The 72,089-nt window shown below is 44.6% G+C and overlaps 1 pseudogene; it reads right to left on the bottom strand.

Annotated features, from left to right (window-relative positions):
- Positions 1–20,231: 20,231 nt before the first annotated feature.
- Positions 20,232–51,362, bottom strand: LOC146830641 (uncharacterized; annotated as a pseudogene).
- Positions 51,363–72,089: the final 20,727 nt, after the last annotated feature.

Below are 72,089 nucleotides of genomic sequence, written 5' to 3'. Positions count from 1 at the left end.
GGGGGGATACAGTACCTGCACATCTCATACACATGCAGGATGCCAGCACAGAAAGCCATGTGTAATCTGCCCACATCTACTGTCCATATCTAGGTTGAGCAAGACATACATCACATTTCAACATGTGTTGGGGGTAGACTCACTGTGTCCAACACTGCGGAGCCCTCAATGTCCCTGCCCTGTGAATAGCTCACTGTGTCATGGATGTCACATTGGGGACATGTTCTCACAAACCACACCCTTCTCACAAGGCATGCAATCCACAGGGCTGAGATGGCTCATTGCTGGAGTGCAATGAGATGAGACACATGTAAAACTAAGTAAGTTCTGTGTTCTGTCCTTGTCATTTTGGGTGGTGACTGTGCAGGTCATGTGGGCTCACACTGAGATGGATACCAGGGACACACAGCCATTCACACAAGCAATCACTGTCCTGACTCCGGCATTACCAACTTGCAGCGTTAATGTATGACTAACAAGACAACACATGTCCCTCAAATCTTGATGTGCAGGCAGGGAAACATGTGGAATAGGGTGCGCCTTCCTTCCCCCTGGAGAAAGCATGTTAGGCAGTGCATGACACAACTACATGTGTGCTCCCCCTGCACTCTCACCCCCACTGTTGAAGACTTACCACAACATTAGGGGCACCATATAGCCTAGGGTACTGTGTGAGCACCTCGTCCACCAGGACCTCCAGCTCCTCGCTGATGAAGGGACTGGCATGGATCTTCTCAGTCCTTGCCATCACTGTGGACATGAGACAGCAGCAGCAGAGCCCTCAGCAGGTGAGGGGTCTCAGGCAGCAGGCCCTGGAGGCAGCAGCAGATAAGGGGTCTCAGGCAGCAGTCCCTGGAGGCAGCAGCAGATGAGGGGTCTCAGGCAGCAGTCCCTGGAGGCAGCAGCAGATGAGGGGTCTCAGGCAGCAGTCCCTGGAGGCAGCAGCAGGTGAGGGGTCACAGGCAGCAGTCCCTGGAGGCAGCAGCAGATGAGTGGTCTCAGGCAGCAGGCTCTGGGAGCAGTGGAATGTGAGGCTTTCTCCCACACATATATAGCCCCCTGGGGTCATTTCAGTGATGCTAAGGTGCTGCAATTGGTGTTCCAGGTCTGCCTTTTTCAAATTCATACAATGACCGGCTCCGCAGTGGCGGAGCATGCCTACCATGATTTTTAAACTTGCATCAGGCTACCGCGATAGCGGTTCCCATTGGCTGTAGGGGCATGGTTCCTGGCGGTGACACACCGCAGGGGCCAGGCGTACGCGACCACAGTGGTGCATCTTTCAATTGCATTCAATGACAGGCCACGCGGTGGCAGAGCATGCCTACCACGATTTTCAAAATTGCATCATGCTACCGTGATTGCACTTCCCATTGGCTGTAAGGGCATGGTTCATGGTGGTGACACTCCGCAGGGGCCAGGTGTGTGCTACCACAGTGGTGCATCTATCAATTGCATCCAATGACCGGCCCCCGGTGGCGGAGCACGCCTACCGCGATTTTCAAAATTGCATCATGCTACTGCGAATGCGCATCTCATTGGCTGTAAGGACATGGTCTATGGCGGTGACACCGCAGGTGCCAAGCAGTAGCTACCGGGAGTTGGGTGCCATACATTGCTATGGGTGACTAGGATTTGGGTGGCGGAGCATGCCAACCGCCATTTAGCGAGACATATATACCTATCATTACCCCAATTGTGTCATGGTCCATTGTAGTGGCACACCACAGGGGCCAGGCGGTAGCTACTGGAATATGAGTGCCATACATTGCTATGGGTGACCAGGATTTGAGTGGTGGAGCATGCCAACCACCATTTAGCGAGACATATGTACCTATCATTAACCCAATTGTGTCATGGTCCATGGTAGTGGCACACCACAGGGGCCAGGTGGTAGCTACCAGGATTTGGGTGCCATACATTGCTAAGGGTGACCTGGATTTGGGTGGCGGAGCATGCCAACCACCATTTAGCGAGACATATGTACATATCACTACCGCGATTGTGTCATGGTCCATGGTGGTGACACACCGCAGGGGCCAGGCGGTAGCTACCAGGATTTGGGTGCCATACATTGTTAAGGGTGACTGGGATTTGGGTGGCGGGGCATGCCAACCGCCATTTAGCGAGACATATGTACCCATCACTACCGCGATTGTGTCATGGTCCATGGTGGTGACACACCGCAGGGGCCAGGTGGTAGCTACTGGGATATGAGTGCCATACATTGCTATGGGTGACCAGGATTTGAGTGGCGGAGCATGCCAACCGCTTATAAGCGAGACATATATGTACCTATCACTACCACGATTGTGTCATGGTCCATGGTGGTGACAGCGCAGGTACCAGTCGGTAGCTACAGAGATTTGGGTGCCATACATTGCTATGGGTGACCGGGATTTGGGTGGCGGAGCATGCCAACCGCCAATAATCTAGACATATGTACCTTTCACTACCGCGATTGTGTCATGGTCAGTGTTGTTATGGACTCTCCAATGTGTACACATGTCAATGTGTTGAAGTGCAGCGAAAATCACAGAGATGTTTGTCTCAATGAAGAATGTTCTAATTTGCCTGTCCTCTAATGTTTGATCATGCACACACTCGTCATTTACATTCAGCCTGTGGTCATTGTGTTGTTGATGTGTGCCAGGTTCAACTGACGCCTGAAGGTGTGTCAGGTACAGCAGCTAGGTATGAGATAGTGGTGTTGCATTTTTACACATATGCTGGATGATATACTCAAAGGCGTGCCCATGGTAAATATGGCCATATCCCTATGTGCATTCTCATAGACCGAGGTTGTTTTGGAGGTACTTGCTGTGTGTAAGTTGACAAGTGTACGATTAGTGTAGCTGAAGGTGTCCCTACATGTAAGCTGGTCTGTAACTCAATTTTGATAACAGTCATTGTTGGCGTTGTGTCAGCCAAAACGGGAGATGCTGTGCCCATCTCATGATGCATTGCATTGACATGTGTCCACTTTCCTCTCAACTCGGAGGAGACCGAATCTGCATCGTGCTTGCAGACATGGAGGATAAGGAGATCATCCGGAAATTTGTCTGGATAGAGCCACCCTACAGACCCTTACTGTTATGTTGGAGCCCCACCTGCAGCCTCACAGAACATATCCAACAGCTTCCACCCCAACATCTAAGGTGATGGGGGCCCTGCATTTTTTTGCCACTGAATCTTTCCAGCACACGCTGTCCAGTGCAGGTGGGATGTTGCAACCTATGTTCAGTCTGGTGCTGCGTGATGTTCTGTCAGCTATGATGATCTACAAGGACAGATATATCAATTTCCCCAGGGGGCCTGAATTGGCGGCTGTGAAGGGAGATTTTTATCCCCTTGGACAAATCCCCCATGTTGTTGGTGCCATTGATTGCACCCATGTTGGGCCTCTACCACCACAGGCACGTGAGCACATCTACAGGAATTGTAAACATTACCACTCCATAAATGTGCAAGTGGTGTGCCAGGCAGATATGATCATCTTGCATATGTGTACCAAATTTCCAGGCTCGGCCCATTACTCATACATCCTGCGTAACAGCATTGTACCACAGCTGATGGCTAATCTGCTTCCCGAGCGTGCATGGATTGTGGGTGAGTATGCTTAGTCAAATAGCGTGCTGTGTGTGTGACCTGCTGTCCTCTGCCACAGCAACATTGCATGGTTTATCTGTGTTTGTCACACCTAGGTGACTCTACATATCCCAACTGTCCTTGGTTGCTGAGCCCCCTGCGGAATCTCAGGACACCAACTGAAGTCCACTACAATGATGCCCATGGGAGGACTCAAGTGGTGGAGAGTACTCTTGGTCTGCTGAAGTCACGTTAACGCTGCCGGGACAAGACCGGAGGTACACTGATGTACTCTCCCAGGAAGGTGTGTCAGATTGTAGTGGCATGCTGCAAGCTCCACAACCTAGCCATTCGCAGGGAGATCCCCCTGATCCAGGATGATGATGAGCAGCCGAGGCCCCTGCCTTCAAACCAACCCATATCCAGTGATGACAGTGGAGAGGAGAAAGGTGTTGACCTGCGTCAACAGCTCATCAGCCACTACTTCACTTGAAGGTGAGTGACAATGTACAATGGACCCATTGTCTGGTGATGTTGCTGTTGTTGTGAAGGTGTATGTGAGATTTGTGACTGCAGCCGGTTGTTGACTCAGTGGTGGCTGACAATGTTTTTGGGAGAGGTTATTTATGAACATCTACAGGATGTGTATGTTGGCACTTGTTGCCCATTGTGATGTGTGTATGTTGGATTATCATGATGGTAAGTGTTGTGTGATGTCTGTGATGCCACACCCAGACTAGTGAATGTCGCTCTGTTGTGTTTTCCTAGGTGCCTTCAACCTCTCCTTGCCTACATACATTCCATACTCCTGGTACATTGTAATCATGGTGAAGACTGCACATCCTGGAATAAAGACGGAGCAGAAATGACGACATGTTTGTAAGGAGTATTTATTTACAATGGTGACATGTGAGGGTGGGTGGAGATTTACATTGATGTGATTGGTGACGCAATGAGTTGACCGGTATGGTAAATGAGATAATCGAGTAGTCACCACATTGATGTGGTGGCCCAGTCCAACAGACAGATGCCATTCACAAGGCAGTGTGGGGAAGGACAGTCCAAAAAGTCAATGCAGTGGTGAAGAGGGTTGCCATCAGGACTGGCTCCGTGTCTGACGTTTGGCAGGTGCTTTGCCATGGGTTACTCCCAGGGATTTCTTGGGACGGCCCCTTCAAACTTGGCAGTGGGGGCCTCCGCTGTGAGTCCAGTGGGGTCTGAGGACTCACCCCTCTCTGTGGCTGCAGGGGAGGCTGGTGAACGGTCATCCTGCAGACCAGCAGGGGGAGGTGGAGGTGTTGTCTGTGGTGCACACCTGTCCCTAAGTACCGCCACTTGCTGGCCCAAGAGGTCCACAATTTGGCCCATACGGGTGTCGATGGACCTCAACAGCAGGATGAGCTCGCAGAACACTTCTTCAGTCTGGCCCGTTCATCCCTGAGCCTGTTCATAAGCCCCAATTACTCTGTTGATGTGGTCCAGGGATTGGGTCCCAGCCTCTGGTTGTCTGTGAGTGACTCTGCCCCTCCCACCTGCCCTGCTGCCACGGACCTGTTGCCTCACCACTGTAGACACCCGCATCCTCAGCCTGCCCTCCTCAGTTGTTGGGTTGTGGTGGTCATCCTCTGGGACAGGAGGAAGTGTTGCAGGCCACACTGGTGGTGAAGAAGGCACAGGCCGTAACAGCAGGGGTCTGCAGAGACGTTGGTATTGCAGCAGATGTGGTGGGGGGACAGTGGAATCCTGGGAGCTGTTGCACCCTGGCACACCAGATGGGCCGGCTTCGAGCTCCTCGTTCAATAAATCCCGGGAGTCAACATCCGAGAGTCCATGTTCCCAGGATGGGGGGAGACTGGCTCTGCAGGTTGCTGGTGTTGTCCTCTGCAGTCAGTTCTTGGTCACCTGTGGGTCAGATGGAAAATGGCTGTGTTGGCTGTGTATCATTCACTGTTTGTACAACACACAGTTGACTAATCATCACATTGTTTTCTATGTGCACTACTGTGCCTCCTGACAGGATGCTGTGGTACATGCATTACTTGTGCATGGTGTGAGGTGTCAATACATACCATGCGCCACGTGCATAATTTGTGGTTACAGGGCCATGTTGCCATCTAAGGACTAGCGCAACAAAGATTTCCTGTGAGGACTCTTTGCTGATTACTCTGCCCTGGCAGACGTTACATCTGGGCATGAACTGGCCATTGTCAGGTCAGCATACCTTGGTCTTGTCATGTGCATATCTTGATTTGCACCACCAACCATGCTTTCTTTGTTTTCATATTGTCCTTATTGCTCTGACCCTCATGGCACTTTCACATGTCATTTAGTGCTGTGCATGATTGTGCACAGACTTTCTTCTACATGTGCCTTGGTGTGTCACACTTTGGTTGCTGTGACAGTGTCATTTGCCTAGCTGTCTGCACACTGTGAGTGGCAATAGGATCTGAATGTATGTTTGGGCAATCAGAGTGCTGGTGTTGTCATATGGCACTATGCTTTTGGAGAAGACTGGCTGTGTGCACATAATGGCTACTTACCTGTTATGTTTTCACATTTGGCTTTGTGACACATCTGTGTGTTTGTGTGTTGGAGGCTGACATCCTGCTCAGGGATGGGACAAGAAAGCATAATATGTCTACCTACCGGTTAGTTTGTTTGTAGTGATAGGATGGCTGCCACATGCATCCGGTTGTGAGGAAGTGCTCCATCTTGATGAGCTAGGGGGCAGGGGGGCCTGGTGGGAGTTGTAGTGCAGGCCTATCACCCCCAAATACCCTCTATGGCAAGATGCCTACCTACCTGTTGTCTGTTTGTAGTGATAGTATGGCTGCCATATGCATCTGGGTGGGAGGAAGTGCTCCATTTTGATGAGCTGGGGGACAATGGGGCCTGGTGGGAGTTGTAGTGCAGGCCTCCCACCCACAAACACCCTCCATGGCAAGATGACTGCCTACCTGTTAGTTTGAAGAGAGCAATGATATGGCTGCCACATGCTTCTGGATGGGAGAGTGTTACATCTTGCTGTGCTGTGGGACAAGGGGGCCTGGTGGGAGTTGTAGTGCAGGCCTCCCACCCCCAAACACCCTCCATGGCAAGACGGCTACCTACCTGTTAGAGGAAGGTGAACAATGCAATGGCTGCCACATGTTTCTGGGTGGGTTTGGGGGAGTGCTCCATCTTGCTGTGCTGTGGGACAAGGGAGCCTGGTGGGAGTTGTAGTGCAACCCTCCCACCCCCAAACACCCTCCATGGCAAGATGGCTACCTACCTGTTAGTCTGTTTGTAGTGATAGTATGGCTGCCACATGCATCTGGGTGGGAGGAAGTGCTCCATCTTGATGAGCTGGGGGACAAGGGGGCCTCGTGGGAGTTGTAGTGCATCCCTCCCACCCCCAAACACCCTCCATGGCAAGATGGCTACCTACCTGTTAGATGAAGGTGAACAATGCAATGGCTGCCACATGCTTCTGGGTGGTGGTGGTGCTCCATCCTGCTCAGGGGTGGGACAGGGCTACCTGGTGGGAGTTGTACTGCAGTCTTCCCACCTACAAACACCCTCCCTGTGAAGATGGCTACCTACCTGTCAGTTTGAAGAGAGCAATGATATGGCAGCCACATGCCTCTGGGTGGGGTGTGGGGAGTGCTCCATCTTGCTGAGCTGTGGGACAAGGGGGCCTGGTGGGAGTTTTGGTGCTGGCTGCCTGTGTACAGGCCCCCATGGTGATGTTACTAGCTACGTTTAGGGTGAATGTTTGGGAGTGAATGTTTGATCTGTGAGACATGTGTTGGAGAGTGTGTGGTGCAGATGGATGTACTTGGGCCTAGGAGGTGTAGCTTTGTAGTTGTGCAAGACTGTACATAGCAGTGTGGTGGTAGTCATTTGTTTGTACTTACCAGCCTCCCCTCCCCCGGCTACTCCTGTGAGACTCTCTGGATGCAGTATGGCAAGCACCTTCTCCTCCCATGCATTGCATGTTTTTGGTGGGATGGGAGGGCCACCGCCAGTCCTCTGAGCCAGCTCACGATTCTTGCTCCTCTTCTCTTTCATAACCCTCTTCAGGTCATGCCACCGCTTCATGATTTCCATTTTTGTTCGAGGGGTGGTCCCTACTGCATTGACCTTATCGACTATCCTTGCCCACATTTGTGCTCTTGTGGCTAATGGTGTATGTTGGACCAGGATACCAAACAGTTTTGGTTCCACTCTGACTATCTCATCTACCATAACCTTCAACTCACTCTCTGTGAATTTGGCCATTTTCTGTGTTGCCTTGGTGTGTGATGTGCAAAGGGTTTATGGGTGCTGGGGTGTGAGTGGTGGGGGTGGTGGTGGTGATGTATATGGTGTGTGATGTGCAGGGGGGTTAGAGGTACAGAAGTGGAGGTGGTGGTGGTGCTGTGTGTGGTGTGAGTAGTGATTGGTTGTTGATTTGCCTCTCCTTTGTGCTCTGGTGTTGGGCCCTTCAGTTGTGGAGTTTTGCAAAGGATTGTGGTCAGGGAAGGGGCTGGTTTTATACTCAGCTATGTGGGTGTGTCCAAATGGGTTATTGCTGTCAGGTGTGTTGTGTGGGTTGTCCTGGGATTTGTATTTTTGTATTTGCCATGTGGTTGTGTCATTGGGGTGTGTTCTGTGTTTATGGGTGGCATGGCTAGTTTGCTGTGTGCACTTTGTGGCCTTGTTGTGATTTTTTTCTGTCGACCGTCATATTTGTCAAGGAGCGTCCGCAGCAGTGGCTATGCTGCAGCTCTTCTGCCGGCTCTCCTATTAGTCACTGTTTGCGACCGCAGCGGTCGGAAACAGCAGTACATACCACGGGACCATCGGGGATATCCTAATTTCCCATGCTGTGTATCCGCTGTCCTGATGGTGGTTTGATTGTTTTCCGCTATTAAACCGACCGCCGCGGACGTGTTTTGGCCATCTCCGCCTGCTACTGGTGCTTTTTTCTTTGCCTCGTTCTGCCACGGTTGTTTTGTTTTGGGCGTTTGTTCCTAATTTGGCCACCAGTTTTTCCCCGGTACTGGCAGGCGGTTGATTTCTGCTTCCATGGCGGTCGGGGTGGTTTTCCAAACGCCATGCTAATAGACCCCTATTTGTTTCATGACTGAAGTATTACTGCATTCATTCTCAAAAGAAGGATAGGGTCAATGATTGCCAACCTACCCCAGAAACCAGCTGCAGAAAGCATTGTTTAGACCCAGACCAAGTTAAGATGAATCCAGCACCCCAAAACACCAATCGAAACCCTGAATACTGACGATGAGCATGCAGCAAAACCCAATATCATTTATCACTGGATTAAGGCACATACTCATGCTAGTCTAGGGCATATCTAAATACTGCTTACCCAGCTCTACTCTTTACCCAACTAGCTCAATTGTTTACCTAGCATGGCAACAAGACACACCTGCACCAACTCAAGTGTAGGCCTTATAGTGTGAGGCACGCCACCCAGTTACATGCCTCCAACTAGTTTCCCCGCCACACGGCCGGCTTTAAGACGATGCGACCGGTGCAGCCGCACTGGGCGCTGACCTGGAAGGGGGCACTGACCTCAGGGTGGGTGAGATGTGTTTAGCAATAATGTACAATTAAAAGCAGAGTTCTTTGTGAGTTCAGCTTTAAGGCAGCAATAAAAATGTCAAGATATCTCTTGTGATTAATTTTCCTGCTAGAGAGAGCAACATCAGAGTTTTAGCTAGTGGCAGTTTGACTCACCATAGAGTAGCACAGAGGGTAAATATGCCTACTGCAAAGAACAGATACGTATATAATATGGATAGCTGAGTGGATTAGTAAAAACAAATTAAATGTATTTGAGAGAGGGGCTATTGAGAGAGGAGTGCACTTTTGCCTGGTGGTAATGAGGAAATCCAAGGAGAAGGTCATATAGGTGGGCGACAAAAAAGTTTGTCACACTGGACGCCACCAGCGCTAAAGCCGGCGCTGCCCTGGCCCGACCAAGTCATGATAATCCATCAGAATCCTCCAATAATCCAGCCTTCCTCAACAGACTCTTCCCTCCATAACATCCTGAGCAGACTGGGACAGTACGAGCTAGCTCAGCGCACTTCAAGAAGCCCAAAGTGCTGGGGTTTCATTACAATTTCTGTCTCAAACTTACACCACCTGAAACAGTTCTGAGTAAAATGTGTCATTATGGTTAATTCTAGAAGTACCATTACTTTAGAGATCCACTCGTTGATCACAAAATACAATGCTTCTGGTTCATAGGACTTCATCCGGCAGCAGCGGATCTCATAGAGAAACAGGTCCCAGGCTGGAAAGGTGAGGGTCAACAGCCTGACTCGCGCTCAAGCCCCAAAACAAAAGTTCTCATTCTATATACTTTGACACCCTCTTTCATATGTACCCCCCTTTTTTCAGAAAAAAATATTGGGCCGCACCTTTTTTCAGAGAGCTACACCATTACAGCTTTTTGAAAAACAGAAAAAGAAATTCTGAGGCGCTCAAAAAAATGAAAACACATGAACCCGAAGCCTACGTATACTATGAGCTAAAAAAAACGTTATCTGGTGAAAAAATATCAAAAGCTTGATTTTTTACACTAAAACTCACTTTTTAAAACTTATTTTAAAAGCAAAAAGCTTGCAGGGAATTTTTAAATTGTACATTTTTGAAAAAAAAGTAGTTCGAAGCCTTTTTTAGGCCACAGAAACAAAAGGAATTTTTGAAAAATATATTTCAGAATTTATTTTATAGCGGTGTCCGTTTTTAGACTTAAACTCTCATTGCACCAGTGCAACAGGCATTTAAAAATTGAGCTTGGGAAAAATGCAAAAAAAACTATTTTGCTAGTTTTTTTTTAAGGGCAAGCGATATCAAATTAAGCCTTTTGTTATGCTGATTCTCAACCCAGGAGGTGTTTTATATGAATTGTAAATCAGCGAAATTTAGTTTTTTTTTTTTTAAAGTAAACATTGGTTTGACTTGTTTTCACATTAGGCTTCATAAACAAACTAAAACAAGCATTTGCAATGCAAAAGGTCTCGCATTATTATTGGCATTGCTAAATAATGCAACACCAATAGCTCAAACTTTAATAATGCGAGACCTACTGCATTGCAAATGCTTGTTAGAATTGCTGGTGCTGTGCACCGGCAGGACCCGGCCCACTTAAAGCCCTGATTATGAGTTACTGAAACCATCTTGAACTTCATTCACCAGGTTGGAATGGTACCTTTCGCTGGAATTCTCCATGCCTCGTTAAAGCTCCTCCGGGAGTGCTGACTCCTCCAAGCGCTGGAATGGGCGTGCTCATACTTGTTCCTTCTTGCCACCGTGATGCACACGTCCAGCAACTTATTGAAACTCCTACAAACTGCAATTATCACAATGCAATTCAGTGGCTGGGAGCTCGCTCAGCGTCAAGTGGTTTCAGAGCAGCGAGACGCACGCGCCTGTGATCCGGCGCTTTTGCTGGAAAATCTGTAGAGATCAATTTTGCTTCGTCAGTCAGAAGAGGGGAACATGAATGCGATGGTAAAATTCTTGTGGATTTTCTAGGTACACGTTAAACAGCTAAATGCACAAAACATTAACGCAGAAGAGCCGGGAGGAAACCGTGATGTCTCCCAGCAGCCTTCCCCGCGCTTCACTCGGCGTCTCTCCCCCTCTTCAAGGCACTCATTGCCCCTTGGCCGTAAAATAAAATTCACGAAAAAATGTGTAAACATATGCAAATAATGAGGGGGGAAACAGAGAGACATGAAAGAGAGGACTGGAGCGACAGGGAGAGGGAACAGGAAGAAAGAGGTCCGACCGAAAGACAAAGGAACACATGATTGTTAACAATAGAACAGGGAGGGGGAGTACAGGGGGGAGTGAGGTGGGGGGAGGGATGAGCATGCCAGGAAGTGGAATGAGACGCAGGAACAAAAAACAAGACGCGCGGACGCCATTGTTTACTGGTAAAGAGTGCAGAGTCAGAGACATATGTTATAGCAAGCAAAACAGAAAGCAGCTCCACGCCCGGGCTGGGGGGGGGAGACCTGGGAGAGCGAGGGCTGCCCGCGCATGCGCGGTACCTGTCACTTTCGCGTGCCCAGTGGCGGTGCGTGCAGCCAGTGCAGACAGCGCCTGTCCCCTTCCGTGGCTCCCGTGGTGAAGAGGGAGCCCCGGCGCCACAGAGGAAGTGCAGGAGCTGAAGTCCCGGGTCCCAGGAGGGGGCCCGGGTGAAGAGCGGCAGATAGCAATGCGGGTCTCCCATGCCTACGGAGAGAGCCCTTCGTCGTGCTGGCAGTAGTGGAGCTGGAGTGCTCTGGAAGCACCGCAGCCAGCCGCCGCTCAGGAGGATTCCCCCCGAAGACCGGGTGAGTGGGGGATTCTCTATTTGTCCAGTGGTTGTGCCGATGAAGGCACAGTGTCAAGAAAGGGAGAGTTTAAAAAAAAAAAAGAAAGTGAAAGTGAAACTGCATGCTGGCTTGCGAGGGAAGGGGGACAGGAGATGTGCACGCCGAGTGGCTGTAAGCGCGTACACAGGCTCCAATCCGCCAAAAGCCTGCGTGTGCCCATCTCCTGTCCCACTTCCGAGGCAAGTCAGCAACAATAGATCTCGCTGGCAACAGCAGCGCTTTGCGCTGCGTTCGCCAGGCGAGACCTAAAAACACCTCTATGTGTCAGTCTCACTTTTTATGGCACATTTTCTTATTACGTGTAAGCTAAAACCTGCATAGGTGACACAAGTCTATTTCAATGAGGATTTTTAAGGTAAAAAAAACATGGTTTACAATGTGTTTCCATCTATTTTTCAATTTTAACTCTTATAAACATGATAAGGTTTCATGTGATGCATTATAAGCAAAATAGCATAACAACTCACTTAAATATAAACATTAGTTTGAATGGGTCAACCAGAATACCGGAGATTCAAAATTGCCTCGTATGGAGTCAACTTCAATTTTAAGTAACCTCTCTAGATCCCAGAGGCATATAACTTGGCACCCTGCAGTGGGCTATAGAATGTGTTGTGGTTGCAAATGAAGCTCTATCTAGTCTGGATCATGACTTATGATACAATATATGTGACATATTTCGCAAAAACTAGAGACAAAGTTTTTAAAACATGCATGTAATCAGTGAAAGTATCATACTACTTCGAAACAGGCCACAGGCATGAAAAGTGGCAGAGAATAGTGGAATGCTGTTAGCATTATGCTGCACTTTGAATTATGGCTCCAGATTGTTTGGTTTAAGAATTACATGAAAAACTTTAAGGCATATGTTTTTCAACAATGTGACGTAATTGAAAAACATCTTATATTCACCTTCACATATTGAGTAATTTCCAATAGGCCACATACATGATAATTCAAATGGGTAAGTAGAACGAAGCCAAAAACAGGTTGTTGTTTAAATTTTGTCTCTATCATACATAAATTGTGAATTATAGCCAAACGCATAAGGTGTTCTTCAACCTACCTGAAAGCGAAAAAGAAAACGTACCTGAAGGTTACACTTAATTTGGACCATGTCCCTATAAGCCACAAACATCAGAAATGGCACAATAAAGTGTACATGAATTAGCTACATTCTGCAATTCAAAATAAGTCAGTACCTTATACGATCCAAGAATTATAGAGCACCACATATAGTGTATTAAAAACTATCCATTTCAGTAGGGTGACCAGATGGCCGCAAAATTTAAAATCACCTCGTATGGATTTAATTTGCATTGTATGTACCTTGTGTGTGAGCCACATGCATTTAAAATGGCACACTGTAGTAGGCTATGCTATAGAATGTGTTGCAGGTGCAAATGAAGCTCTATCTTGTATGGGTCATGACTCATGACACAATATATGTGACATATTTTGCAAAAACTGGAGACAACATTTTAAAACCATGCATGTAATCAGTAAATGATTCGTACAACTTCTGAACATGCAACAGGAATGTAAATTGGCACAGAACAGTGGAATGATGCTAGCATTATGTTGCACTTTGAATTATGGCTCCCGATTGTATGGTTTTAGAATTACGTGACAAACTGTAAGGCATAGTTTTTCGACAATGTGACGTAATTGAAAATCATCATATATTCAACTTCACATTTTGACTACTTTCCAATAGGCCTCATACATGATAATTAACTGGGTAAATAGAACAAAGCTAGGAACAGGGTGTTGTTTAAATGTTGTCTCTATCATATATGGATTGTGAATTATAGCCAAAAGCATAAACTGTTCTTCAACCTACCTGAAACTGAAAAAGAAAAACTTACCTGAAGGTTACACTTAATTTGTACCTTCATGCATAGTGTGTGGCTACAGGACTGCCCAGTCTCTCTGCACTCCTTTGAGACATATAGAATCCGCCCAGGTTGGGTAAGGTCTTTGTGTATGATACTCCCTGCTACACACAATGGGATCTAGGCTTTAACCCACTGCGGGAGTGTTTCATGGTTACTGATGAGTACTAAATCGTGTGTGATTTCACAGGTTTTTAAATGTGTGCATATGTTCAGATGACAGTTATACTTCCTCTGTAAATTGAGATGGGCTAATGAATCAAATGGACATTGATTTCACTGTGGGTGTTACTGGTGATACGTGCACATCTCGAGAACTGATCATGTGCAAGATTCTGACGGGTTACTGTTCCTCCTCAATCTATATGTAGCATTTGGAGTATGTTACTTTAGCATATTCGAGAGTGCTTTAATTGCGCAAAGCTCACTATACACACACTGAATGGGTGAGCGAGCGCAGCGCGAGCTAGGCGCTTAGGCTCTTTTGGAGTCACTGCACATATTGTATTTTCTTTCATTACAGGTTGGATGAATCAGGCCTGAACGCCCCCAATTTTGATAAGTATATCCAAGAGGCGAAAACGATGGATCAGTTTTCTGCTCCACTGCTTGTTGCATATTGCATCCAGGGAGGGACTTTTTCGCTGTTGTTTGCCCTGATGAAAGCCGTGGACCCATAGGGGTCCTTCACTGGCTGAAACATGTAGGCAATGTTTGTAGGGTCATAGGGCCATTATATCCTTGAGATACCCTACCATTCCTGTTTTAATATCCCCCGTCACTCCATATTAAAGGGATACCTGGAGTACCGGGAGGATTTTTAATCTTTAACCCCACTGGCCTTTTCTCTAAAGCGCTCCCTGGAATGTGGTCGAGCCCACCCTGGTCTTTAGGAGCCAGGGTGAACCCGATGATGAAGCATGACACTACCAGAGTGTGTGAGGGTTACCATACTAAAAGGAATTGCTCCCATTTATATTAGCAACATCTGAAGAGACTTCCTGACTAGAGAACTGTGCCTAGCGGATATCTCTACTGGGCAGGATACTTCTTTGAATTGTTGAGATTTTCCAATAGGCCTCATACATGATAATTCACATGGGCAAGTAGAACAAAGCTAAGAATAGGGTGTTGTTTAAATCATGTCTCTATCATATAAGGATTGTGAATTATAGAGAAAAGCATAAAGGGTTTTTCAGCCTAACTGAAAGCGAAAAAGAAAAACTTACCTGAAGGTTACACTTCATTTGTACCTTGTCCCTATAAGCCACAAACATCAGAATTGGCACAACAAAGTGTACATGTCTTAGCTACATTCTGCAATTTAAATTAAGTCACTACCTTATACACAGAATTATATCGCACCACATACTGTGGAGTATATCCTATTCATTATATAACGTGCAAGAAAATGAGACACAGGTATAGATATTGCAGTTACAGTTAGCAATCCAAAACTAAGAACCACCATATATCTTGAGTGTTCGAATGTGCTTAATAACTGTCCCAATGGAAAGTTAATGCTAATGATGTACTGTGTTAATGTTGGTCCTTAATAAAAGCAATTTAAAAAAATGTGGATAAAAACGGAATATGAGTGTTTTTTGAGTGATTCTAAATACACTTTGGCATGACTACCTATCAACTGTGTGGATTGATAGGTAAGGGGGTTAAAAAAGGAATTTGTATAAAGAGGCTTAAACAGCAGTAGATATGCACACGGCTGATACTGAAAAGTGCATATTTTTATATTTGCGCATTGATTTATCTTCTGTGGGTGTTCATATTACTGAAATCTGGCAGGCATTTAAGCATGACTGCTTATTTATAGGTTAAATAAATTATGAAATTTACCAGTTTCAGCTATATTTTTTTCACAAAGCTTTTTTATTAAAAAATAAATAAGGATAAATACAGATAAAGTTGACAAAAAAACAATATGGATAAATAGACGAAAATGTCAAATAAATAAATGCCATTAAAACCGGGAGCCCTAATTAAGATTAATATGAAAAAGAAAATTCATTATTTACAAAGCATATTTTATACATTTTTACAATAAGGACTCCTGTCCAATAATCAAGGTGTGGAGAGTTCTATGGATAAGGGTCTTATTTAGCATTTGGCGGAAAAAACACTATATCAAAACACGTTTGCCTAACCATCATCTGTATCCTAAGTCCCATTGGCCATAAGAACCTTGCTATAAATGGGATGGAACATCCATAACATTTGTGATGGAGTGAGCATTCCTGCAAACTCTGAAAAAGGCCCAAATCTTTTGTGAGAATTTGTTAAAGTCATCCAGGGTGGCACCTGTCCTCTATGGGCTCTGGTTGACAGAGAGTAATCATACTTAAATTCACATTTGTTAACCTCTTCTGTGCCCATGACGAGATAGTCTCGTCATGGAGCACGGTCGCGCTGTGCCCATGACGAGACTATCTCGTCATGAACCCCACCCACTAATTAAACACCCGGCACAGGAGGGGGAAAGGGTGTGGCACAGAAGGGGTTAATAATTGTCATCAATGCCACAAACAAAATAACATATCTACACGTGTCACCAGTGAGAACTGTCTCTAGCACTGGCATAAAATTGAATTTCTGTTGTGAAGTGTGTAGCAATCTACCAGGAGTTTCGATTGTAGGGTGGCATAAACATGGACTAATTGTTGCACTCATGCCGTATAGATCCTTATTATTTGTAAAAAATAATAAGTGGTTCATCTCATTCTTATGGAGTTCTTAGTCCTTGATCCACAGAAATTATATGGCCATGAAAATCACACACCACCTCTTCTTTATGAAAAATGCGATTTGTTATGACCGTCATTGTACCTTCTTCATCAATGACAGAGACTCCACTCTACCGTTGGCAATTCACACATGACGGAATGTGCTTATCAACCCTTGGTGATGTGGCTTCTGCCATTGGCTTCCAGCTGTGAATGACATCTTGTACTTCTGAGATACCAAAGGGGATGATGGACGGAGCATTTGAGCAAATCAAACACTCACCACCAGTCAACTGATCTGGGTTTAATCCATCATCATTCTTTAGCTCACTCCATCACCCCAGTTCAGATATGGCCATATGCAAATCAGTCTGACCCTGTGCCTCATGGGAACAGTCCAGCCCGAACTGCCAAGCCATGTCTTCCCTGGACCGGAAACAAGTATTCTGGGACCGGTTTCGGGTTCACAACCCTCATCAGCCAGGCTATCTTGAATCCAGTGGCAAAGTGAGCAAGGGACCCACATCTGGGCATACCCTGCCAACTTAGGGCGAACAAAGCGATACCAAAGGGGATGATGGACGGAGCGTTAGAGCAAATCAAAGTTGGCAGAGTATGCCCAGACGTGGGTCCCTTGCTCACTGTGCCACTGGATTCAAGATAGCCTGGCTGATGAGGGTTATGAACCTGAATCCGGTCCCAGGATGCTTGTTTCCGGTCCAGGGAAGACATGGCTTGGCAGGTCAGGCTGGACTGTTCCCATGAGGCACCGGGTCAGACTGATTTGCATATGGCCGTGTCTGAACTGGGGTGGTGGAGTGAGCTAAAGAATGATGAAGGATTAAACCCAGATCAGTTGACTGGGGGTGAGTGTTTGATTTGCTCTAACGCTTCGTCCATCATCCCCTTTGGTATCGCGTTATTCGCCCTAAGTTGGCAGGGTATGCCCAGACGTGGGTCCCTTGCTCACTTTGCCACTGGATTCAAGATAGCCTGGCTGATGAGGGTTATGACCCTGAAACCGGTCCCAGGATGCTTGTTTCCAGTCTAGGCAAGGCATTGCTTGGCAGTTTGGGCTGGACTGTTCCCATAAGGGACAGGGTAAGACTGATTTGCATATGGCCATGTCTGAACTGGGGTGGTGAAGTGAGCTAAAGAATGATCATGGATTAAACCCAGATCAGTTGACTGGGGGTGAGTGTTTGATTTGCTCTAACGCTCCGTCCATCATCCCCTTTGGTATCATCTTGTACTTCTGGGGCATTCTTCATCTATGTCATTTTTGAGAAAAAGTTCAGCACCAGCTTTTCTGTCGGTTGCCTTCGTGGAAAATGTGTTGCGATTTAAACACACAAAACAAATTGAATAATGTTTTCTAAAATGTATATACATTTCAGCAAATCTGAATGTTCACTTACTCACTGTTTCCTCCATTCTCATAATTTGCTGCCTAATACGCCACTTATCATACACCTGCCGTTCATGAATTCCACCGAGTGCTGTTCGGTCTTTTTTATTTGGTGGATTCACATTCAGTGTTACTGGGAATTTGTTTTCAATGTGCATAAACATATCATGCCCATTTTCTGCAGATCCTTTGGAAATAGACTTCTCACTCTGATGTACCCTTTAAATATAAAACAAAATATTGAAATGTTCGCACTAACAGATCACAGTAGTGCTGTATGATAAAATGGGAATGATTTTTATACCGATTCTTCCCACGTTTGGCTATTTTAGATTTGCAAAATGCAGGAAACCCTTTACATGTTAGTAGTTGAAATCTGAAACAACATCATACAGAATATATGTGTAAATTAAAGAATAGAAAAAAGTCAAACATGATCTACAAAATGTTCATAAATGTTTGAGATAGAGAATCATATATGAAAAATAAAAGAGAACATTTTACATTGCATACCTTTGCTGTTGCTCATTAGGGAGGGTTGCAAAATGCACAAGTAGACTTTTGTTTCAAGTCTCTGTAAATGAACAACAATATTAATGGCTAGTGATTGTTAGAAATAAAGGTCTAAATATAACAATTATTTGTCATTAAAGCATAATGATTATGGGTGTTGCAACTAGGTTTTCTAGAAGTCAGAGAGAGCAAAAACAATGATTGTTTTCTCACCGTGTTATTTCCTGGGTAAGCATGTTCAGTAGTTTTGCTGCAGCACCGATATTGTCCATTCCATTCTCATCATTTGGTAATGCGTTTCAGCAGTTGGTGTGGAATGTGCCATATAATGAGCAACAATGCTCTTTTCCACATCAGAGCAGTCGCTTTTTGTTGCTGTCTCATATATATATCTCGCTTGCTTCCTTGTGATCGAAGGGACATTGCATCTGTAAGAATTATTTACATGTGATATCTGTTTGGCATACTATGAATATTTATTTAAAAGTTTTATATGGCTCATGAGCTGATACCATTCTCAATAGAAGTAATACTAAAGTCATCTATTTGGATGCCAAATGAACCCCTATCCATATTAAACTTGTAGACAAACAGCCATTAGGAATAAGTGAACTCAAAAGTGTGCAGCCATCGCTGCAATAATACCTTACATGAAATCAGTGGAGATCATTAGACGGATTATATATTGCTCCCTAGTGGATGATATAAAATATAGATCATTTGTTGAAGCAGTCTTCCTTTTCCTTAACATCTCAGGCCTGATTATGGTGAAATATTGCTCAAACCACTGCAGGTAAAGAGGGAAACTAATATGAATTCCCATTGAAAATGCATTTGAGGCTGAAGTATTCACAATCTGTAATATTTTAAAGGTCAATACAAACTGATCTGTCTGTACACTAAATGAATGGCACTTAAATGTATTTATTTATTTATAAAGTTTTATAAAGCGCGGACATGACCAAAATGTTGGTTTCAGAGCGCCGTACAACCTAATAAATAGCATTAAATATACAAGGAGCAAAATATAGAAAATACAGGATGAAAAGATAATACAAAGAGACATAGGGAAAACATCAGCAAAGAGATCAAATTGGCATGGATAGTCGCCTCGGATAAGAAGGACATTATTCAGTAGTCTCATTTTTACTTCGTTTTTGAAAAGAACGAATGAAGGGATGGTCCTGATCTCTGGGGGAAGAGAGTTTCAAATTCTTGGGGCAATTCCAGAGAAAGATCTCTTATAGGTTTTCTTTTTGTGAAATTTTGGGGATTTCAGCAGTAGGGAGTATGTACTACTAGAAGCTCTATTCCTTCCTGATAGCACCAGTTTCTGAGCCACGTAGTGAGGAGTGTTGTGGTGGATGGCTTTGTATGTCATACATGCTATTTTTATGTGGATCCTAGATTCATAAGGTAGCCAGTTCAGAGAGTGGAGGGCTGGGGGGATGTGATAATTTTTCTTTACGCCTGTGATGAGCCGTGCAGCAGCATGGAGGTTAGCCCTCAACGGTGCTAGCTTTATTTTCGGTAGGCCAACAAGGATAGCATTTCCATAGTCAAGTTTGGAGATCACAAGAGCCTGAAATAAGCAGTTTTAAAGCAAACAAGTATAGGGATGTGAAGATTGTATCTAACGTAGTAGTGCTGGGTATGTGACTATCTTTTTATAAACAGTTTCCTCTTCACTGAATACCTGTTCTTAACAAAATTATGCAATCTGCTGAGCTGCAGTCTTCTGTTCTTTGACTGCAACAATTGCATAGTAGATTCCCTCCTCATCGTGGTATGATCTTCGTTCTTCCCATTCTTTAACCTGCAAAATTGAGAGATATTTATAATATTTACATAGTTTTTGTAATTCTTTTTAAGTCCTTCTTTTAAGAGATGGAAAAATTAAACATTGAGCATGGGCATGCAGAGGAAGAAGGTAGGCTCTGATGCTGCATTGATGGATCTTAATCATTGTTTTTATTCTGTTTACATACCCAAAAATTCTTCACAACCCCAGGTCTCTGTACATGTTTTAGGAGCAGTAGTGCCTCTAAAGAGTATAATAACAGCAATTTATCCGGTAAAGAGAATTCCTGCTTGTTGGAGAGTTTTTCTATGACTTGAAGGAAGTCTTCCTTTGCTTTAACCAAGATATGTAAGCAGTTTCCAGGGGTAATTTTCTCTGCGGTAAACTCCTTGAACCTAAGAAATATGTTAAGTGTCAGAGAGGAATTTGTTGAATCTGCATTTAAAGGAAATGTTTATTTTCCTTTGATAGCTATTGTACTTAATACATCATAAACTGTTACCTTCTGTGTGTCACTTCTTTAGAAATGCCTCTACTTTATTTTTTCTGCATATCCTTCATTACGCAGAGAAAATTTTGATCGGCTGTGTATAGGTCATTTTCACGCTCTCTCAAATCTGTATCAACAATAAGATAATGGCCGAAACACTTTAGATTTTTCACATAGTTCACAACTGTCTGCTGGGCCAAGCCTGTTGATTTTAGGAGATTGAAAAACTCGCTTGTACGAGGGATGTCTTTAATAAAATTCATCGTTGGTGCTTCAGGATTGTAGAAAAATAAGAATCATGCTACATTTTCCAGCTTCAATTAAAACAAATACAGATAACACTTTTTATATGATTTGCTCAAAAACTATGATTAGCAGTAGTAGCAGTAAGAACAGCTATAGTAGTAAGAGCCTTTTTGCATTACCTCTTGCTTGAAGTTGCAGACGGAGAGATCCTCTTTCAAAATAGTTGAGGAAACCAACTATAAGTTTACAATCCAAAGAATGCTTCCTGTAAAGTCCAATTTCATTAACCTTCTTGCGTATGGATGTCTGCCATGATTTTCCCCTTGGACTGTTGAATTGAATGGTGAAATGTTTTAGAAAACAAAGGGGGTGATTAGTATAGAGGGTGGATCGCCACCGCCAGTATGGCGGTGGCGATCTGCCCGTCAAGAGTCACCGCCCACATCACTTTTCCCCCCGCCACATAACAATGTTGGGGGGACCCCAGCAGACAGGAAGACCGTCTGCCGGTTTTCAGCCGGTAGGCAATCCGCCCGATTGCCTACCGGGCGGAAAAGCACAGCAATATGGTGGCGGTACCTTGCAGGTACCACCATCCACATTACAATAATGGCGGAGAAGTGCCTTTCCATGGCGGAGACTTTGCCATGGCAAGCCATGCGTTTTTTTCTTCGGGGGCCCGTTGTGGGCCCCCAGGCCATTCTGGCTGTGGGGGGTGTAAGTTGTGCATGCAAATGCGCGACATGCATATATTGCATTGTGGCGGGTGCTGCTTCCACCACCGCCCGCCACAATGCAATGCATGCAGGATGCCACCCCCACCGTGGCATCCTAATTGCCGGTGCTGGACTGCCTCACCACTGGCGGCCGGTCCCAGCACAGCTAGGGTGGCGAGCGGATGTAAGTCTGCCCGCCATCCTTATCTGCCCCTTACTGTTTAAAAATAAATAGTTGACCGAGAAGCATGTGATGCAAACAGCTTGTGGTTATTTAAACTAACGGTTGATATAATTTACATTCTTTATCATCTCCTCTTCTTCGTCTTATTTCTCTTCTCTCTGAAGTTCAGTATCCATTTCTTCTTCTGATGTCACAGGAAGTTTGAAAAGGAAGGGTTATATTTGAACCTTAAAAATGGAGTTGACAAATACAAGAGGTAATACATCATAGGTTTCCTTACAAGGTTGCAACAATACGCATGGATAGGATAGAGACTCCCAAGAATTAAAATCATCAGTTAGTGAAATTGAGGAAATATAACAATTGATAATGATTAAAGAGTTAATAATTAGAACAAACTAACAATAATAACCCAAAAATTGTTTACTTACACAACAACTGGATGAACAGGATTTACAATAATGATACAACCATTTGTTTCCAACATTTTGATAAGTTTTCAGGACCTCTCTAATGATAAGAAGCTTGAGATTCTCATAATTGTAGATCCCTTCCTTCGCAAGATGGTCAATCATGGATGATCTAGCTTCTTTGACTGTTGTTCTAATCTGTTGACGAGGGCTTCCCTTCATGCAGACTCTGGACAATTGAAGTGGCAACTGCACACTGTTTTTGAAACATTTCATGCAAACGAGAGGAATACGATTGACTTTGCTAGGAAGAAAAAAGAAAGTTGCACATTTAGAAAAGCAACTTTTTTGACAAAATGACAGTCAATATATTTGCTATTAAAAGTTAAACACTATGTATAAACACAGAAATATTGAAGGAGATATAAAATGATTATTAAAACCCATATGTCTGTAAAACATGTAATTGTTAACAGGCAGGTTGAACTTTGGATGTGATCTGGCTCTCTGATGGCTATGTTAATGTAAGCATCAAGTGTGAACTTATCCTAATCCTTCAGCTCAGGGTGTTAAGTACTTAACATGACAGGCAGTTGGACCCTGGCTAAAGGAAAGGTAGGCCCATTTAGGTCAAGCAGCTACCTGCAAACACACTCCTTATACATGTAAAGCAGATATAATGCAATAAATAGCTAAAAGTTGTATCAAGTCCAGAAAATATGTCATAGGCATGGAAGCTGACCACCTTAGTTATATGCCAAATGTATGAAAATTGGTGGACTGGCCCAGTGAAGCCATACAAACTATAAGTTCAAGTATTAATTTGTCCCACTTAAAAATCAGCTCCTCCCACTAGCAGCCAGCTACCATCTCAGGCTAGGCAAATGGGAGGTATTTCATACCTCCCTAGAGTCAACTCCTCTCACTAGCTGCCAGCTCCCAGTTCTGTTTGTACCTGGGAGCAATGTCACGCCTTTCCAGTGTCAACTCCTTCCACCAGCTGCTAGCTCCCACCTCTGGTTGGGCACCTGGGAGCAAAGTCACACCTCCCCAGTGTCAACTCCTGCCACTAGCTGCCAGCGTCCAGCTCTGGTTGTGCACCTTGTAGCAATGTCACACCTTTCCAGTTTCAACTTCTCCCACCAGCTGCCAACCCCCAGCTCAGGTTGTCCATCTGAGAGCAATGCCACACCTTATTAGGGTCAGCTCCTCCCACTAGCTGGCAGCTCCCAGTTTAGGTTGTGCCTGGGAGCAATGTCACACCTTATTAGGGTCAGCTCCTCCCACCAGCTGCCAGCTCCCAGCTGAGGCTGGGCAGATGGGAGGTAGTTCACACCTCTCCAGTATCAGCTCCTCTCGCCAGCTGCCAGCTCTGGTTGTGCCTGAGAGCAATGTCACACCTTATTGGGGTCAGCTCCTCCCTCTAGCTGCAAGCTCTCAGCTCAGGTTGGGCAGATGGGAGGTAGTTCACACATCCCCAGTATCAACTCCTCTCACCAGCTGCCAGCTCCCAGCTCCCAGCCTTGGCTGTGCCTGGGAGCAATGCCATACCTCCCCAGCATCAACCCCTCCCACCAGCTGCCAGCTCAGGTTATGCAAATGGAGGACATTTCATACCTGCCTGAAGGAAAGGCACACACCTTCAGTGCCAGAGCAGAGAAGTGCTAAAGACATCCATTGCAGTTTGAAAACAGCAAGTTAAAAAAAATAACTAGTGAGGGTGTGCAATAAGTAAATTAACAAAACTTAGAATTTCACAGTCCTAATGTTAAAAGATGCAAACATTTTCTTGATTTCTTTCAGCTGGTTCCCTATAATCTACTAGCATGAAAATTGTGCATGTAAAGCAGATATAATGCAATAAATAGCTAAAAGTTGTATCAAGTCCAGAAAATATGTCATAGGCATGGAAGCTGACCACCTTAGTTATATGCCAAATGTATGAAAATTGGTGGACTGGCCCAGTGAAGCCATACAAACTATAAGTTCAAGTATTAATTTGTCCCACTTAAAAATCAGCTCCTCCCACTAGCAGCCAGCTACCATCTCAGGCTCCCTAGAATCAACTCCTCTCACTAGCTGCCAGCTCCCAGTTCTGTTTGTACCTGGGAGCAATGTCACGCCTTTCCAGTGTCAACTCCTTCCACCAGCTGCTAGCTCCCAGCTCAGGTTGGGCACCTGGGAGCAAAGTCACACCTCCCCAGTGTCAACTCCTGCCACTAGCTGCCAGCGTCCAGCTCTGGTTGTGCACCTTGTAGCAATGCCACACCTTTCCAGTTTCAACTTCTCCCACCAGCTGCCAACCCCCAGCTCAGGTTGTCCATCTGAGAGCAATGCACACCTTATTAGGGTCAGCTCCTCCCACTAGCTGGCAGCACCCAGTTTAGGCTGTGCCTGGGAGCAATGTCACACCTTATTAGGGTCAGCTCCCCCCACCAGCTGCCAGCTCCCAGCTGAGGCTGGGCAGATGGGAGGTAGTTCACACCTCTCCAGTATCAGCTCCTCTTGCCAGCTGCCAGCTCTGGTTGTGCCTGAGAGCAATGTGACACCTTATTGGGGTCAGCTCCTCTCACTAGCTGCAAGCTCTCAGCTCAGGTTGGGCAGATGGAAGGTAGTTCACACATCCCCAGTATCAACTCCTCTCACCAGCTGCCAGCTCCCAGCCTTGGCTGTGCCTGGGAGCACTGCCATACCTCCCCAGCATCAACCCCTCCCACCAGCTGCCAGCTCAGGTTATGCAAATGGAGGACATTTCACACCTGCCTGAAGGAAAGGCACACACCTTCAGTGCCAGAGCAGAGAAGTGCTAAAGACATCCATTGCAGTTTGAAAACAGCATGTTAAAAAAAATAACTAGTGAGGGTGTGCAATAAGTAAATTAACAAAACATAGAATTTCACAGTCCTAATGTTAAAAGATGCAAACATTTTCTTGATTTCTTTCAGCTGGTTCCCTATAATCTACTAGCATGAAAATTCAAACACTAGAGTGGACTGCTCTCCTTCACATTCTGAACATTAAATGATGTTTTTAGCATATGTGGTTCTTGAGATATAAATGTATTTGTATGGTGTACTTTGCTGCCAAAATGAAAATATATAAACATTTCCCCGATTCTTTCAGCATGTTCACTACATGCTACCGGCATGAAAAAATATAGACACAAGAGCAAACTGAGCTCTTCTACATTCTGTAAGTTAAATTACATTTGTAGCATATGTGGTTGTTGAGATATAAATGTATTTGCATGTTCCATAAGTGGTACCGGCATGGCAATTTACACACTAGAGCGAACCAATCTCTTCCACGTTCTGTAAGTTAAATTACGTTTCTAGCATATGTGGTTCTTGAAATATAAATTAATTTGCAAGGTGAACTTTGAAGACCTTGCTGCCAAAACAAAAATATATAAACATAATAATTCATCTAAATAATTTAAAAACTATATAGGTGCAATTTCAGTGTCCTGAAGGCTAAATAAGTGCATTTGCACTGTTCTGTGTACCTCCAAAATGAATTTCTAACACTTTGGTAGTCTCCCTGAAGCAAAAAATGACTAAGTCCAAATACGTCGGTGCATCAATGTGTTAAAAATTGGATAAAAAAGATAAAAAACAAAGTGCTACAGTTGCCTAATAGCATGCTAAACACATAATGAATGACAACGAATTAATAGTTTTACAAATTACTTTGAAAATGCTATTTTATATTTCAGGGGGACAAGGTCACGGAAGTCATAGAACTCAGAGCGTGTAAATGTTCAGCTTGCCCCCCTTATGGAGGTCAAAAGTTTTAATACTTCAAAATCATTTAAAAACTATATAGGTGTAATTGCAGTGCCTTAATGCTATATAAGTGAATTTGCACTGTTCTGTATACCTCCACAATGAATTTCAGGGGTATCTATGACCCATTTCTACCCCGCAGGTGCCTGTTTGGGTCCTATGAGTGACTTTGATAGGTTTGGGGTAAAGAGGGACGGAGTCACTTCTGCCACACAGCCCATCGAGCTCAAAATCGGGTAAGATATCAGCTTTTTCCCTTGGATGGAATCTGAAAAGAAACTTCATATGGTCCAAAGGGTATATACACCTACTGAAAGCATCAGATCTGAGCTTTCTAACAAGTGTATTTTGGTCTTGTACACTCCGTGTGTATGATATCCTGTCTGAGCTATTTAGAAATTAGCAAAACTCGCTAGAGGTGTTCACTATTAGCGAGTTTTTCTAATTTTCAGAATCAACCCTCATGACTGTTAGTGGATCCCTCTGAACACAAGGACCCACAAGCATATCTCAGGTGACATATCAAGAGCATCTATGGCCCATTTTTAGCCTCCAGGTACATATTTGACCCTCATTTATGATATTTTGAGGTGTTGGGGCTCAAACTTATTTTTTTCATTCTAAGCCATAGAGCACAGATTAAGGTCACATTTGTCATCCTGGGCCCCATAGTATACATCAGATGACATAGCAGGAGTGCCTGGAGCCCATTTCTAGCCTCTAGGTGCATGTTTGACTCTTATTTGTGACATTTAGAACTGTTTGGGGTCAAACTAATTTTTTTCTATTCAAGGCTATAGAGCTCAAATTCAGATCACATTTCAAGTTCTGGAGCCAAGGACCACATACTATACCTAAGATGGCATAGCAGGAGTGTCTAGGACCCATTTCTAGCCTCCAGGTACATGTGTGATTCAAATTTGTGGCATTTTGAGATGTTAGGGGTCAAATTATATTTTTCTGTCCCAGGCCATAGAGCTCAGAGTCAGGTTGCATTTCTAGGTCCTGACCCCAGAGGGGTGTCTAGTACCTATTTCAAGTCTCCAGGTGCCTATTTGGATTCTATATAGGAGCATTTAAAGTATCCTGACCTACTTAGCTCTGAAACTCACTGTAGGAGTATGCCTTATAAAAACAAATGAACAAAGTTCCCCCAAACATTGAAACAATCAAAGTGCACAAAACACTTAAAGAAATGGGTGTAAGTTGATATAAATGCATTTAACAATGTCTCAATAACATGCTGAACACCATGCATGGCTTTTACATTTAAATCAGTTTCCAGGTTCAAGGGGGCATAGTCACTTTTTGTGTCCGAGGTCATGGAACACTGATTGGGGTAAAAATTCAACCTTCCCTCTTCATATGGAAGTCACATTTTTTGTTTTGTTTTATACATCCCAAAACTATATAGGAGCAATGACAGTGTCCTGATTAGCTGTAAAATGAATGTTCAACACTTTAGGAGTAGCCCTCATAAAGAAAATGAAAGAAGTTCTCCCCAAAAATCAACCTATGAAAGTGCACAAACCACAAAAAAATGGGTGTAAATTTATAAAAATGCATTTTACATTGTCTCAATAACATGTGGAACACCAGGTTTGGCTTTTACATTGAACAATCAAGTTCCAAGTTCAAGGGGGCAAAGTCACTTTTTCTGTCCAATGTCATGGAACTCTGAAGTCAAAATTTCTGATAACATTTATTTATCTAAAAACTATATGAGTGCAATTATAGTGTCTTGAATACATCCCACATGAACGTTCAACACTTTAGGAGTATCTCTGATCGAAATAATCATCAAATTCCCAAAGCTGCACCAGTGTTTCAAAGTGCTCCAAAACGCTCAAAAATGGTCAAAAATGAAAAAAAAGATTTCTGAGGTTTGATAAAGTGCTACAAATAATGTATACGCCCAATTCGTTTTAAATACCTTTATTAAAAAGTTTCTCTTTTATGCACCATTGGTGCAACAATATAAGTCTGAGAAGCTGCACCAGTGGAGCAATGTCTACACTGGTGCAGCTGAAGCTGCACTCGTGGAGCTCGAGTGAAGCTTCTTGACTTCACCAGTGACAGGGGCGCTCTTACAGGCAGCCTTGGCTTTTCAGCTAAGGATGAAGGGTGAAAAACCAACATGAGTGATAAGGGAAGATAGTTTGTTTTGAGTACTTTTAATAAAATCATGAAATTCCCAAAGACCTTGGCTGTATAATGGGCTAAAGATACCTCTCCCGAACGGAGAATTCTTTAACAATATGCTGAAAAAAAGATAGGAACTTGGACATGGCATGTTAAACAGCGAGATACCTTTAGATACATGTCCAAGGCTACAATCTGTAAAATAGAGTAACAAAAATTGATAGACATTCATGGGAGATACATGATGCTGCAAAATTTAAGCTAGGGAAAGGAAGGCTATCATATTGTACATTACAGAGAGGGTCCAATTTACAAGTATTTTTTATCCATAAAAGAACTGCTATGGACTAAAATAGTTATATTTACATCTGCCAGGTATTCACAAAATAGCAGTCATACTCATATCTGCCAACATCTACCTGCCGGATTGTTATTTGTCTCCTCCACTCCAGTGGTTGCAACAAAACGGAGATCTGGGAGGGAAAGAGCACAGAGAGGAGCATGAGTAAGATGGTTACCCACGTAATAAAATTGAATAGCTTAAAATATGTGTTTGAGGGCATGTCAACCATACAAAAGAAGAAGGGAAACAAGAGAATCAGAGGCTTGTCAGAACATGGAAGTGGGCTGAAGAAACAGGTCATGCTTAATTCCCAGTTTGTGGCTAGCCACGATTCAAAAAGTTATCAAACCATGCCTTATTTGGCCAAAATAGAAAAGCTCCAGGGAAGGACAGAGTGTACAAAAAGAGACGCAAGATTGAGAAAGCTGTAGAGTGGATCTTCAGGTGCACACCTTGGAAAGGCCTTGGATGCATTACTTGTACTGGGGACGTTTACACAGTGAGAACTCATAGACCTCACCAAAGTATATCAGCGAATGATTCGTACTATTTCTGAGAAATGCCACAGGCATGTAAATTGGCAATGCACAGTGGAATGCTGTTAGCATTATACTACACTTTGAATTATGGCTCCAGATTGTATGGTTTTAGAAACATACCTGAAGGTTACACTTAATTAGTACCTTCTCCATATAAGCCACAACCATAGGAATTGGCTCAATAAAGTGTACATGCATTTAAAATGGCACACTCTAGTAGGCTATGCTATAGAATGTGTTGCAGTTGTAAATGAAGCTCTATCTAGTATGGATCGTGAATTATGACACAATATATGTGAATAATTTTGCAAAAACTGGAGGCAAAATGTTAAAAACATGCATGTAATCAGTGAATGATTCATACTACTTCTGAATATGCCACAGGCATGAAATGGACACAGAACAGTGGATTGAAGTCAGCATTATGCTTCACTTTGAAATATGGCTGCAGATTGTATAGTGTCTGGCCGCTCCCAACCTGGGGTCCCAAGTACACCACGGAACCCTGCCCGATCTGACACTTACTCACCTCGATCGAGAAGCCTGCCCCCTGCAGCACCATCAACACTTTCCAGAGATGGTGCAGATGTTCTTTCCAACTGGCACTGAACACTGCGATGTCATCCAGGTAGGCAGCACTGAAATCTTCCAGTCCAGCCAACACCTGGTTGACCAAACTCGGAAAGGTGGCAGGGGCATTCTTCTTCCCAAAGGGCATAACCCAGAATGGATAGTGCCCATCTGGAGTGGAGAATGCTGACCTCTCTCTTGCCCCATCAGTTAAGGCAATCTGCCAGTACCCAGACGTTAAGTCAAACGTACTGAGGTACCGGGCAGCCCCTAACCGATCAATGAGCTCATCAGCTCTGGGGATGGAGTGCGCTTCACGCCTGGTGACTGAATTGAGTCCTCGGTAGTCCACACAGAACCGGAGTTTGGTTGTGGCACCAGGAGTAGCAGCCTTTGGGACCAAGACCACTGGGCTGGCCTTAGGGCTGTTAGAGGACTCTGTGGGTGGCATGATCCGTGCTGCAAGCCCACCAGCAGCATTTGATTTACATGCCCTGGACACTCATGGTGCACTGTACTAGGGTCTGACAAGTAAATCAAATAAGTCAATCATGGAGTCACTAATCCATTACAACAATTTCCAATAAGGAGCACTTGCACTTTGGCACTGAACAGCAGTGGCAAAGTGCCCAAAGCATCTAGACCGGCAACAACATAGGAAAAACATAGGATGCAACAGCGAAAAAATGGAAGGGAGACCCACGCCAATGGTGCTAGGTCTAATAAACACTCTTTACACATCTATGTTTTTGTGTCACCTCCATGTTTATCACAGTATGTACAATGTTGACTCAGATTCCAATGTACCAGAAGCTCTGATTGAGACGAGGCTTTGAGAGGCTGAAGGGACCTAGAAAGACACAAGAGAACGACATTTACTTGTCAGGTGATGGCATCACAGCCAGTACACAACACTAGTTATCAAGGTACACAAACCAGCACACATTACAATGAACAACAATATCAACATAGACATCACGTGACTGGTCATGACAACCCTGTGCCACAAACATCAGTCAACAGCACAGAGCCAACAACAGGCCGCAGTCAAAAAGCTCCTCTAGGCCTTGTCACTACCATCAAAGACAGCAGACAATGTCACTGTTGTACAATGTCACTCACACTCAAGGGAAGTAGTTGTTGAGCTGTTGACACAGGTCAACACCTTCCTCCTCTCCACTATCCTCATCACTGGACATGTGTAGGTTTGCAGGGGGAGCATCTGCTTCTCATCATCGTTCAGGATCAGGGGGATCTCTTTGCACAAGGCCAGGTTGTGGAGCATGCAGCAGGCAACTACGATCAGACACACCTTTTAGGGAGAGTTGAGTAGTGCACCTCCTCTCTTGTCCAGACACTGCAATCTAGACTTCAGAAGACCGAAAGTACGCTCCACCACACAACGTGTCCCCCCATGTGCATCATTGTAGTGGACTTCACCCAGGGTCCTGGGATTCCTCAGTGGGCTCAGCAACCAAGGCAAATTGGGATATGCAGAGTCAACTAGGTGTGGGATACACAGACCAATTTTGTAATAGATCAGTAGCTGAGGACAGCATGTCACACATACAGCACACTACTTGACTATGTGTACTCACCAACAATCCACGCACGCTCCGGATGCAGATTTGCCATCAGCTGTGGTACTATGCTGTTACGCAGTATGTAGGAGTCATGTGCTGACCCTGGAAATCTGGCACAGACATGGGAGATTATCATATCCGCTTGGCATACCACTTGCACATTAATGGAATGGAAATGCTTCCTGTTCCTGTATATGTGCTCATGTCTGTGTGGTGGAACCAGGCCAACATGTATGCAGTCCATAGCTCCAACCACATGAGGTATGTGGACAAGGTCATAAAAATCACCCTTCACAGCTGCAAATTCATGTCTCCTGGGAAAATGGATGTAATGGTCCTTGTATGTCATCATAGTGGACAGGACATCATGTAGCACCATGCTGAACATTGGCTAAGACATCCCACCTGCACTGGACACCGTGTACTGAAACGAACCAGTTGGAAAGATATATGAGATGTGTCCAACATCTTATGTCTTGACTGACACAGTGCCAACAATGACTGGCCTGAAACAACAGCTTACAGCACAAGTCACATGCACAGACACCTTGATCTCAAGTAGTTGTACACATGTTCAGTATGTACATACTGAGTACCCCCAAAACAGATTCAGACGATGTGAATGTAAAATGGTACATTCCGACATCTTGTGTCACCAGCCCTGACAGCAGTTGACACAGCACATGTCTGAAACAGCAACACTGCTGGCTTCTACGTAGCTGCTGTACCTGCCACACTTTCTTGTGTGAGTCAGACAGAGCGACAAATTACCAACACAATGAGCACAGTGTGTGTATAAAGATCACCTATCAACATGAGTTCATCAATCTACACAGTGAAATAGGTACATTATGCATTCAGTTCATCATTACTATGGGTTGATTAGCCATCTCACAGATTGACCTGTTTACAAATTTGAGAGTCCATTACACAACAGATCTGTGTACATGCACACAAATATCATGTGACATGTGAGGGAGTACATGCCAATGCATGTTATCCTGTGCACTGACATGGCATTTGTAGTCATCAGTGAGTTCAATGTCACACTAGCATTGAATTTAACAATCTGGTGGCATGATTAATTGTAAGTGTCTACTGTTCAATGATGAGAACTGCCCATTGCCATTGCTACAGCATGATGTGTCCATAGGTGCCGTAAGCGTGCACCGCCACCGCAATCACGGTCATTGGCACCAATTGAAAAATGCCAATGCCTTCTTCAGCAATAAAAATACAAACGTAGGTCTGAGACTGGGTAATGTAAATGTGTGATACACTGCCTAGCATGCTGACTTCATGTCAATGGGGTGTGTAGCCTTATTTCCACAGATCCATGGCTGCATTAAAGGATGGGAGGGACATGCAGTGTATTTGCAACCATACTGTAACACTGCTGGTTTGGACAGTCGAAGTCAGAAATAAACATTGCCTGTGCTATGTGATGTCATAGTCCATGAGGTTTTCACATGCTTATTTGTGACATTACAAATGTATTTCATCCAGAGGGTACTGAAGAATGTGTGTACATTTTCCATATTGCCCCCATGGATATCTGTGGATTATGCACAAGATTAAAATGCATGAGTGTAACACTCTTGGTGGTAATTCACCTATGACACATCAGATAAATGTAATTGGGAGATATCATTCGTCCATTGTTTTCATTATGTGTTTTGTCTCGCATGTGTAAGCACTGTTTTCCCTCTAATATTGTACATGCATGTGAATTTTCTAATGGCCCACGTTTCACCTCGGTGCGAGTTACCCTGGCCTGCACAGAAGCTGCCCAATTTCAAAAGGACCCATCAGTAAACAGACTAAGTGAAACATATGTGTTGTCCACCACCCAATTTCTCATTGAGCTATCTTAGGCCAGAGGATTGCACAAGACAGGCCTACACCTTGTGAGAAGAGTGTGAGAATGTAAGATCATGTCCCTAAATGTGACCTCCATGACACAGGTAGCCATTCACTGGCCAAAGACATTGAGGGGTGTGTAGTTTTGGACACAGTGAGTCTGCCCCTACACATCATTTCAAATGTATTGTATGCACTGCTCACTCACATACTGCATCACAGATGAGGGCCTTCTTCACAATGATTTCTATGCTGGCACTTTGCATGTGTATCAGATGGCCATGTACTGTGTCCATCATCATACATGAAAACCATTCTATGAGATTATTTGCTGCAAATGTACTGTGTCATGCTGTATAGGCTCTGCTCAACATTTATGCATCGGTGTGCTATGTTTTTTCATGCTCCTGTACTGACACACAGTGCTACATGAAACAGTGTCACTGAAACTTCCTCTTCTTGTCTCCCATGCCTGCAGCTTAAGGTCCACCAGCGTAAGGCAATATGGAGGGCCATTACTCGCAAGGTGCGGGCTCTGGGTGTCTCCAACCGACGGCACACACTGTCACAAGAGGTGGAATGACGCTGCCTCAGACTGGAAGGTTGGCGCGCAGGAGCATGACACCAATAATGGCCGGCATCTTGGCAGTGACACAGCCAGAGCTGGATGGACGTTTGAGGGCCCATCAGCAGCAAGTTTGGGGTGAGTATTCTGCAAAGGGTGACTTTGGGTGTGAGTGACTGCATGTATCCCAACCCTGAGCCAGTGCGGAGCTCAGTGATGTTTCTAGTGTGATGCAATGGCTTGTAAGTGGCCTCTGTGTTGAGTGCAGCTGTCATGCATTTTCGCTACATGTACTTTCTCATGTGTTTAATACAATGGCCCTTTACATTGCAAGATGTGATTTGGCCTTCTGACATCTGCTGCATTATGGGTGTCATAGACATCACCGGGCAGTGAACAGCAGTGTGCATCATCTCAGTGTGCCTTTGTAGATGTGTGCAGAGCTTAACTTGGAAATTGTGAGAACTACACATCTGACACCAAATGCAACTGTTGTTGTGCTTCAAAGCACAACATAAAGGATATCAGTAGCTCATGGCCATTGCAAAAGGACATTTGGGAGTCAGTATCTGTGTTGTTCCCTTCAAGTGACTCCATATGTGACAGAGACAACATGTTGAGATGTATATCATTCTCACCTACAGGCACGTAGGTATGCTTACAGAGATAAGTATGTCAGGTTACAAGGAGGCATGGGCCAGCTATTTGGCTTTGTCAATGTCACATGGGCATTGATGTCTACTATGCATGTTTTCATGCATCTTCGGAGGATTGCATAAAGGTTGCACATGCATGGTGGTGGGCACATGAGGGTATCATTTCCTAGTTTTGTGCTTTGCTTGCATATGATGTTTGAGAGTATGGCACTACACTGAACCTACGTCACTGTCTATTGCAGCATCTACCGAGGGCATGGAAGGACAGGGGATGGACACCAGTGTGAAGCTTCTGGCATGACTGCTACAAATGAGCTCACTGACATTGTTGTGAGCAGCATCTCGGAGGGGGACAGGAGTGTCCTGGATGAATCATGCCCGGAAACACCAAACTCAACATCATCTGACTCAAGCGATGACTCCTCGATGTTGGCAGGCACAGGGAGTTCAAAATCTGCCTCATCTTCTACCACACATTGTCCAGTGACCACCCTCCCCCCTGCTACCACTAGTGCTGTCTGTGCCCGCAGCCCTAGGAAGGGTAGAGTGTCCTTTCCCCAGGTGCCACTGCCCCTGTCTCCCCTGCTGCCCTCAGTGTGGAGGCGGTGGACCTTTTGCGCCAGCTGTGTGTGGGTCAGGTGGCTCTCCTGAATGCCTTCCACAATCATGACAAGAAGTTGGCACAGGTAGTTGCCTTCATGGAGGGCATTCATTCTGACGTGGGTGGGCTACACAGAAATGTCCATTCTTTGCCCTCCACAGTGACAGCAATCATTCAGCTGTCACAGGCTGCCAGTCCAGATCCAGCCCCTTCAGCAACCACCCTGCCTGTGGCACCACCTGATGAGAGTGCCCACACGCCACAGCCCTCAGGCGCCAAGTCCTTCACACGCAGCACACAACAGCAGCACTTCAAGCGGCCCAGAGCACAGACACGGTCCCCAAAACACAAAACAGACACAGCGCAAAAGCCCTTCAAGTGACACTTGTTGTATTGTAGTACTTTCTTGGTCATCCATCAGCGCCTGGCAACAGGGTTCTTCTGTGGAATCTGGAGTGTATAACGACAGATGAATCTTGGCTGAGGAGCTGAGAGGATGGCTAGGGGGTCTCTGTGTATTAACTTAAATAAAGACTCAACTTCACTGTGAAGAAGGTGTTCGTATTTCTTAAAAATGGCGACGAGGATGGGATCCACCCTTTAAAAGAAGAAGCAAACAGAAGAAGTGCTGAAAGGCTTGTTTGGTAACGAGTTTTTCCTCAGAACATTTGGAAGCGTGAAGTTTACTGAAAGTGTGAACCCCCAGCCAAACATTCAACGTATCCAAAGGTCAGTCACGTTGTCTGGAGACGATTGAGGGAGTGATTACTTAGATTTTGAGTAATTAATTGAATTCCTCGCACATCGACGCTTAGTTTCAAAACTAAATAACTACGGAGCGTGACTTGCTGCCAAGCAACTGCGGGAAAATTCTACGAGGCCACGCGTCTTACCGGAGCTGCAGTGACCGAAGGGATCGTGAGCTGTGCCGTTGAAGTGGTGAGGCGTCCTTTTCCTTGGTCGGCGGAGTCACAATGGTCAGCCACCTCCCAGTTCAAATGACAGCCAAATCTGAGGCAAAGTCCCCCTCCCAACACCATCTCTCCCACAGCAGTGCCTGGACTGCCCATTTGTATCCCCGGAGCTGTAGTGATGCCCATGGCAGTGGACAGTGTTACCCATTCCCTGTGCAGTTTCTTATGCACACATGTACAAACTTTGATTTTAGACTGACCAATGGCCTTGCTGTTTTCTACTTTTGATGCCTATCTGGGTATTATGTAGGCCTGGGTGTAGTTACAAAAAAACTCTGCGAGTGGCGGAGTGCAGTGTGAACTGCAGTTTGCGCTGGTATTCCTGATGCTTGGGTAGATAATTTACCCAAGCGGCAGCTCGCGCTTGCGAACTTACCATTCGCAATCGCGAACTTACCATTCGTGATCGCGAACTTACCATTCGTGATCGCGAGCAGTGAAAAAACTCCGCTGCACATCGCAAAGCAGAGTTTACTGAACTCCGTGGAGTGCCGAGTGCAGAAAACTCCACAAACACCATGAATGGAGCGAAGTTCACCACCAAGGCCTAGTATTATGTAATAAAGACAGTTACTCCTGTTGTCTGCTTTGTCTGCTTTGTCAATGCCGATGACACACAGCTCATTGTGCCATTAGACAAACTATCCACCAAAGCTGAACTCAACCTAAAACACTGCCTGACTGAAGTATTTCGTTGGATGGACAATAACCACCTGAAATGCAATTCGAGCAAAACGGAAATCCTTCCGATCGGTACTAACATCTCCTTTTGTCCATCACTTTGGTGGCCTGACAATTCTGTTGCCCCCCCCCAGACAGTTTCGTCAGCCAGGAACCTCGGCGTTACCTTTGACTCCGACCTCTCCTTCGATCAGCATGCCAGAACCGTCGCAGGCAAATGCTTTGGAATGATCAGATCCATGAGAAAGTTTTTTGACTTTCTTCCCATCGATGCCAGAAAGACGGTGACAGTAGCACTCATTATCTCGCGACTGGACTACTGCAACGGCTTGCTCGCAGGAGCTAAAAAGAAAACCATCCAAAAACTGCAGAGCGTACTACACACAGCCGCCCGTCTTGTCCTGGGCCTTCCCCGCAGATCCTCTATTTCTGCAGCACTTCGCTCACTTCACTGGCTCCCCCTTCACAAAAGGATTCTCTTCAAGATCCTGATTATAGCCTTCCGTGCCTACAACAAAACTGGCCCTAAATACCTCACCAAACGCTTCCCCCACTACCTGCCCAGCCGTCACCTTCGCTCAACCAACGACAACCTCATTCTTCTCCCCAAATACAATCTGAAAACGAAGGGCGAGAAGACCCTCAGCTTCCTTGCAACCAAAGCCTGGAACAAACTACCCAAATCCCTCAGACAACAAACCCAGGAAAAACCGTTTCGAAAACTGCTAAAGACCTGGATCTTTAATCTCCCGGACGATCACTCCAAAGCTTCCATCTAATCCTCTTGCACTGGCTCACTTAGGTTCCCTAGCGCCAAGATGCTCCCTCCGGAGCGAACGTCGCGCTCTATAAATACCCCACAAATATACAAATATATATACAAATGTCCTTGATAAATAAAATGTTTTATTTAGGGGTATGGTTTCATGTGATACATGCTCTGTATCCCACTTTAACATTGCAAATTGCTTGTTTTACTTTTTCAGAGTTTGCCAGAGGTGACAGGCACTTTTGTTCTTCTTGACTCTGAGGCTTGAGGGTGCAATGATGGTTGTCTGTGGTGATCTACTCTTATCCTAATCATTCTATGCTCAGCTTTGCTAAATTGTACACGTCATGCTATGTTGCAATACCACAAAAGAGGTGAATTCTATCCACAGGATTACTTGTGGGGTGGCCAGGGTCCATCATATCTCTGGTATCTTTCTTGATGTGCGAACAGCAGTGTTGATGTGTAGGCCTGTCTTCATAGTCACATGGGTACATTTGAATGTGTGAATGGGCTGTCATTGTCAGTAGTGTTGATGTGTGTGTGCCCCTGCAATGCCAACTACACATATGTATGATCCAGGTAATGAGTGCCTGTTTGTTTAAATTGTCAACCATGTGCTTCAGATTGTGGACACATGTAGGAGTTGTAGGTTGAGCACTGTGTAGTGGGTTGGTGTATCCTTGCACTCCTGGGGGATACCTACTTGTTGTTGCTGCCAGTTGTGAGTATGCAGAGTGTGTGACTGCCAAGTCTGTGTTGTGTTTTGTAGATCAGCCATGTGTATTGTCTGTTTGTGCTCACTGTGCAGACCTGCTCAGCCACACTGACATTGTTTGTGAGTTTTCTCATGCATTGCTGTCACCTGACCCATTTTTGGCTCCAGTATGCTATGTGGTATGTGGCGTCATACGATCCACTATAGGTGATTCTGATGCCTACACATTGTGAGTTACTGCTCAATGTGTTTGTGGACTGTAAACCCCTCACCTGTCCACTACTGATGTACACGCCACTCAAAATCTCATGTCTTCTACCCCATGTCTTACCAGTGTGTGAGCCACCCCACCACTTCATAGTGTGACCCTATGCTGTGTGAGGATGATCTGTACAGGACCAATGTGCCACTCAGGACAGTTTCACAATTAGTTATGCGTTATTTTCTCCTACTGGTTTGCAGTCATGGTTGCTCATGTGCAGTGCATGTGTTTGAGCATCACAGTCCTCTAGTCACGTTTGCATCTGGGTTTCCATGAGATGTGCATCTGTGGGTGAAGGCTAAGGTGTATGTGTGTTTGCTGAGGTACTGCTACTCTTCCTGAGTGTGATGTTATCTTTGTGCTGCGATGATTTTTGTTGTTGGAGTTCATGGTGTGGCACTCAGATATGTGTGCTACTGGTTTTGTAGTTGTGCACACACTGCTTGGTGTGCATGCAGTGCTGTCAGTGTCAGTATATGTGCGATGCCCAGCTGAGTTTTCTATGTGATGGATTGGTATGTGCCTCTGTTGTGGTGTTCTGTTGTGGATGTAGGCAGTGTTTTGCTTGTGTTGGCTCTTTCTGCTGACAGGAGCAATGTGTGTGTCATGTTCTATTTGCATGACATTGTATGTGAGTGCACTGTGATACATTCATATGTATGTTGCATGTGTAGTGGGCATTTCTTGTGTGTATGTCACATGCAGCAATGTGAATTCATGTTCATGGACTTGTTTTGAGTGCACACTAGTGGTTTGTCCTTTCTATTTTGGGCCTGTCACTTGTCAGGATTGTGCATGTGCATGCTTGTGGTACACCATGACACCATGTTTACTTGATGACTGTTGTGGTGTGTATGTGTGTGTTAGCTGATTTGTCCCCTTGATCACAGTTATTGTTCATGATTCTTTTTTGATGATACAATTCTTGTTTGTGTTGGGGTATGATGTCTGTGCATTTGTCCAGAGTGACAATGTTGTGTATTCCTGTTCTGTCTAGGGTCACATTGCCTTTCCACTGTTTGGATGCAAATGGCTGGGCTTGTTGGACTTCTGTGGATGTTGTTTGTGAGCTTTGTGTTTGGCTATTGATTTAGTGTCAGCTTTGCTTCAGGCATCCCTGAGTGTTAGTCTGATATTTGTGGATGCACCACAGTGAGTGTGATTGGTTGTCAGTGAACTCACAGGACATCATTTGCACCATTGTGTGTGTTTCACACAAGTGTTGAGTGTTGCAGGTGTGAGGTGGGTAGGTGAGGGGCATGTGTGAAGGTCCTACTTGTGTTTGACAGTCAGGGAGTGTGACAGTGAGCCATGTGTGTTGTGCTGATGACATACACATGGCAAGTGAGTTGACACAGATGTGTGGCTGGTCACTGTATGACTTCTGAGACTTCCTATTATGCCTGTGCCTATGCATGGCTTGCCTTGATGTGTCCCGGAGTTGTTGCACAGAGGTCACTTTGGTTTAATTTTACTCACTGTGCCACCCATATCTAATTTGATGGCCTAAGGATGGTGTGATATGTACCTTATCTTGCATGTGATGTACACATGCTATGTGGCTTGCTCCATGGCTTTCCAGCACTGTCCACTTCACTTTTGGCTGGCCCATTTATTGTCCTCCATTGCTACTGGCCTATGGTATGAGTATGTGGCAGAGTGTCAGTGTGGGGTCTTTCCGAGGGACTTGACAGGCAGTTTGAACAGTTCAGTGGATGTTCATATGCAGTGTGAGTCTTCATTTCTTAATTATATTCAGTTTGATTCACATGAGTTGTAGGCAGGTGTGAGGAGGAGAGTTGACCAGCCCTGAGTTTCTGTGCAGGGTGTTCCTCTTCACCCCCACCTTCCCAGTCAATCTCCCTGTCATTTGATGTGTGAGGTGAGAGGTCTGGCTACACCTGGCTGATTAATTGTGCAGGGGAGGCACAGGAGAGGCACACAGCATGTGCCCAAATGGGTGTGGAATGCGTACTATGGGAAGGGTGACCGCGGAGCCCAGTGAATCTGGGTGGACTGCCCTTGCCTGGGGCAGACCCTGCCTATTACATTGTTTGCAGGTTTTCCCGCGTCTTCATAGCTGCTGTGACTTTCCCGGGACATTGCAGTGATTTCGCGGCTGATGGTCGACCCTGATGCGGAGGTGTGGGTTTCTATCAGGTAGGACATGTGTGAGTACACTGGGGGATGTGTTCCGGTCCCCACCAGAGTGTCTGATGTAGAGAGGAACCGTATGTCAGCACAGGAGTTGTGTGTTATGGTTGTATGTGGAGGTGTGTTTTTGCGTATCTGCAGCGTTGTCCATGGCAGTGTCTTATTTGATGGTAGTTGATGAGGTACAGCAGCGGAAAGGCTTGAAGAGCTGGATCCATAGCGCTCAGGACCACGTGGAGGGGACCGGGAGTCAAGTTTTGCTCTCCACTGTAGTGCTACCGCAAATCTTCGGGTGGCTGGATCACAGAATCCAGCCACCCGAAGATTTGCTGCATCCCGCAGCAGAGACTGCGGGATGATGGGCTGTTAGCGGCATCATGATTTGTACGGTGGATGGGACGTCATTCCACACGGCGGTGATTTCTGGTGGTTCACGTAACTCCGCAGTAGGCCTGGGCGAAGCACTACGCTACGCTCGCGTAGTTTGCGAAGTTCGCGCTACTTCGCACTACTCAAACTGCACGTAGCACAGTGTGAACACGCGTAGCGTAGTGTTGCGTAGTGCTGCTGTCATTTTTTGCTTGCTCGCGGTCCTCAACGTCAAGTTGGCGACCGCGAACAAGCAAAATGACATCCCGGCGAGACTTTTTCCTTGTTCGCGATCAGCAACATCAAGTTGGCGATCGCGAGCATGGAAAATAAACCTCCCAGCGAGATTCCCAACGCGAGGTTTCTCATTGCGAGGGGTCGCGTATGCTCGCGACCGCTCGCGATGAGAAACTACCAGTTCGCGTTGAGAAAGCTGCCGCTCGAGTAAAAATCTACTCGAGCAGCAGAAAACTACAGCTCGCACTGTGCAAGATGCCATTTTCAATGATTGCACAGTGCCGGTTGCTTGTCCGCACTGTGCAATCATTGAAAACAACATCTTGCACAGTGCGAACATGTTACTACGCAGTTCGCGAAGTGCTACGCGTAGCTCGCGTAGTGCGAACTTCACTTTGCGTAGCTTCGCGAAGTGCTACTTCGCGAACTACGCCCACCCTTACTCCGCAGCGGACGGAAAATGGGCTATGTTTGCCCATCGTAATATGGCAAGCGCGAGGACCGCCGATGGAGTGCGGAAAAGGACGTTTTCTGCCAACGCCAGTACCGCGGGTGTGCCTCCGCCCGCCATCCTAATGAGCCCCTTAGTCCAAATACATCATTGGTGCATCAAAGTGTTAACAAGCACTCAAAATGGATTAAAATGAAAATAAATGAGCGTTAAAATTGCCTAACAGCATTATAAACACACAATGAATGAAACAGAATGAATAGCCGTACAAATAAAGTTGAAAATTTACATTTTCAATTTCAGGGGGACAAGGTCACTTTTATGTCCGAGGTTATGGAACTCCAAGCATGGTTAAAGTTCAGCTTGCCCCCCTCATGGCATTGCAGGAGTGTCTACGACCCATCTTTACTCTTCAGGTACATGTTTGACTCCTATTTGTGGCATTTTGATATGTTAGGGGTCAAATTCATTTTTCCCATCCAAGGCCATAGAGCTCAGAGTCAGGTCGCATTTCTAGGACTCCATAGTATAGCTTGGATGACATAGCAGGGGTTTCTAAGACCTATTTCTAGCCTTCAGGTGCCTTTTTGGGTGCTATGAGTGACTTTTTGATGTGTTTGGGGTAAAGGGGGACAAAGTCACTTTTTCCACACGCCCATGGAGCTCAAAATCGGGTAAGATTTCAGGTTTTTCCCCTGCCTGAAATGTGAAAGCAACCTTCATATTGTCCAGAAGGTATATACAACCCATGAAAGCATCCGATCTGAGCTTTCTAATATGTGTATTTTAGTCTTGTTCTCTCAAACATTGTGTCTGATATCCAGGCTGAACTATTAAAATAAATAGCAAAACTCGTTAGAAGTGCTCACCATTAGCGAGTTTTGCTAATTCTAAGTATCAACCCTCATGACTGTTAGTGGGTCCCTGTGGACACCAGGACCCAAAAGCATATCTAAGGTGACATATAGGAGTGCCTAGGGCCTATTTCTAGCCTTCAGGTACATGTTTGACTCCCATTTGTGACATTTAGAATTGTTTGGGGTCCAACAATTGTTTTTCTATTCAAGGCCATAGAGCTCAGATTCAGGTCACATTTCAAGTTCAGGAGCCCATGACCACATCGTATACCTCAGATGGCACAGCAGGAGAGTCTATGACCCATCTCGAGCCTCCAGGTACATGTTTGACTCCCATTTGTGGCAAATTAATTTTTTCCATCCAAGGCCATAGAGTTTAGAGTCAGGTTGCATTTCTAGGTCCTGACCCAAGGACCCAGCAGGGGTGTCTAGTACCTATTGCTAGCCTCCAGGTGCCTGTTTGGATTCTATATAGGAGCATTTATAGTGTCCTGATAACTTAGCTCTGAAACACAATTTAGGAGTATGCCTTATAAAAACAAATGAAAGAAGTTTCCCCAAAAATTCAACCAATCAAAGTGCTTAAAACACTAAGATCAAATGGGTGTAAATTGATATAAATGTATTTAACAATGTCTCAATAACATTCTGAACACAATGCATGGCGTTTACATTAAAAAATCAATTTCCAAGTTCAAGGGGGCCATGGAACTCTGATTGGGGTAAAAAAATCAACCTTCCCTCTTCATATGTAAGACAAATGTTTTGTTTTGTTTTGTTTTATTCATTCCAAAACTATATAGGAGCAATGACAGTGCCCTGATCAGCTGTAAAATGAATTTTCAACACTTTAGGAGTATCCCTTATAAACAAAATGAAAAAAGTTTTCCCAAAAAATTAACCTATCAAAGTGCAGAAAACACTACAAAATGGGTGTAATTTGATATAAATGCATTTTACAATGTCTCAATAACATGTTGAACGCCATGTATGGCTTTTACATAAAAAAATCAAGTTCCAAGTTTAGGGGGGCAGAGTAACTTTTTCTGTCCAAGGTCATTGAACTCTGACTGAGGTAAGTTTTTATCCTTCTCCCCTTATAGACCTTATCGAAGTATAACTTTTTGATCATGTTTATTCAATCAAAGAACTATATGAGTGCAATTGTAGTGTCTTGAATACATCCCACATGAACTTTCAACACTAGGAGTATCTCTGATCAAAATAATCATCAAATTCCCAAAGCTGCACCAATGTTTCAAAGTGCTCCAAAACGCTTTAAAATTGTGAAAATGAAAAAAGAAATCATTTCCGAGGCTCAATAATGTGCTACAGATAGTGTATATCTCCAATCAGTTTTAAATCCCTTTATTAAAAAGTTTCTCTTTTGTGCTCCACTGGTGCAACAGCTAAAGTCTGAGAAGCAGCAGCTGAAGCTGCACTCGTGGAGCGCGAGTGAAGCGTTATGACTTCGCCAGTGACAGGGGCGCTCTTACAGGCAGCCTTGGCTTTTCAGTTCAGGATGAAGGTAGAAAAAGCAATGTGAGTATTAGGAGAAGAGAGTTTGTTTTGTGTAGTGTGTACTTTTAATAAAATCATGAAATTCCTGAAGACCTTGGCTTGTATCATGAGATACTGCTTCAGAATGAATAATTCTTTAAAATATGCTGAAAAAAGATAGGAACTTGCACATGGCATGTTAAACAGTGAAACAGTAGATAAATGTCCAAGGCCACAATCTGTAAAATAGAGTAACAAACATTGATACACATTGATGCGAGATACATGATGCTGCAAAATTTAGGCTAGGGAAAGGAAGGGTAACATATTATACATTACAGAGAGGGTTCAATTTACTAGTATTTTTTTTATCCATAAAAGGACTCCTATAGTTATATTTAGACCTGCCAGGTATCCACAAAATAGCAGTCAGACTCATATTTGCCAACATCTACCTGGGGGATTGTTATCTGCCTTCTCCACTCCAGTGGTTGCCACAAACAGGAGATCAGGGAGGGAAAGAGCACATCGAGGAGCATGGGTAAGATGGTTACCCACGTAATAAGATTAAAAAGCTTAAAATCTGTGTTTGAGGGCATGCCACACATACAAAAGAAGAAGTGAAACAAGAGTATCAGAGGCTAGTCAGAACATGGAAGTGGGCTGCAGAAATAGGTCATGCTTAATTCCCAGTTTGTGGCTCGCCACAATTCAAAAAGTTATCAAAACGTGCCTTCTTTGGCCACAATATATTTGTTCCAGAGAAGGACAGAATGTACAAAAAGAGACCCAAGATCGAGAAAGCTGTAGAGTGGATCTTCAGGTGCGCACCTTGGAAAGGTCTTGGATGCAATACTTGTACTGGGGAGTTTTACACATTGAGAACTCATAGACCTCACCAAAGTATACTGTTTGTCAATGCTCTTACTACTATGCACCACACATGCATACAGTTATGCAGAAGTAGATGCCACCATCTGGTGACAGTGAGTTGCACAATGCCTGGTTTGCCATGAGAGTTTATGAATGTCCACACACTTGTGAGTTTGTGGCCATCCACCTTCCTATTGTTTTCCACCCTGGAAGTTGTGTTCGATTTTGACTACCAAAGGGCAACCAAAAACGTCAGCGGAGAGTGTGGGGGGTTCTACATGAAGTAAAATGTTTCCCTGTGGAGAAAACAAGAAAAATTAGAATCGTCGCCAAAATGAATGTAGTAATAAATACTCCCAATTCAATGCTAGTCAGGAGATGTCGTTTATTCATACGGATCCTTCAGCCTCTCGAAGTGAGATGCCAACACTCTGTCAACATTCTAAGAGGAGCGTCCGCTCCAACATTCTACAACAGGGCAAAGCAAACGGCGAGGGAGAGGAGGGGGGGAGAGGGGAGATGGGAAATAAGTCAGATTACAACACAGTGCATATATACAATGGGCTCCGTTGACCAATCCACAGTGGAATATTAGGGACCACGTCCACCACGTTTCTGCAAGAGCAACTTAAAATTGTTTTCTCCAATTTGTGTAGAGAGGTTTTCACTATAGTCAATTAATTGTTTGGTAAGTAGGTGTTAACATGTGCATACAGATGTCTGTGAGCATGTGATTGCTAAGAAAGGTTGGTTTAGATGTAAGCCTGGAGTCAGGCTGGTGAGTATGGGTTCTGATTTTTTGTAAAGTTCTGCAGGCGATCTTGAATTGTTGTCGGTGATGTGGTGTGATGGCATCAAGATAGTTTAGAGAAGTTTAGGAGGCAATGGGGACAATGGGGGGTTATGAGACAGGAACTGACACACCCCATATTCTTGATCTAGTGAATTGTTTCCTAATACAAGTTGAACAGGGTGTATTGAAAAATGTATTAGTAGCTGCAGAGGAGTGGAAAAACAACTTCTGTTTTGACCACATAGGTATATCTTTCATTGTTTTTACTTCAAAAGTAATACATTTATATTGCACAATCTCTTAATTACCCTGTTTCTTATTCTTTTTCTTCAAATATGATATACAGTTAATTTAGATAGGGTAATAAATCATTACCCCCAGTAGATGCCATTCACAAATGTAGAGAATTTACATTTCCCCATCATCTTCCTGTACACAGAAATACAGAGCAGTGAATTAAGTCAAACGTCAGCAAATATTTTCTGCAATTCAGGAGACACTTCAATTAAATACCCTTTCAGAAACAGACTGGATGAATTTCATGTAATCAGATACAAGCTGAAAATCCACTTTGGTGTTAGAATCACTTTATTTTCCTACAACAGGGAACATCACAATTTGTCAAAAGTAATACAATGTCGCCATTTGTATCATATTTTGTGTGACACCGATTTTATAAAGAAAAATACTCTTCCATTCCGATCTGTTGATTTCACTGATTAACTGCTCAGCGAGTTCATATTTTTTTGTTTTTGCATGGGCATTAATTTCATCTAAAATGCCAAAAGTGGGAACACCTGTTAATAACGCAGGTATTTTAAGTTTACAGTTTGAAAGCTTTTGGACCTTTATGGGGGACCCTCAGTAACCTTCAGCACTTTTCTTGAGAAAGGCTATTGGATTAGATCTTTATTACATGCTGCAATATTTCTCATTGCAATGTGTCATAGCTGATCAACTAATCCCACACTTTAATATTTAAATGTGGTAAATAAGTTAATTGCTGTAGGCCAGTATCACAAAGTCAAAGCTCTACCTGCAACATGATATTCTGACTTTCTGCTCGTCACAGACATTCCAAAGATTAAGGCGGGAAAGAGTTCACATTTCCAGACTTTCGAATGGGAAGGTAGCGTGGCTTTCCCAGCAGGGTCCTGTTGCCCCATATGGACGTCCACATTGCAAAGAACCATACACAAGGGAAACAGGTCCCCCTGTGCAGCTGCACATTTCATTTCTCCGCTAGGAACATATTTTTCCTCATGAAGAAATCTCTTTCCCTACCTCTTCATCAAACTGGGGGTGATTTATTCCCCTTCCCACCCTAAACTGGGGTTCAAGCCAGCCCTTGCAAGGAGTATCATTCCTACCTTTACAAGAGAGAACACGGGAATGAAAGGTATTTGTCAATGGTCACAAAGTACTTGTTCGAAGGCATTCATATCTAGCAAGCTTAACCCCACCTGGAAACACTTTGGAACACCCATATTTCCACCTCTTGAGGTGGATTTACAAATGTGGAAAACTACACACTCTTTTTTTTGCAGTTTTATAAAGCGCAAACTCGACCTTAAGGTATTGGAACGCTTTGCATGAGCACCAGTTGCATGACACAACAACACATTTTTTTTGGGTGGGCACGGGGAGATTAAGTGATTTGTTCAGAAGCACAGGATTTTGAGCCAACGCAGAGACTGGATCCCCCAGCTCCAAAGCTTGCAGCTCTGGCCATTACAGATTTCAAGGCCTGGGATCACCCAGGTCTGTGAGATGCACAGCCTAAATCCAGTTTAGGTTTCAAAAATCTTAAAACGATATTTTTTAACAAATATAATCCAAATTTAAGACAATGTAACCCGTAGAAATTTCAAAAGCATTGTATTTTTTGGTACAAACAATATAGTGAATCCTACTGGTGCCTATGTGTAACTTTCAAAAGTAAATACATGCAACTGACCGTTGCCTGTTCTTGTAATCTTAACAAGACATCAAAAGCATAACATTAAATGTTACATATGAAATCAAAAGTTCAAATGATGAGATTTCTAATGCATTTCGGGTTCTGAAACCCTTCTTCAGTGGAGCTTCCAATCGAATAATGCGATGGTAAAATTCTGTTCCTTCCGTGTGGAACTACAACAAAAGTCAAGATTAACCAGAAATGTCACAAATTGTATCATCCAGGAGACAGTAACATGAAGACCATAGGCTTTGCACATGATTTTGCGACTAGGTTGATGGGAAAAGTACTGCGATAGCGGGTGTGCCCCAAATTAACAATCCTGAGACGAAACAATAAAAAATGCTAATCCCAAAGGAGTGTATAACAAACGGCCATTACGCCACATCCTCTTTGTGGAGATCTCCGCACATGTAAATGTTATGTTAGGAAGATTTGCTGAATGCATCACCACTGAGAGGGTATCCTGATGCTGAGCAGATGTGAGTCAAACCTGGAGCCCAGTGGGGTTACTGGAAAATCTGGACCTAAATGTCTATGCTCTAGTATTACTGAGGGTTGCTTGGCGCTGTGCCGGCAGCCATTTATAACGGTAACATAATGAATGCAATGTTTTGCATTGTTTTGTACATGGAGAGCCCACGCTATCATTTGAGAGGGTTTTCGCATTAGCATGTGGGCATGGTCAGATGCTAATGAGGTAAACACTATGCCTCTGTAGAGGCAGTCAGGAGTCACACTGACCATTCACCACAAAAAGGTGGCAAACAGTCACTGCATCTCCTGAAGGTGATCCCTGCAAGAAAGAAAATAGGTGCCCATGGACCTCCAAGACATCCCTGTGCAAGTGGGTGCTGTCACCTACTGCACCGGCCTTCAGGGGGATCTCTGTGCTCTCTTTGAAGGGCAGGTGGTATCCGCTCGCACAGAGAAAGACAAATCAGCTGCCACAGTGAGCCGATTCATCTTTCACTAATGCATTCCCAGTTGCACTTGGGACAGTGCATAACTTGTAAAAGGATGTTCGGTCCCTGTTGGAACCCCCTGAACCTGTTTAAAATGGCACCCTGGCAGAAACAGGGACAGTGTTCCTGTTAAATAATACTGGCCTAGGTGTACTCACAACATGTAGACATCTCTCCTAGTTGCAATGATTTTGCATACTGAGAAAGATCAAAAGTTCCATCTTCAGGATGATCTGCATATCATCATCACCGTTTCAAAACTCCTAATGCTGGTTTTACTCACACTTTCAAAGGCCTACAATCTTGCGACTTCTCTGTACCAAGCAGATGGCATACATCTAAGTCAATATTAATTTACATGCAAAATTCTCACCAATATGTATGATTTCCTAAATTTTCAAAGTGCACACTGCACAATTCCCTGGGCATCGCTAAGTATTGTACTCATAGCTAGGAAATAGTAGAGTGAATTTTAAATACACTACCAATTGACAACACTCAAATAAATGAGTTTATACCTGCTCGTTCCATGCATTAGAACACTTGAAGTCTTTACTCATGGGTAACTCAAAGCTTACCAATATCAGAATACCCTAAATTCAAGAGACAATTGCATATGACATAGTTTACATGTTTTTCTTTGCTGTGTATGGATAGCATATATCACAGAAGAAGAAGAGGATGACTTGTTGCATTTAGACTAGCTAAAGAACAGCAGAGTAAAGTTAATGTGATAAATGAAACTCCCCCACAGCCTATCATAGTTGAGCGTGTTAAATATATAAGAACATTTGTGTGCACTCATTATGAGTATCAAAGAATTTAGGTTACAAGGAGACAGGTACCTATGAATCCAGCCACTAGCCCTCCACCAAATTACGGTGATTATACTTTTTCGCCTGAATGAGGAAAACAGCACAGATCAGTGCTGATGGATAGTGTCAGACGGTTGAATGATGGGGAGAGTTTGATGGGGTATCAGGGCTACATGGCTTGCTCTTGCCTGTTGTGGAAATAAATAAATAAATGCATACCAGTAGGTAGTTATAGTTAGGAGCTTCTTTCTATTCAAAAACCTTTTTTTTTTTGCCAATATCTTTGGCGCCGTTTGACGAACTAATGGCCTGCTCCAGTTAGCTCCTGTCTTGAAAGTTTCGGGGTGATTCGTAAAGCAGAGGCAGAGAAAGAAATGGGGTCCCAAAACACATTTTCCCCATGTTAATTTCCATAGGAAACTTTAGCCACGGCTACAGCCCAAACTGCTGAACGGAATTAGACACCAAATTTGGCAAAAAAGGTAGCTTTTGGTTCAGAAAGCGACCTTTTTTTTAATGGTGTAAATCCGTTCAGCAGCATCAAAGAAATTAAAAAATTAAAAAATATCGATATCTGGGCGGAGCCTAACAACACATCTCATCGTGAGATTTGATTGGCTGTCAGCACTTCATCCTGGAATTGCTGGCAGCCATCTTGCTACCAATGTACATGAGAGCACCCCATTGAAATGCATTGTAGTGAACAGAAGAATTCCATGGCAGGACCGGAGGCGAGGATTATGCATTTCTTTCTTCACTCTTTATTGACAGCAAATTCAAAGAAACGTAAAACAAAACACTACAAAACTACGACTCCCAATAAACACCGGGAGTAACCATGGCCACCAACAGTCCAATCAAGGCACATTCCGACAGTCCATATATTCTAATCAGCAGCATAGTCCTTCCTCTTTCTTCACTGGTGCCTCGTCAGTTAAGTTCCTTCATGCCTTCTTCCTCACTTCAGGGGGTTTGATTTAGGGCTTTCTGGCGTGTAGTTGCTTATATTTGGTTGGTTTTTGGTGTGACTGATTATCTCGCTGTGAGCGCTTTCAATTGTGGGAGTTTCATCGATTTCAGGTTGCGCGGCAGGCTTCTAGCCCGAGAACTTCAATTTCTGTGTCCCCGCACGGGTGCGCTAGGTGGCGCTGTTTCGCGCCTCTATCGTGCTTTCTAACGATCCACAGAGCTGCTTGGGGAAGGTGAGCGTTCTGCGCTCGTGACTCCTTCTCCCCAACCCTCGCTTGACACCGCGCTGCGGTTGTATTTGAAGGACATAGCCCACTGTTATGGTTTTCCTTCCTAGGTGAAACCGGCAGTCTAGGATACTTAGTTCTTTTGTCACGGACATTCTTCCTTCAAAAGGAGCACGAGCGAGGGGGCTGCCCACAATATCATACGGGTGTGTGTTTTTTTTGTTTTTCGCTCCTGCCCTCCATTGATATGCTGTCTCAGAGAGAACATGACTATGCGCCCTCACATTCCTCTGAGGAGGACAAGGCCCCCCCTCAACGCCTTCCTGCAGGGGTGGACGAGCATCTTTCTCACACCATTGCGCAAGCTTTGGCCCCCCTGCAGAACAGCATTGACAGTTGGTCTGCCCATGTCTTCAAAGGCACGGGGATTTTGGGAGACGGGGGGGCTGGGCTTAGTGGGGTGATCCCAGCATGCCCACAAAAGGCACCTAAGCATGGCGCGGAGCACCTTTAGGGCTTCAGTCGACTGACTAAAGTCTTTCTCAAAAGGGTGCTAACGCTTAAAGAAGCACCCTACCAGGAAGAGGAGATACCTGGATTGCCAGCGACAAGGCCGCCACTGATTTTGACCCTGAAGACGGGTTCCCTGACATGGGGGGAGGGAAAGTTTGAGGATGATGACGGCACCTCGGAGAAGACGCAGGATTCGGGACGGTTTTGGTCCCCACAATCCTCCTGCTCTGAGACCGGGGACACCGAGGGCGCTTCTTCTGACATGTTTGACCCTACGGGGATTTTCAGGCCTCATTCCACAGAATGGTTCCTGGACAAGAAAGTGGCTGAATATGTTGGTAATAAGATCAGGCAACCACTCTCTCAGGAGGTGAGGGCCCGCCTCAGATCAGAGTGCCCTCGTCCTTCCCTGCCTGACAAGGTCAAAGCTACGCCAGAGATAGACCCAAAGCTGTGCACCTTTTTTAGTAAGTACGTAAAGGACCCCAAAAAGGGGATAGATAGGTCATGGAGGGCCTGTCAAGACAAGATACTTGATGTGGTCGGTCCACTGACTAAGATTATAGAGTTGGCAGAGCGATCCAAGAAGTCCGGTTGGCCACTTCCCACAGACGACGTGGCGGGATGGGCACAGAGAGCGATGTGCCTTTTGGGCAACGCTAACTGCGCCCTTTCAGCGGAGCATCGACGTTCGCTTCTTCTGAAGATAGATCCTAAGCTAGGGGAGCTTTCTTCTTCGGAGGCTGGTCCGGTGGCCCAAGGCACACTCTTCGGCGATCCCTCCCGTGGTGGCAAGGGCAAGAACAGCTGAGGCCGTGGAGGGGCCCACTACAATGCCGGTGGATATGGTGGTAAGTCTCAGTCTGTTATCTCCTCATCGTTTAGAGGGGAGGTTAAGCATATTTTCCCACAGATGGGCCGAAATTTTCTCAGATCCTTGTTTTCTGGAGACGGTAAGGGGGTTTCACATAGAGTTTTACGGGACCCCGATCCAAGCAGTCAGACCTCGGCCCCTAGTTTTCTCCGCTCAGGAAGAATCCCTGATAGATCACGAGATCCAGGATATTCTGGACAAAGGGGCGGTTTCCCTCTCAGAGCTACATCCCAGGGGCTTCGTAAGCAACCTGTTCTTGGTGGAGAAGAGGGACAAGGGTTTTCGCCCAGAAATCAACCTCAGATCTTTCAACGAGTGGCTAGTTTATCGCCACTTCAAGATGGAGGGGATTCACCTCCTGCAAGACCTTCTACTGCAGAACGACTGGTTACCGCGTCTGCATCTCAAGGATCTTTCAGTTCCCATTTTTCCCCCTCACTGCAGGTTTCTCCAGTTCGAATGGAGGGGGCAAATTTTCGAATTCCGGACCCTGCCATTCAGCATTTGGTCAGCACTTTGGTGCATTACCAAGCCCCTTAAGCCGGTAGTGGAACACTTGTGCACCTTGGGCATAAGACTGATTATATACTTGGATGACATCTTGCTGATGGATCAGTATCTCTCTGCTCCAGGGTTTGGGATTCACCATCAACCAGGAGAACTCGGAGTTGGTCCCCCAGCAGAGCATGATTTTCCTGGGCTTCAGGATTGACAAGAACGTGGCGACCTTGAATCTACCAGTTCAGAAGATCGCCAAGATCAAGAAGGAGCTACGGAAGGGTCTCAGACAGGACAGGATATCCCTTCGGCAACTGGCCATCTTTCCAGGTCCGTTGCACTACAGGGCACTGCAGAGGCCGAAAGCATCCCATCTGCGGAGAGGGCTCACCTATTCGGAACTGGTGATTCTGAATCAGGAGACCAGGATGGAGCTTCAGTGGTGGATCGACCACATGGAAGCTTGGAACGGTCGGGCGATCTTTGGGTCGCTGCCGGATCTAGTGATCGAGTCGGATACCAGCCACCTGGGCTGGGGTGCCAGGTGTGGGCCGATCACTTTGGGAGGAAGATGGACAGAGGAGGAGCTGTCTCTCCATATCAACTGTCTGGAGCTGCTTGCGGACTCCTTTGCCATTCGGTCCCTGACGAGGGACAGGGTTTCATGTTTTGTGCTCCTCCGGATGGACAACACGACGGCGGTTCAATACATCAACCGACTGGGGGGTACCCGCTCCAGGGCTCTAGCGGAGCTGGCCAAGGACTTTTGGCATTATTGCCTCCACCGTCAGATATTGGTGACAGTGGAATATCTGCCCGGGTCGCAGAACTCTGTGGCGGACTGGAATTCCAGACACTTCAAGGATGCCAGCGACTGGAGACTCGACCCGGTGGTTTTCCAAGCACTGACTGCGCTTTGGGGTGCGTGTCAAGTGGATTTGTTTGCATCCAGATTGAACGCCCAGTTACCCCGCTATTTCAGCTGGAGACCTGATCCCGGGGCGGAAGCAGTAGATGACTTCCTTCAGGATTAGTCGATGATTCTGGCATATGCCTTTCCTCCCTTCCTCTTCATACAGAGGGTGACTACGCAGGCTCGGCGTCAGTAAGCTTCGATCATCTTGATCACTCCAATTTGGTGGTCTCAACCATGGATCCCCTCTCTCCTAGTACTGGCTTGGGATGCCCCGGTACGTTTTCCATCCTACGATCGGGTCCTGGTGAACCCTATAGGCCAGCCCCACCCTTTGGTTCTCCAGGGCCATCTTCGCCTAATGGCGTGGAGGATTTCAGGCTACGCTGGCAGGACGTCAGACTTTCGCAAGAGGCTGAATTCCTTATACAGCAAGCCTGGGCCCCAGGAACCATTAAGAGGTACAGATCGGCCTGGAGGAGATGGGTGCGTTGGTGTGTGGGGAGACAACTGGATCCCGTGGGCGCCGGAATTACAGATATAGTGAACTTCCTGGCGCAGCTCTTTCAGGAAGGTTTATCGTATTATACCATCAATTCTTTCAGGTCGGCTATTTCGGCACGACATGCGCCGGTGGATAACCGTCCCGTGGGGGAACACCCCTGGGTGTGTAAGTTGCTCAAGGGCGTCAGGTTTTCTCGCCCTCCGGAACCCCGTTACGCTGGTCTGTGGGATGTCAATCTGGTCCTACGCCTGCTGTTATCATGGCAAGACAACCAATATTTGTCCAGGAAGGAGATTTCGGCAAAGCTTGCCATGCTTCTCTGCCTCATCTCCTGTAAGAGATTGTCGGACGTGAGGGCTTTGGATATCTCGGCTAGGGTCTTTAACCCATGAGGGGGTTACATTCAACATCTCACGGAGGACAAAAACGAGTATCAGCTCGGTATCATATCCAGCTTTGTCTGAGACCCCAAAATTGTGTGTGGTCAGTTGCCTCAAGGCCTATGAGAACATGACTTTGGAGGTGCGGCCTCCGGGAGAACGGCAGCTTCTGATTGCCATTAAGAAACCTTTCAAGGCTGTGTCCTTCCCTACCATTGCTAGGTGGGTTAGATGGATTATGACAGAGGCCGGCATCGATACAAGCGAGTATGGGGCTCATTCTACCAGAGGGGCTATGGCTTCCAAAGCTGTCCAGGTGGGGGGCAGATTGGAAGATATCATGAACGCGGCGGATTGGTCTTCCGATTCCACTTTTAAAAAGTTTTATTTCAAGCCAATCAATGGGGCCGCTACTCTGGTGGTAAGTAAGCTTTGAACATGCATTATCCTCGCCTCCGGTCCGTCCTGATGGTGAAGGTCAAACCCCACAGAAAAAACTTGAAGTGTCTTGCTGCCCAGAAGCACTCCAGGCCTTCTTTTTCTGCACTCGTGAGGCACTTAGACACGAAAACAATGATCTTTTCATCTTTCCCCTCCTTTTGTATGAGGGTGGCTCCTAGGCCCTTATTTGAAGCATCTGTAGTGAGAATGGTGTTCTTCCTGGGGTCAAAGGTTCCTAATGCTGGTGAGTTCAGAATCTCCTCTTTTAACTCATCTATTACACTCTTATGTTCCTCCTTCCATTCAAAGTCTTTATTCTCCTTCAAGAGATTTCGCACTGGTTCACATTTTGCGGCAAAGTTTTTGATGTACTTGGCCATATATTCCATGAGCCCCAGGAATGATTTAAGTTCCTCCTTGTTCTTCGGGTAAGGGGCATCCTTGACTGCACCCAGCAAACTATTTTTTGGCCTGAATCGTTCCTCAGAAATTGAGTGCCCCAGATAGTCAACTGATGTCATTCTTATTTTACATGTGTTCCTTTGTATAATCAGCCCAGAGTCCATGAGCTTTTGGAATACTAGTTTGAGGGTGTAGTCATGTTCTTCCACGCTGCGTCCATACACCAGGATGTCGTCCTGGAAACACATCGATCTGTCCACTCCCTTCAAGATTTGTTGCATTATCTTCTGGGAGACCACCGCCGCTAATCCGAACGGCATCCTCCTGAACATAAACGCACCTTGGGGAGTTATAAAAGCGGTGAGTGGCCTGGATTCCGGGTGGAGGTCCACCTGGTGATAGGCCGTCAACAAATCGATTACACTAAAGTATCTTGCTTGTTTCATGGTGCTGAGCATCTTGTTGATATTAGGTTTTCATTGAGGCTGCATAAGTCCACACATAATCGAATTCCTTCACCATTGGCTTTGGCTGCAATAACTACCGGAGCCAACCATTCGGAGCAATCCACAGGTTGTATGATCCCCATGTCGCATAGTTTGCTCAACTCTTTTTCCAAAGGTTCTCTCATTAGTTGTTGTATTGGGTGCAGTTTGTGGACCACCGGTTTGGCGCTGGATTTGAGTTTGATTCTGTGCTGGAATTCGTGCAAACATCCTAACTTTTCTTGGAATAATTCTGGAAATTCCTCGCAGATGGTGTCACCTCTGTGGGTCCTTTCCGTAAGTAGGACTTGTTCTTTGCTTTACGGGTCCAGGATGATACCCAGTTCCTTCTGGTGCTGTCATCCCAGCAGGTTAGAACCCGACTCCACGTTGTTTACCTTACCAAAAGCTTTTCTGTTTTTGAATTGCATATCCATTTCCTTCATTCCTATGAGAGGTATTGGTTCCTTGCTGTACCCTGTGGGAGAAATGTCAGGTTTCTGCAAAGAAATGATCAATTGTTCCCCAAGGTTCTCAAAATCTTTCTTATTGAGTAGTGTGGATGGAGAACACGAATCAGCATACATAGTAACATTTTTGTTATTCAATAGCACATCACATTTAGGATAAATGGCATTAATAGAACCTACATTACTTTTAAGCTGTGGTACATATTTTTCTCGCTAGGCATTACGCATTTTACTTCTTTGTTCAGTACTTTTTCACCTTCTCTCTCTCTCCGTCTCCTGTGTAAGGCTCCCCTTCCCTGCACACTCTCGCAAAGTGCCCCCTCCTGTTACATTTCTTGCAGGTCACGCTCCTGGCGGGGCACTGAGGATAATTGTCAAAATGATTACTGCTACCACATCTGTAACACTTGAAATGCCTTTCTTTGTCGGTTATCTTGCTACTCAAGCTTTCTTTACTTTTTACTTTGTATATCTCACCCTCTTCTTCCTTCCCTTGAACATTAGCTACAACCTCAGTGTTGGGCTTCATTTCCTTTATGCACTTGGCTGTGTGCTCAATAGATTTTGCAATCTCATCTGCTTCCCTTAAACCAGGGTTCTTTGCTAATAATTTTTCTTGGATGCAAGTGTTGTTGGTACAACGCACCAGTTGGTCCCTTATAAGTGAATCAGTGAGATTGCCAAATCCACACAACTGTGTGAGGCCCCACAAAGCAGCTATGTAATTTTGAATGGACATCTGTTTACCATGCACTCTATTGAAAAATGTATGGCGCTCTAAAATGACATTTATCTTATCACCAAAATGTGTCTCTAATCTCTCCACCGTACACATAAATAAGTCTACGTCACCTCCTTCTCCTCCCCCTACAGGTTCTGGCAATGTCTCGTAAATTTTACGTCCATGTACTCCTAAATTTTATGACTGCCATAATATCATAGAGGGATAGGGTGTCCCCAAAGGGGCCAGGTGAAGGGTTGGGAGATATGTGCTCCCGCGGTCTCTCCTGGGCTTCTGCTCCCTTAGGGAGTGCAAATTTGTCGAGCTTGGTTTGATGGGTTCCCTTCATGCTCATCCCTCGTGTCTTCATGAGGCGAGCTAGTACAATGTGGGGTAAGCCGGTCACGGGGATGGTCACTACCACCTGCCAGCCTAAGGCCCTCTCTGCAGTCCGTCAGGTTCCCCCTCTCGTGCCACGGTCCCCTGAGAGTTTAGCTGACCCTCTCTCCTAATTGTACAGTCTGTGTGGCCCCATCAGCACCAGGCTTCTCACCCTACTTTAGTTGGTGTCAGGGTGTCTCTTCTGTTGTTTCCCTGGTTGCATAGATGCCCTTGTTGCAGTCTTGTTCAGTGCTCACAATTGTGTGTTGTGCTGCTAAACCTTACAGACGTATCTATCATCGTAAACTCCTTTCTGCCCTCCATCCCAGAGTGATGGCAGACAACTTTAAATATGACAGGCAAATGCCCACCCTACCAATTTTGAGAGGCCTCTCCATTAATGGAGGATGTGATATAAAATTGAGGGGTAGGAGACACTGATGGACCACCAACATACCTTCCTCAGTCATGATATGGTGATCCAACAGACAAAACCCAGATTACAGCAGATGGTTAACAGCCATCCTGATAGATGGGTCTGACCTACATGGTGGAGAAATTATGGCCTATTTCCAAAGCTCTAAATCAGGCCCTCAGTCCCTTTTCTGGTTCCCAAAATGTCCAATGGGGTTAGCCTGAAATCAGTGATCAGCAAGGTTCCACTAGGCATGATATCTTTATCATGAGGTAGCTCTGAACCCATTTTCAGTACGACAAAAACCCACATTGGGACAAACCTGGTTTTCTTGCTTGCTTTGGGTGTGACCTCCTGGGGACACCTAGGCACCTTGGCTTGATCCTCCGGAGGTGGTAAAAATTATGAAGGACCTCATTTAGAGTTTGGTAAAAAAAAGGGTGTCCATTGCAAATGTGAAGAGTATTCTGTCTAAAAAAATCTCCCTCGCCTACTTGCGATCGAATGAAGGTCATTAGACTACCTGCCATACTTAGAGTGGGCTGTGTGGGAGCAGAAACCTGATGTTCTAATGCACCCCAAAAATTAAGATTACTTCAGGCGGTTCCGCTCCAGCACCCTCGATCTTGTGATAAGAGTCATCACCCTCCTCGGTATCAGACCCAACAAATTAGCAAAGTAATAAGTAATCGAATCACTCAATAACTGAATAACTTAAGCATTACAGAGAAAAATGCAAGATCACTTGTCAGGTTCACTCCTAACATCCTTATGACACAATCATAAAATAAATTATATAGGAAAATTCTATTTTGGGACTTATGGGCTCTCAAGTGTATCAACGCAATTGGTGACTTGGCCACCCTCTCCAATCCTATTCTATTTTTCTACTTTACGTGCCACTCATAACCTCCCTCACATAGAACTTTATAACTTTTTAAAAGTTAAAGGAGTCCTAGGTAAACTCCCTTGCTTACACTCCCATGATCTTCCATCCTTCTTGGATAAATTTAGGAGACTAGGACACTCTGCCTCACATCTATATAAAATATTAATATCAAGTAAGTCCTCCCTCTCTAAAAGTCTAATATAGAAATGGCAACCTCTTATTCAACCCTCCCATTCATCTTACTTTACGGATGAGACTTGGAGTAGAATTTGACAATCTACCTTCAGGACCAAAATCACCCAGGCATTGGCTCAATCCAAATCCTGGTCTATAGATAAGACATATTTTACCATCACTAGACTCCACAAACTAACCCTTTTTGCCTTCTGATACTTGCTGGCACGGTTGGAAGGAAACGGTGTCCCTGGAACACATTTTGAACATGTAAACTTATTCACATCTTCTGGACCAGACTACAAAGTACAGTAGGTCACATTTTCAAGACCCCGTTTACAATTGATTTCCTTAGAATAACCTTAGGACTAATAGCCCACCCACACCCTTTAACATTGCCTGCAAATGATATGCTATTACTACATCTGTTGATTTCACTCAGAAGAAAGACTGTTTCATATGAGTGGAAATCAACTTCAGAAATCCCATTTAATACATGGTGGAATAGGTTATGTGTTACCAGGAGTGCTGATTATATGATTTACTAAAAAATGACATAACACGCCTAGTGCTCAACGCTTATGGGATTCTATCGTATTTTATGTGCTTCTTTTGATGGACCTGTCGACCAAGCCACACCAGGTTATTGCTCCCTTCTTTTCCTTCTCGCATATACCCCCTTTTCTTCTTTTGTTTTGTACTATGCATCTGTTTCTTTTTCTTTCTTTCTTTTCTTTCTTTATAGTTAATACACAGTGCTGTTACTACTAAGATTAGATTGTCTACTTTTCAGGACCTTTCATTCAGTGCCCTTCTCAGGATTTTTTTCACAGTTCTCTGTATTTTAAAATATTCATGCATTCCAATTATATGTTATGGAATGTACATATGACTATCATTTATGATTGTTATGGCTCCTTTCACCAAGTGATTTTATTTTCACCTCTTCGGCAATTGCACTGTATAATCTCTGTTTTATTCAAACTTCAATAACATTGATTGAAATAAAAAACAAAATGCTAAATATATGCCATGAAAGCTAAGATACAAAGTATATAGTCAGAAATCAGAATTATTCTAAGTCCCAATAAGCAACAGAAATCGTAAGGACAGTCTCTCTAATAGAAAGGAGGTATCTCAATTAAATGGATGAAGTACCTAGAAGAATAGGAACAGTTTCTCTGAAATAAACAGGACAGAGTCTCTGGTAGAAAATGGAAGTCATCTGGCTCGCCTCCAAAACCACACAGTGTCCTGTGCTCTTTGAAGGCTGTGGAGAGAAAACACACTCAGTGGAACATTGATTGAGAGGAGTAAATGATCAGGAGACAGATGAACAGAACACCAAACCAGCATCCATATTTATAAAATGGTATCCTGTAAAATGTGGCACAACTAAACTACATCAATAAACACATTTCTAAACATCTAATAAAAATAGCTTCAAGTGCATCATTAATGATTCATTGGTAATGACTAGATTCATCAAAAAATAATTTGTATTCTTCAAAAATTATTTGCTACCCATAATTGGACATGTAGGAAAAGCTTCTGCCACAGTGTATTGTTTTTTTTCTGTCACTGCCAGCAAATCCTGGCAGTGAAGGACAGAAGAATCTATAATGACCACCACAGTTTAGGAGAAGAATCCTGGAGTGTGGAGGTCATTAGTTTTTGTTTTTCAGAAACATACTTTTTTTCTGGAAAAACAAAAACTTTCAAAATGTTTGGTGAACGGCTGTCAAAACTGATGGCAGCAGTCCACCACCCTTTTGATACATAGACAGGAAGCACGATGATGGCTGTCCCTTTCAATGTATAGAGATGACTTTAAATTTGGTAGACAGAAGTCCACCAGGGTAGTGGAAGTAATGTCCTCTGCCACTGTGACAGAGTACCGCCCACTACACAACAAATCAGTCCTACATTTTTCCAACTGGTGGTAAAGTTCTCTTTGGCCAGTTTTACAACTCCTGTGTTTTCAGGTCAAGCTTCTAGCACTCTATCCCTCTCCATTCAGGTTTCTTGCAGGGTCCAGTCCTAAGTAGTAAGCATCTGGTCCCTCTTGGAATCAGGTGTCTTCTGCTACTTGGGTCTCTATAGCCAGCAAAGAGGAGGACAATCACTTCAGAGCCGTTTAAGTCTCTGGGTGCCAGAAGCCAGGAGTCCTTGAGTCCTCGACTCCTTTTCTTCCAGCAGGATTAAGGTGTCTTTTTTCCTGCCAACAAGGCTGCCGTCGTCAGCTGTAGTCTTACCTTGTCCAGGATTTGTTTTTAGGATGTTGTAGTGAGGCGTCTATTTTATCCTGTGCAGTAGCCAGTGATTGCAGAATTTCCTATACCTTATCCTGGCTACCTCATTACAGCCCCACCTGTTTTAGTACTACTTCCTCCTTTCCTTACTATAACATTGCTCAAGTGCCCCATTTCAAGGAGACAAATCCTTAATGTTGTCAGGCAAGCCACTCTCCAGCTGGCTAGTCACTCCCCTATTTAGATGAGCTATACTGATGATGGGACCTGTTCTACCTTATGCTGGAGTTGGAGCAAAGGGGTCTGGGAGGGTTATGGGAATGAATGGCAACAGATCCAGTCAGTGCCATTTGAGATTAGCAGGTCAGATGGCCGATTCATGCTACATGCCCAATAGTTAACACCACCCTTTTCCTTGGGGGCTCAGTGACAAGCTGTTGCAGTCAGAGTTGTTAAATCTCCCAGCCCAGAATATGTATTCCAGCTGTGGAGGTGTGATGAGTGTCATTCACCATCAAATCAGATTTAGAAAATTAATTGGATACTAACATTGAATTATTATTGTTTAGTATTTTCCCAAACAACAATGAAAAGGAAATATATTACTCACAACCATGCTTATTTTATGAACAATTTAGCTGAACCTACACAGTGGAAATAGCATTTAGGCCTTCACTCACTGTAAGGGCAGCTAATTCAAATCCATAGTGTGCCTCTTTTTTATGTATTAGGTACCTTAAACTGTAGGCCTAAAATGAACACTTTAGGGGTGACTTAATATATGGAAATATGTTCTTATTTGGCCAAGGCACTTTCCCTTGCAATGTGTTACTGCAGCGCCTTCAGACTGCAACAGAGCATGATGGTCATTCTGGCAGCCATATGTTTTTGTCATATAGTTTTGCCAGATCTGTGGGTGGTTTAAGGTTCACATGTTGCACAAATATGGCATTTAACATCTAGTTGAATATCATGAATCCAGAGCTCACACACCATGGAACTAAATCACACTGTCACAGTGCAGAGTCCTAACCGAGTCCTAATGCCACTAAAACATCAGGCCCAGGAAACGGCAACAAATCTGAGGTGTCCATGCAGAAAAAGCGCATTGGCTATAATTTTGTGAAATGTGCAATTTACTATTTTTTATCCAGTCATTTCTTAATAAGCTCCTATACGTGCAAGATCAATTGAGTTTTTTTTTTTAGCTTAAGTGATGCACATAAGAAACTCAATATTTGAATACTAAAATTAATATTATGAATTATGCAAGGTCGTTTTTATGAGAGAGCTTGTAAGGATTAAACATTTTGCAACTTTTCGAAGCTGTAATGAATGATCTCAAAAACACTTTCGCAAAAACAATTTCCTACAAAATCTTTTTTGCAAGGAAAAGGATCCCCTATTTATGCAGGCTCCACAAAAAGAAAGAGAGAATTATTGCCCTCCTTAGGAATCCAATTACGAGCTTTGACATTCACAATGGGGCACACAATATTTATTTATGGGCTTTCGCCCGCTATGTTTAAGTGGCATTGACGTGCCGAAATCTACTAGGGGAAAAATACGGGTGTCGGAAGTGTATTGCACTGTAACCTGCACAAGTAGTTATCCATCTGGATGTTCTATACTTTTTTTCTGCAAATTTGTTTCACAAACTTGACCAAACGGATACGTTTATAAAAAACTTTCAAACATTTTCAGAGAAAACCTTCGCAACTTGTCCCTTTCTTGTGAATAAGAGGCATAGATATTCCACGCAATCAAAGCAGTATGAAAAAATGTTTGTGTAAAGTAACCCTGGGCATAGTGGGAGTAGCGGGGCTACGTGGAGGTCCACGGAGCTGCAAACAAACTCCGTGGAACTCCGCTCCACTCCGCCGCTCGCCTTCACCCCCTATTAAGAAGTAAGTTAACATTAATTCAAAATACATTTAAAACCACTTACCTCTGTAGTGCGGCGTTATGCTTGAGAAAACTGCACATGGGCACACGCCTGCGCATGTGCATTTCAAGCATGTCCGGTACGGTAAGGAAGAGGAGGAGGGCAGCCCGGGGATGCTGCAATACTGAGGTAAGTGGTTTTAATTTTATTTTCAATTGATGTTAACTTAATAGGCGGGGTGGAGACGGGGACTGGCCAACTCCGCTCCGCTGCGGAGTGTGCAGAGATCATGTGCCTTTTCCGAGTTCTCTGCGGAACGCGGAGAAGGCAAATCTGCGCACACTCTGTGAGCAGAGCGGAGGTCTCCACCCGGGGTTAGTGTAAAGTGCTCTGAAGAACACTGCTGAACTATAGGGTATGGAGGCCTTGTTTACACCGTGCTTCAATTCCCTAGAAAACAATTGACGTCCTGGGGAGCTACGTCAGTTACAATTATATCTCAATACAGGTCATTTGATCACGTTGTAATTATATCTAAAGCATTCCTGCCACAATGTGACATGATAAGTAGAAAAACGGATTGATGTTCCCCACTGACACATGAGAGATTGTCTTATATTTACGTTGCAATTAATTGGATCAGCAGGCTGCTTTGCAGGGTTACTAGATGCGTTTTAATAAAGACTTTCTGTAATGTGTTAACTATAAAAAAAATGTGCATAGATGGATCAATGAATGGAGTAAGGCTGTTATTAAAATATTATTCGGTATGTGACTTTAAGGCATATGAATTTCAGTTTTTTCACTTGTACCAACTATCACGATTTTGTTGTATGAATGAGAATTTTCATAATTGAACAGGCGGATTTGTGTGTCAAAATAATGGTTTGAGTAGATTTATAGCTCGTTTTGTTAACATTTGTGCAAAGGATGCACTTTTAGCGAACCTGAACGCTGCCACGTTACCAGCTCAGTGTCCTTTTTTTTTCTTTATTAGAAAAGAACCCTCAACCCCAGGGTTTGTTTCTTAAAAAAAACAGAACAATGTTTCTGACATGCAGGAATTTTACCACTGAACACTAGGGGTCATATTTACAAGGACTTAATGCCACCGTAGTGTCATTTTTTTTTAATGCTGTGGGTGCTTTTTTTAATCGCCTTATTTACAAAGTGTCTTAAAACCCCTTTAGCAACATTTTTCCACAGTTAGCGCCTATTTTCAACAACTCCAGTTCAGCTAGCGTGGCTTACCAAAAATTATATGCAAGGTAGGCGTTCCCATGATAAAACACCCACTAACCCACTCCACCATTTGTACAAGAAATTTCACCTACGCTGCTAAATATCAAAAACTGCCACTAAGTCCCATTGGCAGCAGTTTTGTACTGCTAGGAATTACCTGGTCTTAAAAATGACACTAAAACACTTGTATAAAATTCCTTGTTATTTTTCTTATCTCTTTCCTTTATTCCTTCCATCTTTTCCTTTCTCTTTCCTTCTGCCCTTCTTTCTTTTCTTTGATTCATTCTTTCCTCCTTTTCTTCCTTTCGCTCCTTTTTTCTAAAGTCAAGTCAAACATACGTTATTTGATTAATAAAAAACATAAAGGTTTGTACATGAATAGAACTAAATTGCATGCAATCTCATAAAATATATTCAATAAAATATATAATGCAATAACAGATTCACATTATAAAACGTATCTTCTTACATCTAGGAGCTCCTGTCAAGAAACCTGCAACATGAAAAGCAAATTAAAGGGCTCAACAGCATCTGAAAGAAAACCTGAGCAGGTCTTACTTCAAAGAAACTGTTCCCTTTTAACAAAGGTAGGTTATATCAGTATTACAGTGAGCAATAGTGGCTCAAAACATAACAAAATGCATGGTATCTTTGGGCGAAAAATTATCACAGGTGCAGGGGCCCAGGTTTTCCACTTTATGGCTCCCCTGCGGCTCCGCCAGTAACCAATGCAAAAGGTACAATCTAAGTCTTATTAAAAGAAAGCTATGATGAGGTATTGTGACCACCGTGAAATAGGGCCCTATAACATAACAAAATTTTAAACGAATATATGCTCTTGGGGGCATATTATCAAGACAGGCGATAAAATTATCGCCACTTTAGCGGCAGAAAAGTGCCGCTAAAACGATGATATTGGGCTTGATAATATGCTCTATGGAATTCCAATTGAAGCCCATGTTAGATGTGAAGGACATCTAACCTGAGCTTCAATTGGAATTCCATAGAGCATATTATCAAGCCCATTATCGCCGTTTTAGCGGCAGTTTGCTGCTGCTAAAGCGGCGATAATTTTATCGCCTGTCTTGATAATATGCCCCTTAATGAGAGTTTGGAGAGCTCTCTGGCCTCTTTGTCGACATATGCTCCAGACAGAAAAAGTTTCTTGAGCCAGGGCCGCTCTTTCCCGATTATTCTTTCTGGGAGCCTAAATGAGTCCAAACGCACCAACTTATCCATTGAAATCTTAATATATTTAAGCCAGGGAATGCTGTTACCCCTCTTCAAGAGAAGACCATGTTTAATGATTGCCTGGTTCAAAAACAACTCCTCACTTGACTAAATTCTAATCCACCGTAGCAAGGGCCAACATATCAGAGTTGTGTTCTGGGGCTCTTCTTTTTCTTGTTTTTAGCTGGATATGCCCATCCAAAGGATGGGGAGCTATTTGTTAGAACAGACTCAGCAGTGATAGGGCCCCTAGTAATGGGTGTGGTAGGCAATGAGGCCCAAACCTCAATACCAAATTGCTCCCTGGTTTTCAGCTGCCTGTGGCACTACAGCAGTTTATTCGCTCCCAAACCCAGTTTTTTCTCGGTTCTTAGAATTTCTTTAGTCAGTGTACTCACAACAAGTGTAATATAGGACATAAAGGATAAGTAATTCCGGGGGACTTTCGCCATCTCTGAATCATTTATGCTGCTGGCCTTTCACTTAAACTTGGCTGGATAATGGACAAAAGAGGAGTGGCCCAGGCGAGCCTCTACCAGTCGCTGATGGGTGCAGACAGGCCTGTCCTTGGCCCGGTTATTTAGCATTCCCTGTCACAGGTGCGGGTAATCAAGAAAGGGACCGTCTTCTTGACCCCGCGTCGAGATGGGACATGTAGTTCTCAATGGTGCGGCTACTCTCCTTTTTTGTTTCGGCCCTAGGTTGCCCTTGTGGGTCATAGGGCCTTCATCAGGACCGGAGTAAGAGCAACTTATTTTTTTAGTCACTCTGTGTTTGTAGGTAGATTCACTTACCACTCAATTTCTGACGTAGTGTTGTAGGTGCAGACTTTGCCTATAACTTTTGAAGGAGACCAGTTTTTCTCCTTCAGGGATTTAAGGGAAAGGAACACAACCCTTTGTTGAGCGTCTCGCGTGCAGTCCTCTGTGCCCCGGAAGGGGCAATATGTCAGTCTATTTCAGCCATTGGGAAGCTTCACTATGAGTTACTGTTACCTTCCCTTTCACAACAAGCACACAAGCACACAAAGTAGTTCCCCCTCAGTGCAGGGAGTACTATGGCAATGTGTACTGTTTTGAGAGAGAAACAACATTTTTGCCCTGAGACAATATTTTTGTTAAAATTGATGAGGGCCTGGCAGCTTTCTGAATAATAACGTTTTGCAAAACTTGTGCCAAAACTAGGCCTGGGTGTGAAAATCTGCTTCACTTGAAGAGTTTGAGGAATTTGGGCACTAAGAGGAGGTTTTTTTTGCATTTGCAAGCTCAAGACTTATTTTGACTCCCCCTCACTCAAGCCACAATATTCTCAGGCCGCTAGCAAGCGCACACAAGAGTTTGTGCCCGCTTGCACAGCTTTCGGCCGTGGTGGCACCAATGTAGTGCTGCTCGTGGTACTAAATGCACAACTTGAGTTGCTTTTGTGCTTGAGAAGCAGTTAAAAAGGTTTTTGAGAGGATTTTCCTTTCCAAAGGACCATTGGAGTTGTTTTTATGCGCGAGAAGCCTTTTTTAAAACTTTTTTTACAACAGGAAAGAAGTGCCCCAGAGACTCCAATTTCCTGATCCTGGCCAGCAGGCTCTTCCCAGTGCTTTGCCCATCTCCTGGTATATTTTCATTTGAATTTAGAGCTGGAAGGATAACTTTCCTTGTCTACTGCCCATATATCATTGGATTTAAGGACTTTGTGTAGGAAAGAGCCCCTTTTTGCATGGTTGTCCCCCACTTCTTGCCTAAATGTTGATCTTCTTCGACTGAGTGTGCCCTGTGCTCCTCCCAAACAGGTACCCAGGGCCTATGTTCTTTCCCTAAACTGTACTGTTTCAACACCCAATTGGCAACTCTCTGGCCACATGTAAGTTCCTTGTAAAAGGTACCATAGGTACCAAGGGAACTATGACCAGGGAAGACCTCTAAGAGCTGCAGCACATATTGTGCCACCCTTAGATGCCATGCGCTTTTATACACACACACTGCCCTTGCAGGCTGTGTGTTTTGGTGCAGAACAAAGTGAAGAGTTGACATGACACACTTACCTCTGTCTCATGCCTACAACCCACTGCCCTGGCATAGGTAAGCTACTGCTCAAGCTGGGCGCACTATACCAGTGGTAAGGGTAAAGGTGCATGAGCCCAGTGCCCCTACAGTGTCTAAGTCAATTCTTAGACATTGTAAGTGCAGTAATGCCATAAAGAGTTTGTCATTATGAACTCCACAGCACCATAATGGCTTTTTAAAAAAACTGGGAGCTTTAGTATCAAACTCCTCAACACATTAAATCCCCACTGATGCCAGTTTGGAAATTAGTGAAAAATGCACTCAGAGGGCATCTTAGAGATGCCCCCTGAAAAATGACCTAACTCTAGTGTCCTGGCTGAGTGGCTGCTCACCAGCTGCCACCAACAGACATATTTATGGACCCATGGGTCGAGAGCCTGCCACTCTTGGGGACCAGAAACAAAGCACATCCTGGGATGAGGTGCCTAGCCTCCTCCCCAGGATGGGCAAGTTCCACGAAGGGGAAGCATCAAAGGCCTGCTGCCTTTGTGAGATGACCCAGCCATTTGCTGCACATGGAAACTGGCCCCTCCCAGTTCTGACCCCACTTTGGACAGGAGAATCAGCAGAAAAACTAAGATAGGAAGAGAGGCGTGACCACTTTTGCCAACCCCACCTCTCAGGTGGGGGAGGCGAGGTAAAGCACAACTCTTAGTACCCGCCATCTTGCAGACGGGGGGACCCAGCCAACCCGAGTGAGGCTCTTGCCCTCTCCCACTGGAGGGATGCGTAATAGGGGGTGTACCCACCTCAAGGAAGGTACCTGTACCGACTTGTAACACTCCTAAATTTAGTATTTAGGAGCAATCCTGAACCTTGCTTCCTCAGACCAGAGCTGACAAGAAGAAGCCTGAATAAGAAGGACCAAACAACCGTACTGAAAGAAGAAGAGGAGGACACCCACTGACTTGGCCCCAGCCCTACCGGCCTGTCCCGACCTCAGACTCCTCCAGTAAAACCTTGGTGTGTCCTGCAGCAAGCAGCCCTCACAAACCCAGAGAACCTGCACGGCCTTCGCAATTCCAAAAGACTTGGTCTCCCGCGAGCAAAACCAACCGCCTCTGATTCCGGCTGACTCCGTGAGTCACCAACTTCTCTGCTCCTGGCGCCGCAAGCTCGAGTGAAACACCACCCTAAGGAGGTCCTCCCCGCCATCCTTGCTTCGATCCAGTGACCTCTGAACCACACAAGCTCCCAAACCAAACCTGCAGCCAACAACTGGAAGGTCCCCTCAACCGTGACCGAAGGGGACTCCCTAACCGACTCATTAACCGAAGCAGTCCAGAAAGAGCAAGCACGACTGTCTGACCGACTCTGTCACTGAACGCTTCTGGCTACAAGACGACGGCTCAAAAAGACCCCATTCGCCTCAACAGCTGGTGACTGACTCTGAGGGAACCACTGACTCAGCAGCGTCAGCCAAGACCGCATCTTACACCCAGCCACCCCTTTGCTGCTGGTGGTGTAGTTCTTGTGTTAGCCATTGGGCCCTACAGTGCTGACCTCGACCCCAGGAGCTTTTTGTTCCCCAAGCTGGTGGCAGGCTCGCTGCAATCCTCTAGCCCACGACCATGCTTAGCCCGTTGGATAACATGTGGTCCGTGCACTCTGCGCCTGTCCACCTCCGTGCTACTGGTGGTGCGACTCGAGTGCCCATTTGACTGAATTTTACCCACAGACCCGTAAACCCAGTTCTACCTTCTCAGGTCTAAATGTGGCTCATGAGTAGTACTATACCCCTGTATTAAGTTTGCAAAACGCATTGTATAATTGTTCTTTACCTCAGGAAATGCACCAGCCTTACATCTAGAGATACCTGGCCGCGTAAAAAAATTACACATGCTTGCAAAGTATTTTTATACTTACCTGTACCAGGCCTGGCTTGGTTCTAGACAATAGATATTACTAAATAATATTTTCATACAAAAACAATTGGTCAGAGTTCCGTCCTTGAGTGTGTGTAATAATTTCTTAACTGAGTGTGTACAATAAATTCTTAGTACTACCCTCTAAGAAGGCCTTACTGCTTGCCCACACTACCACAACTAGAGAGTAAGGTACTGTCTACTTTAACCTGTGGCTACCTTTGGGTATCCACTGGACTGTGTGCACACTATACCTTACTTTGGTATAGTATATACAGAGCCAGCTTCCTACACTTTGTATTTGGGATTTTACAAGTAAGTTAAAAAAACTATTGTACAAGGGTCTTGTTTTTGTGATTGAGGGTACACATCAGTATTTATTTGAGCTTTTATTCAAATTTTCAAAGTGTTTGTGGTCGCTGGCCTGCATTCTCGCTAGGGGCCAAGTTATATTTTTGCATTTAATTTGTCTTCTTTTGTAAAAACACAATGTTGCACAGTTCAGTAAAAGTTCTCCATGTTTGTTAAATACTTATTTATTTTACTATGTGGCCTAATCTGCCAAGGGGCCCTCCACAAGGCCCATACCAGTGCTAGTCATGGGAGCATAAAATAACTGTTTCTGTGGTATATGTTGTTTTAAAACATCATTTAGGGCTGCGATGGCATTGGATTAAATTAAAAATGTGGTGTTCTTTTTTTGTACTTCACTTTTTACGGTGCACTAAGAGTGTATATGTGGGGTAATATTTGGTGCCAAGAAAGTGGTCAGTGAAAAGTAGCAGTTTTCCACAAGTGGCATGCCAGCCGAAACCTTTTTCAGACTATGTTTTGTGCCTGCCGCACTGACCCCCATGGAGCAAGCTAAGAGCTACACTCCTGCATCAACAGTACAGCCCCAACCTAAGCCCATGGCCATGTCTGTCATTGAGGCAGTCACTGCAATCATGGTGACGCTAATAAGCAGTGATGTTGAATTTGATTTTTCCCTATCTCAAAGTAGTACCCAATTTTTCAGGAAACAAAGTAAAGTGGACAGCAGCCACATCCAGCAATAGTTCATCTCCCTGATGAGGGAACAGAAATGGAGGTCAAGCTTCCTGCCGAGGAAGAACCTCCTCTTTTAGAATCATTGGCTCCCAGACATCCAGCAAGGAAAAGGAAGGGTACTACACCACCATCTTCTTCAAGCACCACTTCTGATGATGATGATGATGAGGATGGGGATATGGTGTGGACCCCATCAGAGTCCAGGAGATGCCAGGAGAGGCAAGGGAATAAAACAGTTCCAAAAAGTCTTAAAATTATGGAAGGAGATGATGAGGAGGATGACAACAACGAGCTAGTCATTATGAAAGGTGACACAGAGGATGCTCTGATGGATATGGCATAGGTAGCACTGCTAGCTCCCATATTTGCAAAGCACCAGGTGAGACTTGCACTAACCATTACCTCAGTAGAAGTATGCACTGCAGAGAGTGCATTCTCTCCAGTTCTTCTTTAGCCTTTGGCAGTGGCACCATAAAAATCATACTTCCCCCCATTATGGGACATTTTTGTGGTTAGCACACAGGCGGAGCACATTGTAGTATGCCGCATTTGCAACACCCATTTTAGTCAAGGTAAGTCTGGTTCTCATATGAAAAAGCACCACGCAATCTGGTGGGAGGAGCACCTTAAAAGGATTGCTGAACGTGGTTGTGGTGGTGACGGTGAGGAGAGAGACAGGGAACATCAGCTACAAGTCCAATCACAGTGGGAGGTAATGATGAGGAAGAAGAGGGTGACATTCTCTTGCAATGCAGCCCTGTCCCCAGCAGAGCACCAGCAGAATCATCTGACAATGGCACAAGTCTCGGAGTCAGATAGAGATACCACAGCATACAGTGAGTGCTCCACCACAACGTGCACTGAGTCTACTACCACCTACCTCTCAAATGTTGCCTGCGTCAGTGGCCCTTGAAAAGAAGAAATAAATACAGACTACAACAATGGGCATGTTTAGGCTGGAGTGGCCCTACGACCGCAACCACCCAATGGCACGTTTGTACAATGGGAAGCTGGAACAAATGTTAGCGCTGGACCTCTTCTGTTTTTCTTTTATGGAAGGAGTGGGATTCTTAGAATTTGTGGCAGCCACCTGCCCAAAATGAAAAGTTCCAAATCAGACCTATTTTGCTAGAGTTCCTGTTTCAGTGCTGCAATACGATGTGCTGGAACTGGCTGGGCAAACTTTGCAGCAAAGTGTTGTTCATACTATCTACCTGACAACAGATAGGAGTACTAGTTGTTAGGTAACTGATTACATGTGCATCACTGCATACTAGATTTCTTTTGCGGGGGTAAAGCAAAAGCTATCTACTGGTCTTGGCCCTGTAGAAAGTTTTAAGAGTATTATGCGGCAAGCAACAGTGGACATTTTCGCCATGGTAAATCACATACAGCTGCAAACATCTTGGACACATTTAACGGCAAGGTGGCTGAATGGCTGCAACCTGTGGTCTCAGGATTGGTTTATTGCTATGGACAACAACAGTAACATAGTCAATGCTGTGGTAGAGGGTTGCTATTTCAGGGTCCTGAGTTGTACCCATTGCATCAACCTGGTGGTGCAAGACTTTTTTTAAAAAAAAGAAGACATAGTCGGCAACATACTGACAACCTGCAGAATAATCTGTGCTCATTTCAGCCATTCTTTTAAATCTCAGAAGCAGTTGTGGATTATTGTGTGTGCTAATAGAGTACCAGTTAAAGCCCTAGTACAGGAGGTGCCAACGTGTTGAAACTCAACATATTACATGTTGCAATGTCCCATTGAGCAGTACAAACAGATCAATGACTATGTCATTCAAAGAGGATGGGATACAGTTGAAAAAGCTATCACCATAAATGCAGTGAAATGGGGCCTATTC

This window comes from Triturus cristatus, chromosome 5_1, assembly GCF_964204655.1.
Source record: "Triturus cristatus chromosome 5_1, aTriCri1.1, whole genome shotgun sequence".
Classification (NCBI taxonomy): domain Eukaryota; kingdom Metazoa; phylum Chordata; class Amphibia; order Caudata; family Salamandridae; genus Triturus; species Triturus cristatus.
The sequence above is the reverse complement of the archived record's forward strand: the minus strand, read 5'-3'. Positions and strand labels throughout refer to the sequence as shown.